This window comes from Pempheris klunzingeri, chromosome 12 (genome assembly GCF_042242105.1).
Source record: "Pempheris klunzingeri isolate RE-2024b chromosome 12, fPemKlu1.hap1, whole genome shotgun sequence".
Lineage (NCBI taxonomy): Eukaryota > Metazoa > Chordata > Actinopteri > Acropomatiformes > Pempheridae > Pempheris > Pempheris klunzingeri.
Window position 1 is genome coordinate 13,209,695 of NC_092023.1, and position 54,808 is coordinate 13,264,502.

General features: G+C 39.8%; 2 protein-coding genes across 2 annotated transcripts; both read right to left on the bottom strand.

Annotated features, from left to right (window-relative positions):
• Positions 1 to 1,223: 1,223 nt before the first annotated feature.
• LOC139211110 (transmembrane protein 41A-B-like) lies at positions 1,224 to 7,403 on the bottom strand. The gene is made up of 5 exons (XM_070841379.1): positions 7,036 to 7,403; positions 3,250 to 3,400; positions 2,777 to 2,938; positions 1,993 to 2,131; positions 1,224 to 1,886 (listed from the first exon to the last, which is right to left on the bottom strand). The coding sequence occupies exons 1-5, from the start codon at positions 7,173 to 7,175 to the stop codon at positions 1,651 to 1,653; spliced, it is 828 nt and encodes a 275-aa protein (XP_070697480.1). The 5' UTR covers positions 7,176 to 7,403; the 3' UTR covers positions 1,224 to 1,650.
• An 8,558-nt stretch (positions 7,404 to 15,961) lies between these two features.
• Positions 15,962 to 26,437, bottom strand: bean1 (brain expressed, associated with NEDD4, 1). Its single transcript, XM_070841545.1, has 3 exons — positions 26,194 to 26,437; positions 25,159 to 25,300; positions 15,962 to 16,352 (listed from the first exon to the last, which is right to left on the bottom strand). Exons 1-3 carry the CDS (start codon positions 26,435 to 26,437, stop codon positions 15,962 to 15,964), a joined length of 777 nt encoding a protein of 258 aa, XP_070697646.1.
• Positions 26,438 to 54,808: the final 28,371 nt, after the last annotated feature.

The following is a 54,808-nucleotide window of genomic DNA, read 5'->3' on the forward strand; positions in this document are numbered from 1 at the left end:
AACACTGATTAAAAAAAAAACAAACAGAACGATTCATTCAAACTTCAACAGTAAATCAGTTTCACTGATATCAAACAGACAAATCTTGTCATCTTCCCAAGTTTCCATATGAAACACTTTTAAAGAAACACTTAATACTAGGCTGGAAAGCTGTGTTTATATGTAAAATGTATGCTAACCTCCACTGGCTTTACACATAAATCTTTAGATAACATCTACATATGAATTATCTGCTTCTGAACACACTAAAACCCAGTAGTGTCTGAGTTTAATAGAGGGAGTCAGGTGGTAAACTTGTCCATCTTGAGCAAGTCAGCTTGCCTTATCTGCTAGACCTGCACAGAGGCCAACAGTAAAGACTCTCATTGTGCTTGGCAGCAACAAGGTGATAATGTGTGTAACTATAAATGTTTTGTAGTGCAGGCTCAGCAAAGCCCTCACTGGACGTAGGTGAGAGAGTAACTGCTGGTAATAATCATTAGGAAATGGGATGTTTATAACAGTTTAGAGACAGAACAACACCAAAGCAATTGAGTTAAGAAAAACAGCAATTTCCAGCAGTGTATTGATGTTTTAAATTAATTTTGTCTTCTGTTTGTTGAGAAGATCATGAGAGGATCACAGCTGATGTACACAGAGTTACTGTAAAACTAATCTGAGTGCAGCCACAGCTACATTAAGACAAGTGCTTTAGGGAGAGACAGAAACACCCTCAGACATCTAAAAGTTCAATTGTGCTAAAAAAAAAAAAAAAAAATCCATGCATTTCCTGGAACCATAATGGCTGCAAACTGAGTTGCTGAGTAAACGTGTACAGAAAAGAAATTAACATTCTTATCTGGCTGGTTAATTGTCTGAACTCCATAGCACACAACAGACTGTGAAATCAAGAACAAAAGCAGCATACGGAGGCAAAGGTTTGTGAGGACATCCAGTGTGTTTAAGCCAGAACACATTTCTCCATAAAAAAAAAAAGCTTCCTCTACACTGCATATTCATCACACTGAACAAATTGTTTTTAACACACTGGTGACAACTTGGCAAAATTGCAACGCATCGGACAGAAGGAAGATTTACACCTGCAGTCATGCTGGCGAGAGAAAGAAAAGCAGAACAACATCATGACACACAGCCGCTGACAGGTTACTGTATGATGGGCAGCCATGTCTTTGAAAGAGAATACAACTTCCATCATATCTCAAAATGCTGAAACTGATTATCTAGTTCGGAGAAGTAAAAAAAAAAAAAAGTATTTCTGTATTACTGTAACACCAATCATCATCACAGTATTTTCCCTATGATGTGGATTATTGCAGCACCCATTCAGCCTCAGCTTTTAAGACCATATTTTGTTTTAAATCCAAGGATTTTTAGGGTCCATCTCAGAGGATTTCCCTACACTTGTGCTCTGTGTATCACATTGAGAGATCTTTGGGAAACTGTAGTCGCACAGCCCAGTGTAACACAATCTGAAGAACAGATCATACTGTAAGTATGATCAGCCTTTGGTGTGACCTTACAGAGATCACGAGGCTGACGTGGACAAAAGGTTACATGCCTGCTGGTGGAGTTTTTTTTACCATCTCAAATCTCCAGATGCGATTTGTGTTTGGGAACCCCAACCCCGACGATTCCTGTTTAATCCCAGAATCATTGTCTCTTCCGGTCCTGCTTGATTTCAGCCTGGATGGGTCCATTACTGTCCATGTCGTCCACCTTGAGGTGAGCCTTGCCGTACTGTTTGATCAGCGCTCCGGGGACGAGAGCCATGAGGGCGATGGCCAGGAGCTGGGCCAGAGTCCGCCAGGAGAAGATATCATCCAGGGAGGAGATCTCTGACAGGATGGAGCCCGTGCGGACGCAGATGAAGTTGTAGGGGATCAACCCTGGTGGAGGAAGAAGCAGCTGATTGATGGGTGTTTGTGACTGTCTGTGTGTGTGTGGGAGTGTGTGTGTGTGTGTGTGTGTGTGTTTTACAGAGTGTATTCTCACCTATGAGCACTGAGAAGAAGAAAATGGGCATAGGGATGTTGAGGACAGGACAGGTGATGTTAAGAAACCAGTTAGGAGTCATAGGGAAGAAACGAAGGAAAAGGAGGAAGAAGAACAAACTGCTACGATTTTCCTCCACCTGACAGAGGGAGGAAAAAAAGGGGGAGGAAGGCAGATAAGATAAAAGGAAAAAGGAAAGGAGATGGTGAAGGAAAAAGAAGACAGAAGTGGTAACAGAGCGTCTCCAGATTCCTTCTTGTCTACTTACATTCTATACAGAGGTACTGACAAGACTACATAAAAGTGGAATAATTCCTAAATAATATTTCAGTTAAAAATCTAATGTCTTCCATCACTTTTTTCCATTACTGAACACTTTTTTTTTTTTAATTATGATAAGTCAGTACTGTAAAATGCAACCAAAACATGTACTATGAATGTAAAAACTTCTACTAAACCTCTTTGTTTTCACTGCTTTAAAAAAGGTGTAAATAGCGATATGTTTTTTTTTTTTATTTTATTGATCCACAGAGGAGAAATTCAGGTACTGCAGCAGTGCAAGGGCAGAAATAAGTACAGACGCAAGTAAAAAATAAATAATTAAAAATCTAATAAAATAAATATATATAAATAAGAATAGAACTAAAGGAAACCAGAATAACATATGATATGATTAATGAGTGTGTCATACACTGTGGACATTAGATGTGTGTGTCTACACTTAATTAGGTGTTAATGCCAGAGCCTCTAGCATGGCTGTCAAGGACTGAATGGAGACACCAACCTTCTTCTGCAGCAGGGCCACCTTGTCAGGGAAGACCTGGACCACATGCTGCTTTCCAAACGCAGCGGAGAGCAGGAAGCAGAATGTGGAGCCTGAAGTGGTGAGCAGGCAGGCCAACAGCAGGCCCTCCCAGGGCCCGAATATCGCACCAGCTAACATGTTCTGAAGGCGGCAGGGATGGATGGATAGATAGATGGATTAAAATCATCAGCCAAACACTGCACATCACATGTATGTATATGTGTGAAATGAGTGTAAGTGTCTGGAAACAAGATCCTGGAATGCACTGCTGCAATCACAGGAAATACGTTTGTTTTTTTTAATAAAAATTTGTCTTCATACATCAATAAGTTATGACTTGTTAAGACAGAGATGTTCTGAGCTCCATCAGGCCAAACTGTGTGATGTTTTTAGACACCGAGCTTATCATCTCTTCAGGTTTTGTCTGTGGAAGCATGCACAGTAAGACTTACCAGAAAGGAGGATCCTGGTATGGCGAAGGACTGTTTGTAGAGGTAGGCGCTGCAGAACAGCAGCAGAACATAGCTGTGATGTTCCCTTTTATAAAACTTGAGCATCTCTGCCAGCTCCCGCAGCTCGTCCAGGTCCGACGGGAACTTCAGCCTGAATGGAAAAGACACCCCATAGAACAAAACGTGGTTCCTACTCATTTTTCAGCTACACACTCAGAGGCCCTTACACATCAGTCTGATGTTAGTTGTCCTCTAACTTTTAACTGACAATGTACTTTTTCCAACAACCTACCTTCAGTTATTGATTTGCTACAATTCCCAGAATAACTCGAACAATATTGGATTTTTGAGGCCAATACTGAATATTTGGGAATTTTAAAAATCCGGTAACACCTTACGCACACAAATTGCCTAGATACAAAACTTGGACTTGTTTTTTAAAGACTTGTAACCAAGCTACATACAGAACTAAGCGAGACACATACACTAATACATTTATAGTGCATGTACAAAATTCTAATATCAGCCAATACATCAGCCTGACCAATTTATCGGTCCAGCTCTTCCTTTTATTCTGCATTTTGAGAAACAACACATGGCTGCAAAAATTTTACAAGACTTTGGAGAGAAAGAAGGGATAAGATCAGGGAGTAGGCAGCAATGTGTGTGTGTGTGTGTGTGTGTGTGTGTGTGTGTGTGTGCATGTAAATGGGAAGGTAACAGGATACATTTGATTGAGGGACAGAAATAGTTTCGCTGCCTGTAGACTTGAGCCGAGGGTAGAAAGACACACACACACACAAACACAAAAATCCCCCCCACCCTGAAACTCAAGATGCTGACTTCCTCCACCACCTGCTCTGACATTCAGCATTTCTTGCTCCTACTGGTCAGTGGACAAATATTCTCCTCTGCCATTGGTCAGCAGGCTGATGATGCGTAAGCGCTCAGACACCTGAAACTGCATGAATGTATGTACAGTATTTAAGGAGGGAAATGTGTCATCGTGGGCACTTTTAATTTTGTTTGCGCATGACCCCACAAAATATACAGTCACTCGGGGGGAAAAGACTCCTCATGGAGAGCAGGTTTTAGCTCTGAAGTCACTTCATCACAAAAGAGAACTGAGATGAAGCCAGTCCCATCGTGTTTAGTGTCAAAAGAGTTTTTAAAGCAGCCAGGGCTGCAATTAACCACTAACTATCGGTTCTAATCAAATCTCTCAATGACTTTTTGATTAATTGATAAACTGTTGTACTTAAGAAAGTATTTATAAGACTATAAAATGTTATAAAATAATGGGAAATAGCCAATCAATCAATTTTCTAGAGCCATGACATCTTCAATGTCAGAGAATGTCAGATTTATTTTACAGTGATATAAAACTGACAGTTCCTCACATTTATCAAGCTGGAACCTGCAAATGTTTGACCTTTTTGCTTGATAAATGTTTTTTTTAGCTATTAACTGATAATCAGAATAATTGACAATTAAATGTCTGACAACTAAGTAATAATTTCAGCCCTAAAAGGAGCACGAGACAACTACAGTAACAGAGATCATAAACTTTGGGCTATCATATAATGTCAAAATAAAATAACTTTATTCTCTTCATTTAATACCGTTTGTCATTTAACAAGGGTGTGCATCACAGAAAAGGAGACTAGAAAACAAACGGTTCATCCTGGGACTTCAGTGACTTAAATGTGGTGCATGTCATAATATTTAAAGGTATTGTTATTATTTTGACCACGGTGCTCCTGGTGTTACGGCGGTGGGCGTTAATGCTCCCGGTGCATCACACCTAACTGATAACTGGTGATCTGGGTCTATTCCATCTACTGGCCTGGCATCAAAAGGTAATAATTTTTTTGTTGCTGCCCCAAAGTGGTAGAGTCTTTTTTCATTGGCCCTGTAGCACTTGATTTAACCTGCATAAGTGTGTGTTCTGTGCCGTCACTTTAGGCTTTTGCAACTTTGTTGTTTCTGTTGTTGTATTTGGTTTTGTTTTCTTGTACAACTCACTCTTTATGATTTGGCTTCTATGACTTATTTGTATTGTGGTAATCACACTAATATGTCAAACTTCACGTGAATTTTTTCATCAACAACAAGGTAGCCTCCTTCTGTTCGTTACACACACACACACACACACACACACCCACACACATACACAGATAAGTCTAAACACGCATGACAAATTTCAATGGGATGCACTCACGCCACGTTTAAATGACTTGAACAGTAACAGTATAACATGGGTAATATCAATTGAATGGGTACAAACATACACACATGGGTCCTGCTCTTGGCCTCAGAGTGTCTTGGTCGGCGTTATTCTATCATCCCTAGACAACCTCACACTTGACTGTCTGGCACATTGCAACATACCACTTACACGAGTCACACACACACACATACACACTAACACAGAAAAGCACTTGAACACACTAAGAAACACACACACACACACACATTCTGAGGAGTAATATGATCATACCAAAGTGTTCTGAGAGGAGAGGGAAAGAACGGGCAGGAGGTGTAAATGTAGCACATTAAATATTTTAGTGCTATACTGATACGAGGTTATTAATGACTTCATTATTTCATTGCATTTACTTGCATTCATCCTCACAGGGATCCTATCCCAGCATGCACTGGGAAAGAGGAAGGTAAACACTATCCACTTGTGTGATGGTACCCAATCTGGGGGTCGGGGGCCCTCCAAGGGGTGCCAAGGTAAATATGAGAGGTCACATCAACCTTTTTTGACTTTCCTCTTACTTTTGCTTTTATCTCTCACTTCCTTTGTGGCTTAAAATGCTCCAAATGAAACAATCTGAGGACGAACTACTGCTCGCAATTAAATGACCACAGTCTGTGATAACAGGTCGTAAGCAGACAGTGATTCCTTGTAGGTAGTCACAAGCCAAAAGGGTTGGGGCCCAACAAATGAAAAACACTGCCACTGGAGAAAGGTCTCACAGTCATGGCTGCGGGTAATTTGGTTTCCAAGCCACCTGATTTTAACATCACTGTAGTGTAGGGAAAACCCACACCAACAAGCCACTGAGTCACTGCCAGTGGTGGAGGAAGAACTCAGATCTTGTGGATAAAAGTAGCAACGACACCTTAGTATAGAAATCCTTAACATTATGTTGTAATATTATGTTGTATTTTCAGCATTAGCATCAAAATATACTAAAGTGACAAAAGGAAAAGTACTTATTATGCATAATGGCACCTTTTAGAGTTACATAATCTATGGATTATAACCATACATGAATATATAAAGAATGTAAATACAAAGAATAATTCTAATGTACTTTATATAGTCATAATTTTAATAATCTGAATCTACAATTTCACTAAAGCTTTTAGATAATGTAGTGGAGTAAAAAAAGGAGGATCTACCACTGCTCATTGCATTACCCAAAAACTTGGACTGAATGAATGATTCCTGATGCTGTAAAGACAACAGAATGGACACTTTCTATGAACATTTTTATTGCCCAGTTTCTTTGCATGTAAAAACAAAATAAACTACTTTATAACTCTAAAAATCTAAATCAAAGTGAAAAACTATGACATTTATAATCTTCAGATTATAGAGCAATCCTGATCTAATTCAAGATGAGGTTTGAGAGACAACATTTGATGTGAATTTATAGACATGAAGATTGATTGATTGATTGATTGAACTTACTGTAGGGACTAAAAAAAAATACTACATTTAAGTTTTAATTCAGTTTTGAAAGTTGCATTGTGTCTTTCCATCGCTCCTACCGGTACTCCTGGAGGCCGCCATCCTGCCCCTCTGAGCCCGGCTGGCCGACCGTGGGTCCCGGGGGGAGATGGGTGGACAGCAGGTAGAGGTAGACACTTGCCGCCGCCACAATGGCAGCCAGACCCGCTAAGGAGCGCATGTTGCTCCCTGCTGACGCTCCCTGTTCTCCGGCAAACTCCGCAGGAAACTCAGGCTGGTTTTGAGAGAAGAGGAAAACAACAAAGCCGACGTGTCGTGGCTCAGCTGGACGACACCGGGGAAGGAGGGAGAAGCTCGCCGGGCTGCAGGCTCCTTATGACGGCTGACATTCTGGCTGAGTGTGGCAGGCGGATCACATGGCAGCCGGTGACCCACAACTTTCTTAAGGCAAAACACACTGTTTACATTTGAGTGTTACACTGTCACACTGCAGCCACTGTGCTTCCTGGTCTCTCTTTTCAGATTAGTACTTCTTCAGTGTTACAGAGACACTGACCAGCTTTTGTCTAATTTAACTGAACTTTTTTTTACAGCAGCTGTTTGTTAGGACTCTGAATATGTACTTACACAACTGTGCCACAGGGGGGCGACACGTTAAAGGCCATGAGGAGTTCACAGGAGTCAGATTATGAAAGGATACAAACACAGTGGTAGTATTAATAGATCAGGATCCTTAAAATGCATCACTCAGATCCATCACCGGCTCACCTGATAGTATAAAACAATGTGTGAAATAATGCTGACATCATGCAGGTGATGTCTAAAATAAATAATAATTCTACATACATACATAAACAAACAACAATAAGTAGTCATTTTCATCTTACTTTCATTTTTTCTTTTAAAAGGTTTTGGCTTAAATTTGACTATAAATGACTGTATATGTTATGTATTTATACAGGCATCTGTTCAATGGAGAGCAATAAAGTCAAACAAAGTCAAATTAATCTCTCAAAGCAGTAACATTGAGCAATGTAGTAGAGAAGACTGATCAACTGATTTTATCATGTATTACAAATTGCTGTCGTCTATATAAACATACATACGGTCTCCCTGATGTGAAACGCCTTATTATGATTAATGTGATATTCAAAAACAAAGTCCATTTCATGATTTATTTGCCGTTTTATTAGATTTGATATTTTTTAATAAAATGACAACATTTTGTGATGACTTCTTCAGGTTGAATGATCAAAAAAAAAGAGTTGATTTTGTGTGTTTTTAATGGCAGATTTATATGCTGCGTAATGTTATATGTAACCACTGTAATGGTACCTTTGGTCTTTCATAATTGGTATGTTACAGAACATGTAGCTTGGGCACTTGTATTTGCATGAAACCTTAACAAAACATACATACATCTAATTGTATTGAGATATAACATGCAATGGTTGACTTCAGGCTAAGAATATTCTCATGTTACATACATTTTTTAATATTATCTCCTAATAAAACTCAATCACACTATTTATCCTCTTAAAATAAAAAAATAGAAAACACAATTAAGACAAGCAGATGTATTTTATTTTCGTGTTTATTTATTCAGCATCTCTTGGCTAAAACAATTTGGGCCACATTTAGAGAGAAATTTTCAAATCTGTTTCTCCTCACGCTCATGGACCGACACCTTCCCCTGCAAAAGAGATTCAGAACATTTCATCAAAAATAAGTATTAACAGCCAAGTCGCCAAATGACGACCTCAACACACTCTGAAAAACAGTTTCCAGTTGACCCGAACTCTGAATGAATGCATGTGAGTGGCATTCACATGTTGATGAGGCGTAGACATCAGCTAAGTCTGTAAGTTTAAGCAAGTAAAGTAAATGTTTTTCAACTGACGATTTAATAACCAGAGACTTGACACTTGAAACAGACGATCCATATAGCAGAAATTAACGTTTCTGTCACATGCTGTGCAGCAGGAGCAAGCAGTAATTCTTTGGAAATGCTAATATCAGACCATGGTGTGCAGCAGTAGCACAAATAGTATGACTTTTAGAAACTAACATAAAGGTAGAATAATGTGATTATTTAAGTTTGACCTTTCATATCATCTTCATTTCCTGTCGTCGAGCTGCTCAAATCAACCCTCAGAATTTGTTGTATGGCCACTTCCTCTGGAATAACTGTAAGGTTGGAGCAGGGCAGAAACAAATCCACAACATCAAGCATGCAAGGCAAGACTCAAAGTATGTAAGTAAGACAGTCTCACAGGTACACACACAGGAATACCTTTACTGTCCTCAGGGGAACCAGTTGCCGTCGCTTTAAGCCCGACCACAAGAGCACAACCTGAGCTCAGGCTCAGTTCAATCCTCTGCCTTTCATTTTGTGATACAAATTAACGATCCTTTTAATGATCCTTTTAGCTGAAAATAAATAATAACTCACCTCTGCTATAAAACCCAGCAGCAGTAGTGTGTACGTGGGTCTTCAGGTTACTGTTTGTGGCGTCTCTGTTGTGACTGACTGATTTACCGGACCGTCAGGCCTTAGGCCGGGGGTGTCTGTGTGTCTGAAACATCTTAACAATCTACCCAGTTCACTTTTAAATAGGTTCCAAAAATCCCACTCACCCCAGGTAGCACAGACAGAGGTGGAAAACACCTTTTCCATTGTGAACACAGCACATTGACTTTAAACTGAAACTATGACTAATGAAGTTAAGATTTGTTGAGCTTATTATTTGGTTGCTATTTAGTCTGTTATATTAACTTATCTCAAACCAAAACTTTACAAATCATGGTTACAAAAAGAATTAATGAGAATAACAAAGTGTCAATTTGCCACTTGATAATAATGCCCAGCTGATGCTGCAGGCAGATAACCATCCTGTTTAGGTCTGTCTGCTTCTAGATACAGGACATCCAGTTAGTGAAAGACTGTGCTCACATCTGGCATCAACACAAGTCTTAGAAACCCTCAGGTGAACAACAGCACAGACTCATCCACGTCCATCTTCAAGAAATTCCAAAGTTGCAGACGTCTGCCTGCTTGAGTTTTGCTGGAAGGTCAGTGGGAAGGTGTCAGAGTCAAGCTGTAACCTCAGGAGGAACAATAAGCAAAAAGCAAGGTTGTATCAAACTCTTCTAATACACCTTACATTAAGTCAGCAAGAGTTCCCTATGTTTAATGACAAATAATCTGACGCTGGCAATGTGCCAGTTTTTGCATAACAATGAAAAAGACAGGATCAGTGTGCACAGCACAGTGAGTCAATAGGTGCCGGAAACTGTGTGAGAAATATCAGTGTTGTCAGATACCTGCTGTAGTAAAGGCTCACTCAGTCCTTGTATTACAGGATGATCAATGATCCATTATTATCAGTGGCAGCAACACGGCCTGTAAGCTGCATGTGGCTACAGTATAGTACATCGGTTATTTGAATGTGCGCGTGTGCGTGTGTACAAGATGGGCTGATGAGAAAAACAAGCACATTTAGTAGATGTACTTTAATCTGGTGCAGTTGCCACAAAGTAGTAGTTTACAGCTAGTAGCTTGTTCGCTGCTAATTGTCGGCTGCTGACTGAGGCGGTATGGTGGACCAGTTCCTAAAGCTTTTGTACCTATGAGTCATTTTGAACCCAAAACATGTAAAAACAGGGCAAGGAAATGAGAAAAATCTACGTCTGTTTTTGGTGTTTCATTGGTCCCATTGCGTATGTAGGATTAAGTTCTTCTTCTTGTTTCAACCATTACTGTGTTGGCATTTAGATCATGTGGTTAAACTGTCCTGACTTTTCCTTTGTCCCCTTTTTAGTTTGTTCAGCTGACATTGTTGAACATGCCTTAATATATATAGTATAGGTGTGCAGGCTAAACTAAAGCAACACGGGTCAAGTCAGGTCAATTTCTTGTATGACAAAGCATCATCATGCTTGTATGGACACTCGGTGCTATTTGATGCCATTCATTGTTTTTGACCTTAGTGAGACCTTACACTTGAACCTCAAATGGACATGCAATACAGTACAGCTGGATAAGGGGTTAGGGACTGCAAACACAGCTCCCTATCCCTGAAATATGTGTGATATTATCAGTTATCTACTCAGTGTAAAAAATAAATCAAAAAACAAAAAGCCTCAGCATGTTGAAGCAGGTCTGGAAGTCACAAGTTTGAATTACACATTAATGTGAGAATGATTATGCCCCAGTACACATAAAAAGAGTCCCGTGACTAATTTTAGGAGAAACAAATGACTAATTTCATGTTGTTTTACCTTTGAATTTGGTCCAACCCCTACAGGAACTGCATGTGTCTTCATTTGTTTGCTCAAAACCAGCGACTCAGATTCATATAAGAGTTCAGGTTTATTCATTCTCTAATACAAATCTCTAATACAGAATAAAAAGAAACATTATTGGCCGCAGTTCCTAATATATACACAAAGTCTGTTGTCGCCACAGACCAAGAAATAAAGAGAGGAAATATGGGAAGTGACACACATGTAAAACATTTACGTACCGTTTACTTACAGAGACTGCACCTACAAAATAGTGCTAGCCCAACTGGGAATAAAGTAATGATACACAAACAAATGTGCTAGACTGGAGCAATCTGAAAAATACATCTCTCTAGTTCTCAATAAGTGTTTTTAAATCAACAAATATTATAATACTGACAACCCTGATGATCTTTACATTTTACTTTTCGTCTAACCTAATCTCACCTTACACAGACATGGCTAAGTAGACCCAGCTGGTGGTACTATCTTATTCTGCATCCTGGATCACACTGTCAGAGTGAGTGACTTTTTTGTGTGTGCATTATTATTTAATAGTTCAGTGAAAAGCTGAATGTTATATTCTAGTTCTGCATCTCCCTCTGGTGGGCGATGGTAAAACTGAGCTTGTGTTTACCGTGTAAAGGTTGTGACTGGGAAGATATTTTCAGCACGCATCGATGGGAATTTGTGTACATACATACGACACATAAATTCATCATTTTATAATGAACACTGGCTAAAAGGAGAGCATAGTTATAGACTATGGGGGGTTTTGGAAAAAGGTGGATTATTTCATGATTACATTTGAAAGGCTTTTTAGATTTTCTGCGTAACTCTGCCCTTGATATGCTGTTTCTTATGCAGCCAGTGCAGTGAACATGTTCTTTTAATCATTTATTCTAGTCTAACTAACAATGTTTTTTTCTCACAAACAAAATATCTGTTATATCTGTAATTAAGTGGAACAAAAAAACAAACAAACTGGAACACACTTTTGGAAAAATAAGAAATAAAAAAAGAACACATTGTTCAAGGTTTATCATGTGATGTGTCTAAAATATAGTGGAAGTATACCAAATACCAAAAGTTCAAGAGAAGAGTTACTCAAAAAAATGACATTGCTGCAGTGTCAAGGTTTTTGTGTACTTCAGGTGAAACCAAAAGCTTGATACTGCAACAATCCCTCTGTCCTGCCATGTTTTCTAAATTCCAAATAGATAATTTTGTGGGTTTGTTGTCTATTTCTTCTTGTATAGACATGTGTTTTCAGGACTGAATATACAGACGCTCTGATGCTATATTTATGCACTGTATTAATCCACTCTAAATAAATCAGGCCTGGTACAGCCTGTCTGCACTACCTGTGAGGACCTTTAATGTCTTTCACGTCTCATGTAATTTCATAACGTCATTTAAACCTATTTCTTGGTCACCAGCTTAATTCCACTCAGCTGATAAAACTACTACTCTAATTCCACTCGTTTTTTTTTAACAATCTATCAATACTGACAGAGTTATCACTAAATCACTAATTGGCTTAGAGCTCACCTAAATTTACTGTGACAGCAATCCATTTAAAAATATTTCTCATTGTGTTTAAAAGTCAATGTGGGAGAAACTGAAAATGAGTGGCGCATTAATAGCAGATGAGTTGCGGTTTTGATTTGAAGTGAATTTTAAGTAAATGGCTCTGCAGAGTAGGATTTTAAAATTTTAAAGAAGAAAAAAAGGAATGAGATGGGAGGGGAAAGAGAGAGAAAGTGACAAAGAAAGGGGGGAAAGAGGCTTTGCATGGAGTATGGAGGAGAAGCATGGCACAGCAAAAAAGTCAGACTGTAGGTGGTAAAAGAGTGACTCTACAGATGACTGATCATCACAATATAATCAAAAAAGTTGCGTTAAAATTAAGTGACAACTCTAAATGGTCAACAGTTAAAAGCAGTTAAGTGCTGTGACACTAAACTAAGGATGTTAACTGTGCAGTTATCTCGTCTACCCAACCAAATGAAGCTGATCAGTGGAAGGACAGCTTCACACTGTTGGGACCCTCAACAAATTCTGCCATCACAATTTATTGAACAGTGATTCAATTGATGAGAAGATCAAACCACATCAGTAAACTAACGCTTTGTCACATAACTAAACATTTAACAGTGCAAAGCACTGAGTTAGTTGCATTGAGATTATTACATTATGGCTACAGTGTTCAAGCTAACAGTCTGAGGGCTAGTAGGCACATTTTGTAACACAAAAACAATGTCACACAAGGGATACTTTCTAAATTGAGGAACAAAAGTAGCAAGAAACAATCTGGACAAATTATTCTAAAATTGTACTTAACATTAGCTTTGTTATTAAAGCTCAGCCTCAAATGACTTCCTGCTTCAATAACTACAGTAGTGATAAATGGTGATGTCTACAGGTCTCCACACTTATATTGAAACACAGCTCTTTTTGCTTCAGTCTTCGACACAATGTGCTAAATGATGTAAAATACAGGGATCCTTGAGGCGATCTAACAGGGTCTCTGGTGGCCATAGTGGGGGTATTCAGCTCTTAGACACCAACAGCAATGAACAGCTGTTTTTATGTCTTTTTTCCAATGTGTCAAACATTTATGCACAAAATGTAAGCGAATTACGATTAAGCTATAGTTACAGTTAAGCAACTGAAACCTCTTAATTAAGGTCAGGAGGAGTTTGTAGATTTGATTTATGAAAATTTCCATGTTGACTAAGACAGGACTGGACATTATGCTGCCCAGTTGAGGACAAACACTCCAATACCCATTTATCACCCTTTGCACTTTTCATTGAACTATGTGACCTTCGAGCTACTCCCTTTATCGACTACATGATTGTTGCACGTAATCACTGGTTTGCAAATTAGCTCATTCTGAATTTTTCTGAGATGCTTCATAAAATTCAGCTTATAATGCAGAATTGTTGCAGTTCGAGACTGTGACTGTGTTTCTACATATCTTAATATCTTAATTAAGACATTCAGAATTTCTGCTCTGTTTCTGATTAGGAAATGAAACATTAGTGATGATACATCTAATACAGTTTTCTTTGGATGTCAGTTTGCTTACAATTCAGCTGAAATCAATTAATCAATTGTTGTTTTATAATTGAGTAATCATTCAGGTCATTTTCAAATCCTCCGTTGTGAAACTTTGAGGCTTTTGTCTGTCTCATAGGGACGTAAACTAAACATCTTGGGGTCAGACAAAAACCAACAACTTGGAGACACCACCTTGGGGTTTAAGAGATTGTGATTGACATTTTTATTTTCCTATATCCTGATAACATCTAACATCAATTTCTTTCCTTAACTATTAATCTGATGAATTACGTAATTTTACGGTAACGGCTAACACAATCCAGCTGTTGTCTATGCAGGTTAACTGAGAGGATGTTTGGAAACCTTTAGTGCAATAAGGAAAAACCTCCATGATGGCTCTAGCAAAGTTAATTCTTTCACGAGAGTGAAAAAGAGAAAAAGAGACACAAGTATCTGCTCCTCCAGTGAACACTGTGTTAAGGTCTACAGTTTAATGTGTAACTTATTTGTTGCATCAACCCAGCCTCATCGGGAGGAGGGCTCTGAGCTACATTTAGCTGCTGGGGTCCACTTACAGACTTGATACTAGAACCAGAGCCCTTGATTGAAAGAGTTGTGACAATTTGTACAACAGTGGACATGGTGAACCCCCCTCTCTGGTGATGACAGATGTATGCTGCAGATATTTAACAATGACCTCTGGAACATCATCATAGTGCCTTGCTAAAAGGTATAACAAACATAACTGGAAAAGGGGGGAGCGTTGATAATTTGCTCGTCCTGTCCAGGTAGTTTCCTAATTAGTTTATGGTCACAACCATTTCACCACAAAGTCATTCTTATAACCATTAGGATACTACCATCACGCTGGACGGTACAGAACAGCACACCGCTCTGAAAGTTGACACTCTACAGAGACTGGAAATCAGCAGTGGTGTTCTGGTAGTTGTAGATGCCATACAACACATGTAGCAAGCGTACTTTCATCTAAAACTTCATTTAAACAGACAGACAGGTGAGGATCATACCAAAACAAATGGGACGCGGGTACGCTGTGTTCTTGTGAATACCTTAAACTACACTACTAAATACCATATTGATATTGTTTACACTCAGTCTTTCTTCTACAAGGTCAGCTTGCCATCATCTACAGTTCAATGAGTAGGTGTTAGTATTTTGTAGCACTAATTCAGCAAAAACTCCAAAGATGACACATGACTCTTGCATCAGTCCTCATTCAAGAAAGTGAGATTTAACAGTCATAACATGGCAAAAGCTGAACTAGACAATGGTGTTATTACCAGATGGAGGAGAGTCTTTGTCCAAGATAGCAACACTGGGACGACAAATCTTTCTGAGAGAAGCTGTCATTCCAGACGCTTTACAGTACAATTTAATTAGTGAGTTTTTAGTTTGTCCAAAAACAAACTGTAGTTAAGTCCTGGTTGCATTTCAGTCCATTGAGAAGCTGACATCGGCAAATCTTCAGCCCAATTAGGTATTAGCAACTGTGTGGAAGATGTGTGCGTCTCATTAGTGTCCATTGTTTGGTGTCACAGCTGCTCCTAACAGCCACTTTGTGCCCCACATCACAAGTGCTGTTTAATTCAACCGGGAACAACCAACAGCGCAGGTGAAAGAAACAAATTAATTGTCCTACAAGATCTGGTTCGCCCCTGGTTGCCGGGAGTTGCCATCATCCCCCCTCTCTGATTGGTGTTTATAAAGGTCATATGGCATGAGAGGGAGGGGCTGTCCCTGCTCAGCCAACACTGACTCATAAGGCGGTGCCGCTTCCAGAGGGAAGGAGATGGATGCGATGTGTTGTTGCTCCTGCTCCTGTAGTCCCTGCGGGTAGTGGGAGGGGGAGAACCAGGCAGCGCTGGCCGAGGTCTCTCCACTGTACAGAGAAGGGTCCAGACTGGTGTAGGTAGGCTGCTCCTCCTCTTCTGCCCCTCTCTGACAGGGATCCAATAGGGAGTAAGGAGGTGGGTCATCTGTAGGTAGGTAGATCTGAGTCGAACCTGGCCCAACACACTCATCGTAACTATGGAGATGAAATCAAAACAGGGGAGTAAATGTTAGTAGTGTGGTGGTGAAGATGGAGAACTAAAACATATTCATTTCTTTCTGGCTTGGATGCTAGCACCATTTTATGCCACAAGGACATCAGTTAGCAAAGGAATATAACAGCAAACTGGGAGATATTTTTTTGTTTTTGTGATTCTTGGGTTGTTGAAGTGAGATTGAACGCTCTCCAACACTGGAAATATCATTAAAAGAAAACTTGAGAAATGAGAATTTACAGCGAGAAAAATACCTCTGGGACCAGCAGCTCATCCCAGTTTACAGCTCTATTATGCAATTTTAAGAATAAAATCCCTTTCCCCAAAAGAAACTGTGAACAATTGTATGTACACTATGTTACAGCTAACTCTGTGACCTTCAGAGATTTTTTTTTTTATGTAACAATAACACAGAAAAAATAGCCAGTGTCTTAAAAGCTCACCTGCTCTCATGCCCACTCATTTGCACACATCTATATTTATAATATGTTGGACCCAAAAACCAGGCACACAAACAAAAACCACTGTGTTAGTAGCCCACACAAATGCTGTGCTGCACATATTGTATTACACTCTGCAGCTTAAATGTCTATCAGTGCAATAATGTTATAATTCAAAATGTGTGCAGAGAATAGTCTTTCCAACAAAGTTCATAAAACATGTAACCTTTGGCTTGTCCCTGCCTGTGTTTAATAGTCCCCCCTGGAGATGTATTTGTTCGTGAATGAGAGGTCGGAGGTTTGGGCTTAGAACAGCATGCCAGGAGCAAGTATAGAAGTCAGTGTCTTGCTCAAGAACACCTCAGAAGGCCTTTGGAAAAGTGGTTTCTCTGTTTCCTACTGTACACTGCACTGCTGTTCCTACTGTACATGCAGTTCAGTGAAATAGCAAGCTTGATCAGAAAAAAATATATATTATATATATATTATACATATATATATATTAGTAATATACAGGCAGGGTTAAGAATCTCAGACAACCTAAAACATGTGAAATAGTACTGTACAGTGTTCCTTCGAGTTCAGTGCACTGCAGCTTCAAACAGAAACACATGCAAAAGAACAAAACACATTCACAACACATGTGCAGCCCAGCAAAACATGTTGCAAATACAGACAATAGAGCAGAAACACAATGAATTTGACTGGATGATCCCCCATGATTTGGGGTGAGATGTTCTTGTGGATTGTAGTCACCAAAATCAATCTTTTCAAATGCGAACAGACATATTTCAAAATGCACACACACACACACACACACACACCCACACACACCCTCACTCCTTTCCTTCTTCCTGCTGTTTTGGCAGAGCCGAAACGTTTCCCTGATGAAGTCCTCCAGCAACCCCAGAGAGTTTCTACCAACCTCCTCCCCTGACCGCAGAGAGAACATATAAAATAGAATAAAACTAAATAGAAAACAGAATTATAAAATCTGTGTGTGTGTGTGTGTGTGTGTGCGTGTGTGTGCGTGTGTGTGCGTGTGGAGCTAATGGTAGATGATGATGGGGGCATAGGAAGCAGTAAATCAGTGTAACCTAATAAGCTCAGTGGTTAACTGTATCAGTCTGGTACCACAGTGCTGCAAGTGTGTGTGTGTGTGTTTTACTTTGCCCTCTTTGTTTAGTTCTTTCTGTCTTGCTTTCCTTCTAGCCTGCTTTCTCTCCTTTCTCTGTGTCTCCTCCCTCTGTGAGTGTGTGTTCCCACATGCCAGCTATTTTAAAGCAGTGTTAGTGACTTTGAGTGTGTGTCTGTGGTCTCCTGTTCAGTGTGCGTGTTGGCTTGGAGGAGAGAGGGAGAGCTATTTTAGCCTTGATGTGAGGACGAGGCTCAGTCAGAAAGACCTAATGTCCACTGCACCCACTGCTCGTCATCACACACTTCTCTCACTCACGCACACATGCAGTTCTGTTAAAGGAGACTGAAATAGTGCTTGAAATGAGACTCTGTCTGTTGTCCAGTTATCAAAAGAAAATTCATTGTAAAGCTGTGTGTGTTCTTCAGCATGTTCATGTAATTACGCATTTTAATTGGTCACTCAATAGTTGGTGATTTATCTTAACACACTAGACCGAATAAGCATTTCTAAATAATAACCTCGGCACTTGGTTCAAAGAACCAACACTCTTTATTCCCAGTGTGAACAAACCAACAGGGATACAGAGACACCAGGGGACTGATGGCTTCTGCTAATTGCAATGGACCTTCATGTGACCCACTTGGAGATTTAGTTACTTCAACATCTTCTTTAATAAAGTGTTTATTCTCTTAACCCCATTTCACCAAGTCAGTACTTCTACATCGTTAAGGCCAGTTAATGATTTAGATTTAAACTGTAGAGATGTTTTTACGTAAGTCTTTTCTTGAATAAAAGATAGTGGTAATCTTTTTTTTAAAGCTTACTTAACTGAATTTTAGTTAAAATCTTGTCCACACAGGCACACAAACACCAAAAGATTACAGGGAAGCCACAGCTAAAAAAAAAAAAAAAAAAAAAAAGTATTCTAATTATTTTCTTTTGCTTTGGGAAAACTGACCTCGAGCTTTCATACCACGGCATGTTGAGGTGAAAATTGGAGACAGGGGAAAGTGCTGTGCAGGCTGAAGGTGTTTCAGAGGTGTTGTGACACACTGTAAATCCCTGTCTTTGGTCTCTCAGGAGTTACAAGCCCCTCTGCTCCCCTGCTGCCTTCTGCTGTGTTTGTCTGCAAAAGCATCACACTAGGTAATAATTGTAGTGTTTTACCTGCATGCGTATTCTGCTAAGGTGTGTGTGTGTGTGTGTGTGTGTGTTAGCTTGGTGTGGCTGAGTGAAAATAATTTGTACCCACCAAGACACATGCTGGGAGTTACACAACTGCCTGTGTTTATCTGACCAGCTGTGTTTTTGTCTGCTGCCTGTTTCTGTTTCAAATTACACTTGAAAATGAGTTAGTCAGTTAAGGCTGTTATGACTCAGCGGGATATGTGAATTCAATGCTGCTGCTGTCCTAAGAAACCTGGTTAAGTTCTTAAATTTCTTATATTTCAATGTATTGGGTTGTTCAGGTGCAGCCTTCTCTCTTTTCTCATACTTTAATCCCTTTTTCTCTCTCTCCTACCAGACATCTTTCCTCTGTTCTTTCTTTCCTCCTTTCTCTGTCTCAGCCATGGCCCACCCCCCTCTCTTGGTTGATGAGATGATTAAGACCTGATGTTATTTATATTCCCAAAGGTGAGAAGAATAAAAAGACTGAAAACACTATTCTTGAATGTGGATTGACTACCAGGCTTTGTACGAGGCGGTCAGTTTGACTGGTTTCTTGATAAAGAGGCTAAACTTCCCACTACTGCTACTACACTACTACATGACAGATAAGGAAGTCTTGCATGTTGTTTCATAAAGCTTTGTGAAACATATTTGTTAAACAATAAATCCAGTGACAATGTGTGTTATATTGTGGGAGCAGTTTTTTGTGATCCCCACAGAAAATTTTCTCACCTCTAATATTTATGCTTCTCTGAAATAACTTGAAAACCGTGCAGTTATTAGGTGATTTCTGGGCTGAGCTAAGCCCTCAGTGTTTCAAGATCTTAACAATGTCTCAGTGCTAACATAAGGATAAAATATTGTCAACTAATTCATCATATTAGTATTATAGCGGTAAAATGTTCATGGACAACATACTGCATTTGTTTTCCACCAAAGTTTCTTGGTTTCTTTTGACAATGACCACAATCTTTCCTGAACCTCAATCAAGTCATTTTTGTGTTTTAATCTAAATGGATATTTGTCATAACAGAGAAGGAAGTCAAAGTCAGATACACACAGGTCATGAGAAAGGGAGGACCTCTGGCATGTATTCATGCGCTGGTTGTGACGCTCTACAGATCTGGACACTGGACAACTCTAGCTACAGCATGGAGCATATGGTCTCTGTGTGTGAGTGTGAGCATGTGTAAAACTGGCATGTCCCTGCTCTTTACCACTGTGAGAGATACTCGCCTGTGGCGTAAGAGAACCCTATAGATGCTACATTCACAGGTGTGTGCAGGTATATTACGTGGATCATGCCAAAGATGATATGATTTCTCAGCCCTAAGCGGCTCACAAGATGAAGCCTACAGTTAACATTTTAAAAAAATTGATTTGATTCAGCAGATCAGATTTTATCAGAACAGATTAGAAAACAGAGGTTACATGTCTCCTGTACTTTAAATCCGTCTGCAGTCATTTTCCTGCTCCCTACATCTTTACATTACATGTCTCTACATTATGGCAACATTACTTTCATCCTACAAGATGAAAGGAGAGCGTGGTACATTTGAAGTGGACAGTACAGATCAGTGTTGCTCCTGAAATTCAATTATTGAGCTTCCATTGTTGCTCTCACCTTCTCTCTCCTGTCTTACGCTTTCACTCTGTGACTTGTAAAGACCTCATCCTTGCTGTCTGGTGTGATCATCTCTCCTTAGCTTTCACTGTCCCCTGACTCTGTTAAAATTGCTGTGAGACATCCTGACTTGAGCACACCCTTCCTGTCTTTGTCAGTGACACTTACCATTGGTGTCACACAGTATGACGCAGCAACAAGCTAATTATTAACACCTCTGTTGACTTCAAAAAATGAGGTTGCTTAGCAGATATTCTATTTTGTTGAATCTTTTTATACATATTTTGTCAATCCTACAGTGTGTATGCAGGCAAACTGAAAAATGTGCTTCATTTCAAGCCCTGTTGAAGTTTAATGCTCAAACTAGAACAGAAGAAACAGCCAGTAAATATTGGACCCAGATAATTTTTTTTTACGTTTAAGTTTTCAAATGAAGCTTTGAATGCCTGCCATCATATTTTATGACACCATCATAAAAAAAAAATCCTTGAACAAAATTTTCAATTTGAATAAAGTTAAAATACTTCCAATATCTTCAGCATCTTTATACAGTTGTTGTTGGTATGAAACTGGTGACGTCTTGATGGAGCACTGAGCGCCAAGCCAATGCAGATACATGATCCTATTTAGCAACCACTTAATCGGATGATTTATACCAGTATAGTCCTATAATATTGGCGACTAACCATTGTGTTCTGAAGGCCGTCAGAGCAATGGCATGGCGCTAGAGATGATTACAGTATTAATCTTCATCTGTAACTGTGCAGAAAAAACGTATACATCATTAGTTTAAAAAGAATTAATAGATACGCAAAATGTAATGGATAAAGCTTTGAAACTTCAAACTATTCAGTACAGCCCTACACCCAGAAACACACCTCCAAATGTATGCCAATGTATTCCCTATAACAACCAAACGTTTTATCAGCGTTGTGTTTACAGCTTGTTGTGCTGCTCCAATGTGCTCAAAAAAATCAATAAATGTTGCTTTAAACTATCTTAATAGTGGAATACGGCAAGAATGTCACCAGAATTTAGTGGTATCAATCCAGCTGCAACAGTTTGCAACCTTTTCTTGCTGCCTGATATTACTATGTAACGCAAATAAGAAAGCAAGAAGTGTGTGTGTGTGTGTGAGTGTGTGTCTGGTTGTGTGCCAAAGCTTGCCCATCTTCTCCCTGAGAGGAAGCAGAAGCTTTCGGTCTCCACAGGTGAACTGCTGATCCGCCAGTGTGAGTTTTTCTGGGAGACAGAGAGTGAGAGTGTGTGTGTATGTGCTCTTTACGAGTGTGTGTGTGTGTGTCGGAAGCGCTACGTTCACAGTCTCAGTAGGTGAGCTGTTGATCTGAGTTCTCTGAGTTTTCCTCAGCCATCTGTGGCTGACACACACACTCACAGACCCTGCAGGATCATCACATGGCTGCAACTACCTGCTTGTTGACAGGCTACCAAACAAAGGCTTGCTGGCATTATGGTAAACAAAATGTGCAATTTGTATATATGTACGTGTGTGTTTGTATGCATGAATGTGTGTGTGCTGGCTGCTGTCCCGTTGTCTGGGCCAGAAAGTCCAGCTCTCACAGAGGCTGTCCAGAACACTCTGCCTCGCTTGCCAGAGCACTGACGTAGCGAGCTAGCTCCCCTCTCCTCTACTTTCTTTCCTTTTCTGTCTTTGTCGTGATGCTGCTTCATTTAAAGTGAGGACAAACATTGGGTTGTAGTTTCCGTTCTGTGCCGCTAATAAACATTATGAATGGATTCATCTGGTGGGAGCTGTAATGGTGCACAGGAGCATTTTCTTGGCCCACATTAGGCCCTGCAGCACTGAGCATCATTTAAACGCCACAGCCAACCTAAACCCAGCTGCTGACCAGGTGTATCCTTCCACCGATGATGTATCTTTCAGGATAATACACTTTGTCTGTGTTACAAGAGAGCGCCAAGAACGTGACAGGAGCTTTGGTTTGGTCCCCACACAGACCTTCAGCCTTAGGTTCAACATGATGGATGTGAATGTGTAACGCTATTGAATCAGCACGACTCAGGATGCATGTGGAACATTTCCAACACTGAGTTGAATTCAATGCATACGATGAACTATAATAACATGAATAGTGAGTGAAGAGAACAAATCAGTATACTTCCAATTCAAGTTGAGTTTCTGCATAAACAGTTTCAGCTGACTGGTAGTTGTGTTGTAGGTAGGCCTGATGATGATCATGAAAGAAAGCTTTTTATGAAATTGAGAAACTACAATAATAAACATAAATGTCACATTCCCATCAGGTTTTCTACAGGGGTTTCCACCATTTGAGTCTTAAATCATCTTGTTGTGCCCACTTCTTCTGCAGTGGTTCAAAATTGCAGTAGCACCACCAACTTTTTCAACTACTAATATTCACATGACAGTAATAGCAGGAAACACACATTAATTAGCATTTCTCGACTTAAGGTCAACACTATACTACATTTGGAAACCTAACTGTATACTTCGAAGGAGAGCTTAAAAAATATCAACTGAGCTTGAAATTCTGTGAAAGCACCGCAAACGGTGCGTTAAATCTAATGATCACATCTACAACAACCTGAAACAATCAGAGGGTTACATTTCTTCACTTTCAGATTATGGTGCAAAGTCAGAGAAATACATCAACTATGGCACAGTCTTCTGCTACCTATTGTGTTGATGAGGCTATTCTAAATTTGCTGAAGTTGTGATTTGTGTCTTTGACTTGCTTCTTTTCTATAGTAACAATAACTGAGGCTGTCATGATAAAAGCTATTGGGTACTGGGGTCATTACATTTAGAGCCATACCCAACTGATGGGAGACAGAGAAACCAGGAGAATCCTATTTAGATTAAAAAGAACATTGATGATTTTAGCGTGAGAAGACTTTCAAATAGGAATTTACTGAGGGGGTAAAAATTCTCCATAACCCTTCACATAGATGCTGAAAGTCATGAAGTCTGAAATGTGGCGGCTTGTGAGCACGGACGTCGGAAAGTCAGATACAAAAGTCAGTGACGAACTCACTTTTAATGAATAAATAGAAAAGATAAGATACTATCCGACCTCAAATCGATTAATTTGGGTTAAGTGAGTGAATCTTTTAAAGGCAGAACAAGGAGGAGGATGAAGCACACACATATGCACACATGCACGCACGCACACACACACACTGCAGGGGAGGGATGCATGTGAATTATTAAAGTTGCCAATTAGACCAGCTGACATTTAGATCAAAAACGCCATGACATTGGCCTTTAGCAAGCTCTTTCTCTCTCTCTCTCTCTCTCTCTCTCTCTCTCTCTCTCTCTCTCTGTCATTCACACACACACACACACACACACACAAGGTGCACAAACACTCATTCATGCACCCTTACTAAGGGCACCGAAGGTAACAGTGTTCCCTTTATAAATGAATTAACACAGAGGAAGGGTCACACCAAGCAGGACGGAGAACAGTGGGGCACACAGGCTGAATGGTCAGTTACATTTTAAAGTTGACATTTGACGTAATTGGCAAAAAGAGGAGTGGTCTACTCATTTAAACACAGTTTAGCTAGTGGTGAGTGAGAGCAGCCCAGGCATAAAGGGACAGGTCAGATTATTTGAAGTGAGGATGTATGAGGTACTTATCCATCCTGTGTATTACCTACAATAGATGGCGTTCAGCACGCCCCCAGTTCGGAGGAGCAGGCAGGAGTCCCGGCTCAGACACAAAGTAATGTGCTGCTGTGGATGGGGTCAGCTGAAAAGCACATTTTAGCCACTTTAAAAAAGGTCTACCTGAAAACATGTACAACAAGTGTACATTATGAGTTGAATATTTTTACTGCATTACAGGCAGCAGTAGACTGCGAATTTAATTTTCTGGTAAAATTGCAGGTAAAAAGTGAATGGAGTGTGGTGGCTTTGAAATGAGAAGAGGCTTCATTTCTTCATCAAAATGGCTTGTTGATAGCAATGTAAAGTGGTGAAAGTATTCTAAATATAGTGTGCAATTACAATGATGCTGATTATTATTTTAGGTGACCTTTTTTTAAGTGGCTAAAATAAATTTTTCTCATGCTGACTGCAACCCACCGGCCATTCATGATCTTCATTGATTCTAATTCCTTTTCTGAATACTTTAGCTCAGCAGTCACCAGAACATGAGCAATTGTCCAATATGAACACTAATTTGTTCAAGGCCCCACTTTCATTTTAACCATAAAGATACCAGATAGATACTACTCTTATGTTTGTACAATAAATATGACGCTGCCACCAGCAGGTTACTAATTTAGCTCAGCACAAGATCTCTCATCCAAATCTCTGCAAGAAGGCAACTGAAAATCAAAAGCAGAATTTTTATTCCTGAATCTAATATTCTGTTACATAATGACCTTAGGATCACACAAACGCTTACCGTGGCGGTGAGTCGGGGTACAGGTTGTTGACCTGTGATAGAGTCTCTCTGTATGAATCAAAATCTAAACCTGGAGGAAAATCTTCTAAGCAGGTAGATCTCAGTTCACCTACTGAGCCTCCATAGGAAAAACCGTCCAGACCTGCAGAGACAGAAGCATGAAGCGAATGGGCGCTTTATCATTTGGGGACATCCAGTGGTATCACAATAACTGAGGTGATGGATGCAACTTTTATGTTGTGCGCATCTTTCATGTAGTTATGTTAACAACACTCAGTGATGACCAGTGCAAACAAGCAGCAACATAAAATAATTTCAAAGGACAATAAAAAGGATTTGGTAATCTATTTTAAGTCCTGGCAGTATTATCTTAGTGCCTTAGAATATTAAAATTCTCTTGGGAAACTGAAAACCTACTACAGATTTTGGAAGCAAGTGCATGAAGGTGTGGATGTCATGAACCAATTTGAGCAAGAAAATGCGAAGGGGTACTTCATCAGTTATGTGAAGCTCCCACATAAGAAATATCCTGAATAAATGGGCCTGAAATTTGTGAGAAATATTAATATCAAGTAATGTTAAAATAGCAATAAGTGCATCAACACCGTGTCTTATTCAAAATGGCTTCATGTTCTAATGGTTTCGTTAATTTTCTACAATCTTTGGGAGAAGATGCTTCAGATGTCATCAGGTGTTTTACCTGTTAGTCAGGCACTTTAATTCCAAAGTAATTAGTTACTTGGTAAGTTTGTTTGAAAGTCAAAAGTTCAGAGGTGGATGCCTCCTGGACGCCTCCCTGGGGAGGTTTGCCGGGCATGTCCCACCGGAAGGAGGCCCCGGGGAAGACCCAGGACACGCTGGAGAGACTACGTCTCTCGGCTGGCTTGGGAACGCCTCGGGGTCCCACCGGATGAGCTGGAGGAGGTGTCTGGGGCCCGGGAAGTTTGGGCATCTCTGCTAAAACTGCTGCCCCCGTGACCCGACCCCAGATAAGTTGTTGAAAATGGATGGATGGAAGTTCAGAGGCAGACTGACCGTAGCTAGCGCGGAGGTGCGGGTTCCTGAGTCGACTGTCTTTGCGCAGGCTGCCGACGATGATGGTGATGCAGGAGAGGAAGAGGACCAGACCTATAACGATCCCCGCCACCACCAGCGGAGACACCAGGAGTGACGCCTCCCCTCCCGACTCCCTCTCGCTGCGGCAGTCTGGGTACTCCCCATGGCTCTGGTTGGAGCTCACTGCGGGAAGACAGAGAGAGCTGGAGGTGTGAGTCCACATCTATGTTCATAGTGGAAAATAGTTTTGATTTCGAAGATAATTTTTTGAATCATTTTGACCGGTGTGCATTGTAAGGGATACCACTCATGTAGACACACACATTACACACATAAGATGTAAGTACATGTCATTCTGATCTGGACAGAGCATTGACAGAGGAGCATGTTCAACTCACTGAGCAAATACAACACTGACACTATTTACACATCCAGCCGATACCAGGGAACATTTACATTTATTTGGAGTTATGTTTATGTCCACCTGATGAACGGAAGTTCAACAATCACTCTTCTTTAAGCTCTATTTTGGCCTCCACCAAATTCTGAGGGAAATATCTGTCTCCTCAGCTACTGTAACACTGTAACTCTTAGCAGTACTCTATCTATCTATCTATCTATCTATCTATCTATCTATCTATCTATCTATCTATCTATCTATCTATCTATCTATCTATCTATCTATCTATCTATCTATCTATCTATCTACCTACCTACCTCTCTCTCTCTCTCTCTCTCTCTCTCTTTCCACTAGGGGATTGTGTTACATAACTGTTGTCTTGCCTTCCACACATCATATTGAGAACTTTTTCCATTTCAGTGTGTGACAGATAATTAGAGGTAGAGTCTACACACACACGCGCATGCACTCTCTCTCTCTCTCTCTCTCTCCCTCAGTCATCATCATCGTCATTATTAGATCACATAGCAGTCCTGTTCCTCTCCATATCTCTTTAATGTCCCATCTGTCTATTTGTGCTGCCTGTCCACCCTCTTCCTATTTTTCTGTTTACTTCTATATCCGTCTTACTGTCACCCTGGATCCGTCTGTCGACATTCACAACACAGCTGAGAGAGGACAAAGGAGGAGACTTCAATTTCGTTTCTGTTGCTGGAACCAAAGTGTTGTTATGCTGTTCTTCTTGCCCCTGTATATTGCATGTGTCACAAAACTGATGAGTTGCATATGTCAATTGACACACTCATGATTATATTGAAGTCAGGAGTCACATCGTTGATGTGGGAAAAAGGTGACCGAATCAGTCAATTTTGTAAGGTTGGCCAAAGCTTTTAGGCTGAGAAAGTGTTAGAATCATGGACAGCGGGACACATGACTCAGGGAAGGGGGGGGTGGCAAGTCAGATTGTCCTCTTAAGACGAACGACAGCACCAGTCATTTCAGCAAGGGTCCCAAAGCGACATGCGTTTACGTTCAAGTGACAAAGCCCTCTGGCAGCCATATTAATTATGACAGGGGCAAAGGAGGATGTCAGATGATCTTGTTTTAGAGCAACAACATCTGCATAGGGAGGAGGTTAGGTGGATAGATGGAAGTCAGACTTTAACGTGAGAGACCACTGTTCATTTCCTGTTTTCTCCCGACAGTCAACGTCAGTTAGGAGGTTTTTGGTGCTGCGTTACAGCAAAAAACACAGAGGCACAATATATAAAATCTGTCATGTTTTCCAGCAAAATGAAACACAGTTGAACTCCGTGTTTGTATGCATCTGTCTTGATAACACAGCAGATCCAGTTTGGCAGCTTGGGTGGACGGGAGGGTGGCGGTGGGGGTTGCAACTGTAGGACAAACTGTAGGACAACCATGTCATTTTCACCAAGAGCATCCTTTGTGTTGGAAGACGTGTTTTCTGCTGTTTTTTGTCTCTATTTCTGTCCATCACTGCTCTGAATATAGAGCAGGAAAAACAATCAGAATCGCAAAATAATTTATACTGACAATATCATTTTCATTTCAGTCTCTGGGCATCTCTATTGCTCATTTCTTGTCTCTTTCCCCCCTGAATGTCTGCGAATGTAATTCTGTTGTCTGGAGTAATTTGGTTTCACACAGAGTCCTGAGAAGAGGAAAATGTTCTCTCACCCCAAACGATTCCCAGCAGACTTCACTCCTCTCACACACACTTCTTTGTCTCCTCCTTCTTCCTCTCCTAACATGATTTTCTCTTCATTTCGCTTCTCATCTCTTCCTCATAAACTCCATTTTCTCTCCTTCTCTCCAGAGAAAACTCACACGGAAATCTATAATTATATAGATTTAAATTCACATAAACTTCACTCCCTTTGTAACACACACACACACACACACACACACACACACACTCTGATGAGCAGCAGATAAACTCATAATAATGTCACTACCTCAATTCATCAAAAACATTTTTTGGCCCTGGGGACGGCAGTGTTGTTCTGTCTGTCAGAACTGAATATCTCCACCACTATTAGATGGATTAGCATGACATTTGATACAGATATTGACGGTCTCCGGAGGATGAACCCTATGGACTTAAATGATTCTCTGACTTTTCTTCCTTTACCATAATTAGATAAACATTTATGCTGTTTTCTGAAATATCTAATCAACTATTGGATGGATGGACGGTCATGCATTTCATCTGGTCTAATATTTTATGACAGAATAAGCAAAACAAATGATATTCCCATCAGCTTCAGCTCTACCTACCAAATGTTAGCATGCTAACATGCTAAACTACGATGGTGAATATGTTTTAAACATTCAACCCTGTCCCCTGGAAATTACATTTATGTGTTATGAAATGTGTTTTCTCAATCATATTGTGATGAAAACTATAACCCTAGAATATGTTCAGAGGCAACACTGTTTTGAATAATTTAACCACTACATTAATCTACTGCAGTAGAGTCCAGGAAGTGGATGGCAGGTGTACAAATAGGATGACTTTGACCTCAGAGATCAGGATTTGAGTCTCATCCGTCATTGCAGACTTTTTGTGTATTGAACCAGACCATGACTTTCCTTAACCTTAACCAAGTGCCGAAACTACTATACTACTACTATACTAACTACTATAGTAACTTTGATAATGCAGTTGTGCAATAATGTCAGCAGACAGTGTATCACAAATCAGGTACTTGGCAAAAAAAAAAAAAAAGTCATGGCCAGGGTTGGAGACAGAGATAATTATTGGCAGAATTTTTTTACTCTCTTTATGAAAAACAACTCTGTAATCATGTGAAAGTCGTTCATCTAAGACCATTGAACACTTGCAATGTGGTATAAAATGACCTAGTTATCATATCATGATATTACTGACATCAGCTTTTTATAACTTCATTCAGATTTATTTCAAATTCATTGCAACATGTCTGACAGCTGGCCCTGAATTATGCCATCGATATTCGCTCTGTGTGTCTATGAGGAAATGTCATTCATGCTAATTTGAGGTTTGCTTGGAAATTTGAAGCTATAGATTTAACATTCTAAGTTGTTCTAATCCATTTTCACACTATAAAATTTGTTCTGCTGGCTAGTGTGTCTCGTCTACCTGCTGGTTGTTGTTACCCCACAGGGGAAATCATACTTACTTTGCTTTGTGTACAGACTGATAAATGTACTTGCCCTTTAAGACATTTTTTGACATAATGTTTGCCATTGTGCTGTGTAGTGGATATTATTGGCCAGCTATAGCCATTACTCCTTTCAACTCAGATAGTTTTCTATGTGGGTAAATGTGTATAAATGTATAGTGTTCTCAAGCTTTCTTGCTTCAAATTGCCCCATTAAGGACAGATAAAGTAGTTTGAATTGAATTTAGAGATGTGATTAAACTGCTGTAAGCCATTCACAATACAAGGTGGGAATGAACTCTAATTTCTTTGTACCATGTAATATTAAAACAGCTACTTGCCTCTCATGGACAAAGGATTTGCTTCTTGTCTGTGGCATTATGAGCTCATGGCCCTGTGAGGCCCCTGGATACAACTGCCCAGCAAATTTCTTTTTTGTTATTTCCAAGTCCATGTGATTTAAGATTGTGAAGGGGAATTGAAGAAATACAAAGAGTGGAGTGATGCTGGAGAAAGAAAGCAGCCACGCAGTAATTTGGGCCGAACAAGGAAGAAACAGAGAGAGAGAAAGAGAGAGAGGGAAAGATTGTAATAAATGGTGATAGTGTTATATTTCAAAACCCTGAGGGGACTGGACCCAGCTGCAGAGAGAAAGCAGAGAAAGAGGAGATAAATTTTGTTTGCATGCATGTGTTTGTTGGTGACTGTGAGTAGTATAAGTCTCTGAGTGTAAAAATATTAGCCCCACATGCTCAACCTGTGAAATAAATCAGGGTAAATGAACAGAAGGAAGCAGCTTAACAAGAAACCAATAAATCTTGAGACACCCAGCGTTAGAAAAAGTCATAAATCTTCTGCGCACTGTAGTGCCACATGTTATTAGTCTCCTAACCTAACAAGGTGAGTGACAGCACAGACAGCAGCTACAGTATGAAGATGAGAAGAAAACTGATATAGAGTACAACTTTTGGCATCACCCATACAGTCTATACCTGACATTTTAAAGCTTTGATGTTTGGTTTATTGCTTGCCACCATCTTGGCAAGTCAAAATTTTATTCCCTGTGGTAAATAGGGGTGTTAGCTAAGAAACGTGATGCTACCAAACTGCTACAAAGAGAGAAGCTACTGTAAATTCATTACAGAAACTCTCACTATTTCCAGAGAGTACTTGTCCATTTGCTTTAACTCAAAAAACCTATCAAGCCTAATTGTGATAGTGCATCCCGAGCTTCTGCTTGTTAGGGATTCAGTGTCTTCCTCAGAGGTGTTTAGTAGCTCACGCTTTCAGGCCTTCTGCATGAGAAACACACACTGACCTCTGTGCTTGGCTAGTGCTGTGTGTGACAGAGTATATGGTATATGGTCATATATAATGAAACAACAACAGAGGTAATCTGCTTTGACAGCTTGTCAACAATGCTTACCATAGAACACGCACCAAGCTGCTACACCACATACTGTACTATAGTGTGCATCAAAAAGCCATTCCATAATCCTGATATTGCCACTGGCCCAAAGCTGAGCGCTGACCTGAGGCGTGTTTGCTGCCTTTAAATGTGCATGAGGTTCAGAATGTTTTTATTTTCTGCTTTTGTATTTTTACAGTCAGAAGTTGTCTGTGAGCAGAACTGCAGCTGCACTTTGACTTCATCCCCGAGAGAATCGTGTCTTGGAAAGATCCATCTTTGCTTTCGTTTCAGTTTACAGACATAACCTGGCAATATGGTTGGAGTTTTGCTTATTGCAATGAAAAATTTCATTTCAACTGTTTGGAGCGCTACTGCAGGAGGGATGAAAGGGGACTTATGCAATTTAGCTAAACTGCAACTGCCAGTATCATCACTATGCTGCTGAACTTTTGAAATCAACCCTCCTGAACCTTTAAAGATTGTTCATAGTTAAGCATCAAATTATATATTCTAGTATTGTGTGTATTAATAACAACAATACATAAATAACAACATCAATAAAACATTAGATTTTGGCAGGGCCTCAATAACAAAGAGCAGGACCTTCTTTTACGTTCATTCTGCAACAACGTTCAACAATCGTAACAAGAAAAAAAAACCTGTAGAAGTAGATGAGATCTCCACTGAAAAGTAAAGGGTTGCATTGATGTAATCATGTTGCTACAGGTACCCATGAGAAGAGGACTCAATATTCAGGAGGTCTAGTTTCAGTAATAGATCCATAAGTTTGAGTGCTAATCGGACTCATAACGCAGCAGATTGGTTTGTATGAGACTGAGACAAGATTTTAGAACTCTGAAAAGCACTTTATCCTGTCTCGATAACTTGCAAAAAAAGAAGAAAGTTCAAAAGAAGAATGGCATTGTTATGTCACAAACTGTAACACTACAAATGCTCCTCTGCACATACATGTGGTTGGGTGGTGAAGTGTGTTTTGGCAAAGTCCTAGGACTTTGGGTCAGGACTCCTGCTATGCCAACACAAAGCCTCCTCATCTATTCACATTGTGTCACTAAATAGCTCCTGGAGTTCAACATGTAGGAGTGGGAATATCTAATAGTTGGGTGGATTTCTCTTTAGACTGAGGTCAAAATGAAGCTTATAGGCTATCAGGAGAGTTAAGGAAAGCAAATATGAACTTATAATACAAATATATATATAATCTGTATGTAATATGTAATGTATCACATTCAGAAATGAATCGTTAGAGTATGTTTTGTTATGAAAGGTTGCATCTGTTAGACATCCTGCAATGATAGATCAACAGAGACAGACGCACAGGCAAGACAAAATTATTTGGTGTCAAAGATCAACATATAGGCGTGTGTGTGTGTGTGTGTGTTTGTTTTCATCCAGACTGGGGAGTCACTAGCAGTCATTTGTTTTTGGGTGTCACAAGCTATAAAGGTTAAGAGCCTGTGATATTGACTGCTACTGCATCACTTTGTACATTAGCTGCATACATTATACAGAAACATCAAGCAGCCACTCAGATTCAATCTGACAGCTTGTCATTATGAATTGCAACAAGCTTCTCCTCAATATGAAACATACCATAGCGCTGGCTGACTGTACATCCACAGATATTGAGGCAGAGAGACTTCATCCTGGCAGGATGTTCAATAAGGAACGACAACAAACTCGACTTAAACCAAAAGCGGCATCAACATCAATTTTCAGTGAGGGCAAAAGAGGAATAACTAGTCTAAAAGGACCATACCACTGCTTTTCTAAATCTCAGTCGGTTTATCACAAGTTTTTTGAATGCATCAATTTCCTTTAAAGGTCCCATATCATGCAAAAGACACGTTTTCTTCTGCACCACCTTTCACTAAATGTATGTAAAAACACGTTGTTTAGATTTGACTCCTTCTATAATGTTAGAAGGAGATCTGTTGATCGAGTGGACTCCTCCAGCCCTTCAGAGGGCTGACTGACCTTCAGTTGTCATTCATCCACCCAACTATCATCCATTTATCATCTTCCTGTCCCAAATCATTCTTCTTCCTTCTGCTGTACCACGTTTACCTTCCTCCCTTCAACCCTTTGTGACTCCGTCTCTTCCTTCAGGCTGCGCTTCAGTAGTTGCCGAACGTTCAGAGCAACTTAACAAACCACTACAGACTCTCCTTTTTTTGATAGCTGACAGCTGGACCGCTACCCTTCCCCTGCACACACACACACACACACACACACACACACATACACACACACGCACGCACGCATGCATGCAACGCCTCTGAGACTTCAGCTTCTTCTTCAAGGTCAGGACACTCTTCAGGCTTTGTTTGTACACTGGGTTAGTCATTAAGAATTATCTGCATTATAGAAACTGAAACAATATAAACCTGCTCTTATAAGAGTAAAATGTAAACTAAACTAGAATCTTGAATAAATACTAGTCAATCAAACATTCAAGTCTTACATTCAAATTCATGACAGCTTTGGCTTATTTTCACATTTCAGGTTGTTCACTTGTACCCACACAGTATTTAGACCATCACAACATCTGTATTCTGTAGCTGATGTAGTTAAAACAGGCAGCGGCAGCATGTTTGTGTGTGGGCTGGAGAGCTGAGTAGGATCTGATTCACTGACCTTCAGTAACCTGTTTGTTGTTACTCTCATTCATTCTCTAGGCATTTGTTGCAAGTATTTATCGCATGTTTTTTTTCTTACATGGACCCAAGGTAGCATAAGCATCTTTCTACTCTAACCAACTCTCTCAGTATCTCTCAGTCACCAACAAAACACTGTGGGAAAATGTAATCGTTTAACAAAGCAGCAACACCAGGTGAAAATGTGGTGCATACAGTAACAGTATGAGGTGACTGATTTTTTAAATCAATTTGGCTCTGTTTGTTTATGAAACTTATTTTAAGTGAGTCAGATCCAGTCCTAAAACATTAATTAGCTAATGGACAACATTTATCACATTTGACACTGAAGGCTCATTAAGTCAGTTACACAGAACAATCAGTATCAATGCAGTTAGACTAGGATGCTCATTAGGATGCATTAACATCATTGCCATGTGTCTGACCACACAGCTGGATTTTAAGCCAATCAGCCTAAGTGATATTGAAAACATCTCCACCACAGCATGTGGTGATTTCTCAATATGTTCACATGCGGTCCCTCAAAAGGGAAGGAAAGGGATGTTTGGGACATATTTTTTGAATAACTGCAGAAGTAAAAATGAAGATTCATCTAATTACAATAATGGATTCTGCCTTTTTGTTCTCCGATGGTTGTATGTATCTTGTATTTTCTACACTCTATCTCGTGTTTTGACCTCTGAGGGCCCTAAGCAATGTTACAGCAACAAACCCATGAAGCAAATTTACACTGATTAACCTATGGCAAACCTTATGTTCTTTCTGGTGCATCATTATTATATTTACTGCTCAATATGGTTTAAATATGTAATAATATGTTTAATTGTTAATTGTTAAAAACAACTGCAGCTCAGCAGGAAGCTAATAAAGTAAGTCGATAGCTCTTTATGAATGTCATATACTTGAGCAGCATCTTTTTATTTGTTTTTCTCTTCTCGGCACCTGATAGTTAGTGGCCTCTCCACATTGATTGGCTGACTGCTGCATCTATTCACACCAAATAAAGAAAAATGTTGATAAAGGGACGTCAGGATCCTATTAAAGGTATTTCTTACAGGTTTCATGTTTCAAGTTTCTTAAGGAAGTTTTTTAATAGGTTTGAAGCGGGGCCCAGGTACAGCGCCTGACAGACTGGTTGGCTGGTTTCTTTTGTTTGTCATAAGGCCAAGAACTTTTGTGTACCACACATTGTTTCTTTGCTAATCAGACAGAAGGCCATGAATCAAAAAAGTGCTGAGAGGAGCAGATTTTTCTTTGCATTCAAGTATGGAAAGTTGGCACTGAACATCTTTAAGTCCTCCAAATATTGTTCATTGCTTGTTAGACCTGAGATGATGTAATGCATGCTCTACTGCAGAGTTTTCATATCCTGCACTATAACGACATTGCTGAGACTTGGCTGTTGTCTCTTCTAAGTCAAGATCATAAGTTCACACTGTTTTCTGTTTTTCTGAAAACCCCTCAGACTTCACCTGACCTCAACTGGATTTGCATAAATCAACACAGGCACTAATTAACCTCTCAGCTGGTGTTGTTACTGTTCCATTACAATATTATACTTACTGGTTTAACATTTAGGAAGGCATTTACTTTTTTGGTGTGGCTGTAAGACATGACACTTGCCTCCATGAGAAGAGCTGTCTTTACTCTACTTTTTAAATTGGAGATCTTTTCTCATTTGTACGATGGCACTTTGGTCAATTTCTCTGAATAAGAGCTGCAAAATGTTTAAGTTGCCAATGATGATAAACAGCTCAACAAGAACAAACAATTAATTCCATATTCATTCTTCGGGTCTATGAGTGTGTTGCTATTCCCTGTGTTTTCTCATTGCTTGTTTTATAGACAAGTGTGCTCAGCGTTAGAAGCATCAGGGTGACCTCAAGTCTCTGAACCCTTCGGGGATGTCAGAGATATTCCACTGCTTTCAGAAACAATGTTGTTCATCCTTTTCTGACATGTGAGCAATCTTAAGACTAAAAATATCCATTTCAGAAAGACTCAAGTAAAACATCAAGTGAACATGTAGTGGTAAGGAAAACCAAGTGTACCTGTAAATACAGGGAGGGAGGCACTGCTGCACAGTCATTGTTTGCGATGAAGGACAACATAATTGGAGGTTTCAAATGGCTCCACTTAACTGTGTAAACAATAGCTAATTACCCTCATTTTAAAAGGTTACACTGAGAAGGTCTTACAGTAAAAGATGTGCAGTATCTTTATTTTCTGAAGACGTTGTCCTGACTGTGACATAAAGTGACAGATGTTATCTCCTCACTTGTGCACTGTGCTGGAAAAAGCCTCAACCTTCCTACAGCCTGGTCAAAGGACAACAGGAAGCTCAAAGAGAACATCTCTCTCTCTCTCTGTCTCTCTCACATGTACATCCTCCTGCCTCTTTTTCCCTCTGGCTTTCATCGGTGTCTTGCTATTCCCCTTTTCTCTTTTCTCTCTCTGATCCTTCCTATCGATGTATTGAACAAATGCCAGGAGGGCTTCGGTGGGAGGACATTGGCCATTAAACCTTCATGTCGTATTACCACTGGAGCAGGGAGAGGAGGAGGGGGGAAAAGGAGGCCCTGAACACAACAGTGTGATTCCTCACACAAATGGGGTTGAAATATCCTCATTAGCTTAAAAGAATAACTTAACATCATAATTTAGTTGAATTAAATCTGTTTCACTTCAGAATTGTGTTCTGCTGCATGTGTTACCACACCCAACAGGGATCCTGGAGTACACCTGCACGTCACTGCAACCAGGAGAGAAGTTAAACCCCTGGAGGTCAGCAAAGGAGGTCAGGTGGTGTTAAAGAAGCAGGTAACTAAACCCTTCAAACTTCAGCACAAACTATAATGTCAGTTTACCATTAAAGTGAAACAAATGACCACCAAATCAGACGTGCACGTCATGATGTAAATATAATAAAAGACTTCAAATAAATCACCTTCACTTCGAAGATTCACCAGTGACAATGTAGTTCATTCACTTTCTTTTACTAAATTAAGCCGTCCAATCACCTTTAATTTATACTGAACACATTGCTATTCAAAGGCATTTCAGTACATATAGTAGTAGGTAAAAGCTAAAAGCTACTGCTTCCGTCGGTGACAGTGGTGATTTTGTCAGTTCACTTTGAAAATTCGTTGATAGATTTGTTCATGCCTGTACACTTCTGCTACAAACACGATGTGAGCAAATAAGAATAAAACAATCACAGCCTCAGTTCAACCGCTTCACATTTTATTCCCAAACTTTATAAAATAGGCAGCAGAATTATCTTGTGACTTCTCCATATTTTTCCTGTCATGTCTGAATGAAGCTGTTAGGAATATTTGCATAACAGACACCCATGTCTGAATGACAAAAAGCCATTACTTTAACAGATAGATTTAGCCACAGTGTTTGGTATTCCATGTCTGTAAAGGAAGCCATAGGCTGTTTTGTTCATCTTGCCTTTAATATCTATTTAAGTGAATGACTGCTTTTAGGGCATAATTAAACGGCAGTGCATGAAGATGGTACTCAATTAAAGTGAATGGACTATTTGTATTAAGTTACTTTCCCCAGTGTATAGCCAATAATCTACTGTGGGCTGACAGCTGGCTGTAGCAGTGAGCTGGTGGTGGATATATCCTGATGAGGCCAGCAACATCACAGAGGAGTCAGAGTGAAAATAATATTGGGGAGCATAAAGATAGAGGTATGCCTTTAGCAAGGTAAACTTAAGACAGACTCAGAAGACCTTGTAATTCTTATAATGTAGATGAGTTCACTGTTTCTGCGAGCACCGTGAAAGCCTCACACACACTGGTTCCCTCAACCTCAGGCCTGGTGCTGTTTCAAGGTCGACAGCTCATCAAGATGAGTGACAGGTGCAGTGGTACGAACCGAGTGACAATGGAGAGGGCGAGACAAGTCACAAACTTTGCTGACTCCCAGCAAAAAGTTGCATACTGCAGATTTAAATCATATGACATCTGATGATAACAGACAGCAATCACATTCGCCACTGATAAATGTGAGCAAAGCAAATAGAGCTCACTGTACTTTTTTCTCTTCAATTTAATTTTTTTCCATTCAAGTGGCTTTATTGGTATGGCTGCGTGCAATACTATGTTGCCAAAGCATATCAACAAAAAATATATTCATAATAAACATAAATGACAACTTAAACAAAAATACTGAATGGCATGGAGGACAAGAGGGACTATGGAAGGTGGATAAGAGCAGCATTAGAAATAAGCACACAACACTGAATTATTAATTAATAAGCATTAGTTATTAGCCATGTGGGACAGGGGGCTCACAGAGCTGTGGAGCTCTCGGCAGGGTGCCATATATCTTGGCACTAGCCTACAGCAGTCCTCCTTCTCTCCCAGGAGTAAAGCCTCTGAGGTAGAGGAACTCTGGGATTATTTGTGTTATTCTTATAAAATACTGATCTCTGAGACTTTCATATTGGCTGCACTTGGTTAGGAGGTACAGCTCTGTCTCTACGGCTCCCTGGGCACAGTAAGATCACCACCGCTCCTCTCTGGACAGTCAGATCTGTCTGTGCCGGGTCTACCTCTGCTGCCACGTTGTGCTCACTCAGTCTGTACTTAGTCAGTGTCCTCACTGTGGCCACGTATGCTGCGCAGCATATTGGCTGTTGCTCTGGGATGTTAGCTCTGTCCAGCAACCTCTGTGTTTCATCACGATATGATTGGGTCTAATGTTCTGAGTGCTTGTGTCCTGAAGCTGAGGTGGTCATCTTCTAATAGTTGACAGCTCAGCCTCAGGACCAGTAGGCAGAGGTGACTCCTTCAACTCCTGGTAGCATATTATTTCATATTAGAGTACTTAAACTTGTTCATCTGGCATTAATGAATTTCACTGAAGACAACAAGGTTATAATTGTTAATAATGTGCAGTTTATTATTGCCAAGAACCAGGGCTTTAAATGTGACTCAAATTTAAATTTAAAGTTTAATGAGAGCCACATTGTTACCTTTTACGACTCTCCTTCTTTAAAACTATACCCCAGTCTGGCCCCTCCATTCAAATGTTTCTAAACCCACCTTTGATTTTGACTGCACACTTTGTGGGTTTGAATGAAAGCACCTTCCATATTCAAAACTTCTCACAGTGAGTAATAAAATAAATGGTATTCACTGTTGTTTACTGGGCTGGAAGGATCATCTGACAGCAAAACCTCAAAGCCTCCATTTACTATTCTAAGGACAATATTGCATTCATTTGTTAATGTGACACACACACACACACACACACACACACTCACTCACTCACTCACTCACTCACTCACACTCACATCAGTATCAAATTAGGATGTGTATTTAGATGAGGTAGTATGTGGGTCAGAAAACATCAGTGTGTGCATGAATATGGGTCAGAATGCATCATACATCCCCTTAATCTCTCTCTCTCTCTCTCTCTCTCTCTCTCTCTCTCTCTCCCATGTGGGATAGATGGCAGAGAGACAGATTATCACACCCTGCTGGCCCACATTCTTACCTTCCCCTCGTTTAATCATCCACCCCTTTCCTCACTCACTCATCCCTTGTTTTAATCGTCGTCTCATTTGGATCATTTATCTCCATAAACAACTCCTGACCCACTAATCAGACCTAATATTTCGGATGCCATCACCACTCATGAATTACAGGAATTATGATTCAGAAGAATTAGGTTTTCAGTGCAACGTTGTCACAATTCATATCATGACATTATTCTATTTGGTTCCAACAACTCTATAGATTTGAAATCTGCTTTGTCAGCAAGTGCACATCGATGATAGATGGCTATGTACGATACAGAATGTGATAAACAGAGATCTGTTTACACACCTGAGTCCAGACATGTTAATTTGCCAACCTGGCATTCAAGTAAGTCTCAAATTTGAGTGTCCTCTTGGGATGGGATTCTGAACTTGGCAGCTAGAAAAGAAAAGCTGGCTGATTTTCTTTGTACATATTATGAACTCAGGTTAATTGTCACAGCACAGGTAAATGAGATAGCTCTGCAGTTGTTAGAAGCCACCTCAGGTGGAGAGATGTTTGTGCTAAACATCTCTGTATATGTTACAAAGCTACCTCTGTCTTGGAGAATAAACTGATCATCTGACTCCAGGTGAGAAAATAAGCTAAAAGAATCAAGTGGATGTGTGTCGGGTTGCATTCAAACCTGCAAACTGGTCTGATGAAAGAATTATGGAAATATTGCTTCAGAGACAGATGATTCTATCAGGTCATATTGACATTTACCTGCAGATGTTGTTGGTGTGGGTTTGACGATGTTGTTGGTGTGGGTTTTGTGTGGGGTTGAGGAAATGTTTAATGAGTTGTTGCATTGGAGGCCTGAGAGGTTTACTGAGTGTCCTGTGGTCTGATTGTGTCAATGCAGAACTTGAACTATGAATAAATATTGTCTAAAAGTGTGTTTTTCTTCTCTAAAAATGCAACTATAGATCACTCAAACTCATTGTGACTCCGGCATCACTGTGGCACCAACCAAACTGAAAATACATCCACGTAATGACTGCAGTATAGCCCTCTGTGATTGGTCAGTGATCTCTGTAAATCCAGCTTTGACTGAGCAATAAACACGGCAGATCAAGTTATGATTGGCCAATACTCAGGAAACATCAATCCTGATAGGTGAGTTAGCCTCATAGATTCAACCCCAAATGTTCATAGAACACTTTAAATCCAGCTATGATTGGTCAATAAAGATTTCAGCAGCACAGAAAATAGTGCATTTCATCCATCTGTTAACCCACACCTAATGTATCTATGCACATACAGCATATACACACTGTACAGTAGACTGTGTCTGACCATACATATTCACAATTTCCATTGAGGCTTTCTGGTAAACTTCAGGTTTAACTGAGGTTACATTTTTCACTAGAGTGTGTGGCTCAGATGTATTTGAGGACAATGTGACTAATTTCCTGTTGCCATCTCACCTCGCAGCAAATCACAACACAACACCTGTCTTGCTCCTGTCCATTTCTTAATGTTTTATATAGGTTTCATGGTTTTAAATGTTCAGAAACTGCGAGACCATGAACAGTTTCTCTGCCCCTGTGTGCAATAAATCCATAACAAATCGTAAATAATAAACTAACTGTTGAAACCGAATGAATGTATTTTTTTCACTTTTGTCATTTCCTAGGTAGAAGCAACCCTGCCTGCCTTTTCTGCCGGGGATGTTTTTTGTTGACTGACAGCTGTCTCAATCTGTCACACTCAGCTGAAGTGGTCGGACATGCTTGTCCTTTCATGTCCTCTGAGGCTTACCCTGTTGCTCCTTGTTTTCTCGCCCCAAACAACTGACAACATGGCAAACAGCATTAAACCCAAACTCCAGAGCATCTTTTCAGAAATCTATGAGTGGCATTAAGATGTCATAGACATCTGTTTTTATCCATTTCTGCTTTGCCTATCTACATGAAAAGGCAGAGCTGCCCCTTGGGATAAACACTGCAAGTAGACAAAGAGAAAAGACTTTAGCTGTGTCCCAAATCCATACTAATTCTATACAGTATGTACTACATACTGGTGGCTGTGGCTCAGATGTAGAGTGGGATGTCCAACAATCAGAAGTTGTGAGTGTGTGTTAATGATAGCTGAGCTTTGATCACAGACTAGCAACCTGCCATCAGTGTGTGAATGTAAATGTTGTGTTAAAGCATTTTGAGTGGTGGAAAAGACTAGAAAGGAGCTTTACAAGTAGAGTCCATTTAGATACTAGCCAACATAGAATACTGTTTTAGCAGTTAAACAAAATTAGCACACATTTTATAGAAATGAAAAATAATAAATATAATGTGTGACACTGGTTGTCTATGAAACGGAGGCTTTTGAAAGCTACTGTTGGTTAAACAAACGGCAGATTGAATCTTGGGAAGTTAGTCAAATAAGAACTAAAAACAGCATGAGGGTCGATGCACACAATGATACGGACATTTTCTACCTCCAAACATACTCATCTGGTCACTAATCCTCTCTTATGGAACTGGTTATGTGGTTTGCATACATTAAAAAAGAAGAAAAAAGTCAAAGCAGCAAACAACCTTTGGACAATTGTCTGATTTCTTTCCTGTTACACAATAATCTCAACAATATTATCACCTTTCTGGCCTGACTGGACAGTTAAAAGCTGTGAAATTGTTTTGGCATTTAAAAAAAAGAGTAAAATAGAGGCAGAGGTGTCCACTGAGAAACTGACAAGCAGCCACATGCCCAAGTGGGCAAGTTTAACCTCAGCAAAACAACACAACAATTTCACGCTAGACATCATGGCGTGGTGAAAATTCAGCTCAGCACAGCTTTAGAAGCAATTTTGAGAAATATCAAAATGTATTGCTGCGTTTTCTTTCTTTCACAGCATCATACTATCTGTTTCAAATCAGGGAATTAAGGTCTGTCAGGGCGTCCCTTAACAATAAAAAATCACCAGGATCCCCCACACACTGTGTCTCAGACTTATTTGTTGAGAATCTCTCTGTTTTTTCCGACCGAAAAGACTATCAGCCTGAAAGTGTTTCTATCTGTTCGTCTGTCAGGTCACTGAAGGAGGATTACACCCAATCCAGTAGGTGCTGGTGGCTCAGTGGTGACTGAAACAGTCAGATGAATAAAAGCCAAAATAGTCATATCACCATATTACAGAAGCCCATTTCAGACAGATCTCTCCCTTTGGAACTATAAGACTGTGGTCTCTTTCTCTCTATGACCTTCCTCGTCTCAAACTCTCAGTCTCTCTTCTTTGTCTTTCTACGTGTGGGTCCCTATGTGGCTCTTGCCCTTTTGCTCATGCCTCGCTCTTCCTTTTTTTTCTTTCTTTCCTCTCTTATCCCTCCCACTTTCTCAGAAGTGCTGTGTAGGGCATAATGACCGGCAAGAAAATAAGGTGCATAAGAGGCAGAGGAGATGATGAAATAGAGGTGGAGAGGGGAGGAAGAGACGATGTTTAATCATGTTAAAACAGCTCCAGCAGGGGGGTGTCCCCTGCGTGTAGCCTTCTCCCCTCTTGATCAACACACACATGCACAAACACACATTTATGGATCACACATGTTGCATAATGTGTTGTCTGATTGGGCTGCAATATTGTAAACAGCCAGTCTGTCAGTTCATCCATCCATCCATCCATCCATCCATCCATCCATCCATCCATAGTTGTGAACAGTTCAGTTACATCATCTTTCTTTTAGATCCTCATTCTTCCGTCTGATTTATAAAAATTGATCCATCTGTACCTCTATCTATTCGCAATCGATCCATCCATCCATTTCCAACCCACTCACACTGAAGAGCTGAATAAATATTTAAGCTATCTGTTTATTCTTCGACTTCCATCCATCAATCTGATGTCCAAATTTAAAAGGAATGTACCAAACTTAATGCACATTTTAGCTTCTTTTCTAATTTCTAATTTCTAAAGGTTTTAGGCTTGATTTCCAACCTCCAGTTACTTTTTCACTTGTTTGGTATCAAAACCAGTTTCCATAGAGTTTAAACAAGCTTGAATCTCTACAGAATCGGGGGAGTTACCACTTAACCAGCTCAAACAGAGGGAGTCAAGGATTCCCTTCCTCTGTAAAGGGTGACACACGTGTCCAGAGTCATGTCCATTGGCTTGGGACAGGTAAACCTCTCACATGCCAGGATGTAAACATGCTTTGCACTTATCATAAGCCAATTAACCTGCCTCAGAGTAGGTGTGTAAAATGTCTCCACCAGAGAGAACCATGTCCCCTCTGTGCCTAACCTTATCCTCATACAGGAACTTTAATATTAGGTGAAAAAAACAATATTGTGCTCAATGCCAACATTATCTTTCAAATTCAATGCCAACAGGATGCAAACTGGACTTCTGGTCATCCATCCATCCATGGTGATACTGAACAGCAGAGCCAATACGTCCATTTCCAAATGACAGGGCTAATGAACTGAAGAGGCGGATGCAACGAGTGTGCTGAAGTCAAAGGGAGCCAGCGTAAGTCAATATTGGCACCAAAGACATTAGCTAAGATATTTACCCTTCACTTCTCCTTCCTCTCCCCTCCCTGCGACTCTCCCCCTTCCCTTTATTCTCTCAAACGTTCCAAGCCATCTCCCTCAATTTCCCTCCCTGCTCTTCTCCTTTCTCTTACAACCCCTCGAGAGTGATGCTGTTTTCCCCTCGACACCCATTTCACCTCCCATACTCCACTTTGCTCCTGTCTACTGCTTTCCTTGTTCATCTATATCTAATCTGTCCTTTCCTTTTATTTCACCCATGCTTCATCAAATCTCTCCCATGCTTCTTGGGGCGATAGATAGATAGATAGATAGATAGATAGATAGATAGATAGATAGATAGATAGATAGATAGATAGATAGATAGATCTTAAACAGGCACACACACACACACACACACACACACACACACACGCACACACAAAAACAAACCTGACCACCTGTAGTGTGTATTAATTGTCTATGGGCCCTGATGGGGGGTTAGTGAGGTGGAACAGTCTTGGTATTTGCTGACCTGCTGGGCTGTGAAATCTCCCTGCATATGCACACGCCTCATATCCATTTAAATAGATTTAAATAAACGACCTTACACTGTGAGCACAGACGGACAGATGGATGAATGGATGGATGGATGGATGGATGGATGGACAGACAAAGATAGATAGGTGGATGAGATAGAAGGTAAAATGCCGTTAAATGAAGTTTTCCCTCCCATTTCTATAAAGCATGGGAATGTGATGATTGATAGCTCAGTGGCGGGAAGGCGAGGCATTGTGGCGCAGCGTTGATAGATGGATAGAAGATGTGTGCAGCGAGGGGGAACAGAAGGAGATTCCATTTCAGATCTGCCCTCATCTGATGCACGCGCATGCGAGTGCTCTAATATGTAGATTGTGTTTAGCCTTTATCTTTTTGCAGTGATTTGAGAGGGTGGGCACCCCCAGGCCCTTTCGGTTAACACTTATTGTGTGCAAGACTTGCACGCAAATAATCTATAACTTTTGACTGTCACATCCTCGTAGGTCAAGGTTATGACTCGGTAATGAGAGACCATGTATTGGGCTTTTACATTGCATGAAACCAGTTTTGATTTCAGCGTTTTAACAGCAATTTGCCAAATAGCCATCTTAAGTGCAACAAAATGTCTGGAAAAAATACATATGAACAGAAACAAATCTCTTTCCCTCACTTCCAAATATGGAGACAGATGTTGATGTTTATGGCAGTTGGGGATTGCATGCCCTTCTCTGGGGCACAGCAGCAGCAGCAACCCTCGGACACAAACAGCTGCCATGTGGTGCATGTCAACCTCCTTTACACACTGGGTCAGGATAAAGTGTTTGGAACCCCTCTTTATGCAGGGAAAGTTGACTGATCTTGCTGAACCTGGCTTCAGGCGTGGTCTGGACTTTAGTGTCATACATTTTAACAACAGATGTTGAGTTAAAGTGTGGAGTTGAGCTACATCTGTTCAGGATCATGGACAACAAACACACCTGTATGACAAAAGACGAAGCTAATACTTAAGGGAGCAGGAAGTATCTGTGTTATGGAACTGAGAGTAAGGACTTCTCCGAAAAGGCAAAGAGGAAAAAGGTTTATTTCTGGTTTCACTGTGAGAACCTGGACATCACTGCGAAAAACAAATTAGTGTCATTATATTTCAGTAAAGGATCTTATGTCATCTCCACCAGGATATCTCACTTCACCAGCACTTTCTTGCTCTCTGCAAAGTTGTGCCTTTGAAAATGACCCAATAAGTGTTCCTAAAGCAACTCATGTGAGTGTTTTCTACTTTGCAATCTAATCTCTATAGTTCAGGTTTGGTTTTGTGTATGTTTTGGCAACTTGGTTAAAGTTATATGGGATCGTCGCCCTTAGTGGCTTGATGGGAGTCATTGTTCTGCATGTTTGTAAGCACATTTTAAATATTGACCATAAAGTTCAAACCTGATCTCAATGTGGTTTTCACCACATTTAATTCTGACTAATGAAGCTTAGTGAAGGTGACTGAGGGTGTTCACACGTGTGTTTACAGATTTTGCCATGGCCCCTGCAAACCATTGCTGTCAAATTTTAAAACTGTTCCTGTCTCTGCAGACTTGTTTGGTTTGTAATAGCTGATGTCGCTGAACAAGAAACAACCAAAGCATACACATGTAAATAAAAAGTGAACTTTTATCATTTAGTAACTCTTGTCTTTATTTTTTTTTCTCTCCTTCTGCTCTGTGTCTGACGATTGGTCCTGCTCCAGACAAATTTTATTTTCTTTTGGCTTGAAGCAAGTCACCAAAATCATCCGACTGAAGCCAAAGTAAAATCCACTGCTGCAATCAGTTTTCATTTTTCTGATGTCTGGTGCATATGGTGAAGCAGCACTGTAATGATAAAATAACCTCATATTTTAACATCATAATCTGCTGAAATTCAACAACGTGACATAAACTAAATTTAGATTAAGAGAAGCATAACACAGCTGAAGTCACTGATCTGTCTCAGGCGTGTTAAAATACTACTTTTTATAGTCTTTTATAGTCCAACGTCTTGTCCGTACTGACTATTACATGGTTAGGCTCTGGAAGCATTCTTTTTGAAGGATTACACAGGACTGTGTAAAATGTCAACCTGTACAATGAGCCACATGGAGAAATACCTTGACATATCTATAGAACTGCCCATCGTGAAGCTTTTTATCTGTCTCTTTGCTCTGTTCTTTTATTCATCATTCTATTTCTTTTCCTAGGAGGGAAGCACTGCTGGTAGAGGTCTAAACACCCTGGAGCAGACGGAGGGATTTCAGGTGTCAAGAGAGAGAGCGAGGGATGTGAATAATAGATCAGAGAGGGGAAGAGAAAGTGGGAAAGAGCCGGGAAGAGAGAAAGAGGGAGACATAAAAGGTGGGAGATGGAGAGAAAGAGAAATAGATATAAAGAGGGTGTCAAAAGGACAGATAGAAGGACACCTGAGAGATGCATGGGAGTGGGAAAGAGGAAGGAAGCAGGACTGACAGTAATGTTGGAGGGCAACTGTGACAGGGAAAACACACATCTATAAAAGTCATGCATCCATCCATCTGTTCATGTGTTCATCAATCCATCTGTTCCTCTCTCTTTCCATCTCTTCTCTGCCTACAGTGTGGACAGCAGCTGTTGCATAAGACAGCGATTCATCTTTTATTGAGATGGGAGGCTTCCATAAATATGTCTACCTTGTTCTCTGGAGTTTAAAAGCACAACCTGTAATCCAGCTAAAAATAAACAAAGGATAACCACAACAACAACAACAACAACAACAAAAACAACAACACGTCAGAATATACTGTAGAAGCACACAGGCCACAACTTCTGTTATTTACTAAATGATTTCAGAGGAAAGTGTTTTTGTTGACAAGTAATTAAATTTTCAGATTTCCTTTAAGCTGTTGGGCTCTACTGACAAAATGACCTACAATTAAATAGAATTCAAAGGTTTTAAATATGAAATCTGAATCTGAATTACATGTTCAGACAGTTCAGAACATTATGTGTCTCAAATGTTATATCTTTCTTATTTCTGTAGTCAGATCACCTCTGTTTTCTGTAATAATCAGAAAACTGTCATTTACTTCTCTTTCTTTAGATTTATTTGAAACTTTCCACAGAGGAAAAAGGTCATTAAGTGTAGTAGGATATTCAATATATTGTTGTTGTGCTGTATTATATTGTGTTGTATTGTTTGGTGTATTTATATTTACTCCAACAAAAGTTTGGTATGAAAGTGAACTTTCAGAGTTTAGATGGTGATGGTGATGAAACCCTTTATAGTTCCACCATTTATTTACACTACAGTGACATAGGGAATTCAACAAATCTAGGAAACGTCTTCTTTGCTCTTTAATTTTAAAGATCAGCTTTCATCTGATATTAGATTCGAATACTAAATGAGTCCATTTATGTTGCTGTCTTGTATTTTTCTTTTCCATATGATTACCAGATGAAGCTTTTTCTCATCACCATATTCTACAATGTCAGAATCACACTTTGTGTTTTTAAAAAAAAAATACACTTCTGTCAGTGTCAAAGGAACAAATAACGTTTGGTATCAGGAGACTAATTAAAGCACAAAAACAAAATGGAAAAAAAGAGTCTTGTGTCTTACCTGAGCAGATCAATTTCATCAGCATGAACCCCTGTTCACAGTGTTTCCTATTGGCACATCTCAACAGGCAGGAAGCCAACTTCAACTGGTCTCTGCCACACAGTGCTGCTATAAATGTAACTACAAATGGAGAGAGAGAGAGAGAGAAAGAGAGAGAGAGGGAGGGAGGGAGGGAGGGAGGGAGGGAGGCAGATCAGCACATTTGTGAGAAGACAATGTGGGGAGCTGGCCTAAAGAGAGCAGGGAAGGAAAACAAACAGCAGGCGAGTAGATGGAGAATGAGAGAAATAAATGAAGAGAGTGAGAGAAGCTGTGTTGTTTTACAGGATGACAGAGAGAGAGAGAGAGAGGGAGGGAGGGAGGGAGCAGAGACTGATGTGCAAGTCACAACCTCCAAGCTGTTTATAAAGCCCCGGGCAACGTGTGTGTGCGTGTGTCGTTCAGGTATTGATTGGAACATTTGAACCCCGTGGTGATGTTCCAGAAAGAGCAATGAACGGCACACACACACACACACACACACACACACACATAAATGCATATACGCAAATACTAGTGCTTTACTATGTGGGTGTAATACGACAACAACCAATACTACCACTACCAGTACTACTACTAATCATGATATTAAATACTGATAACGAAGATTTCTGTTATGTAAAATTAAAGTGATATAACTTACCAGAAACATGTCTTATGAGAAAGAAACACACATGTAAATACAAATCTGACCAATTTAATGCATTTTAAAGCAAAATGGCCTCTTCCACATGTTCCACAATGAACCTTGTTGTTTCTATATGATGCAGGAAAATGGAGGTTGAAGTTATAGGATGAGTTTTACAAGGTTTAGTTTAGTATTAATCAGTTGATGGGCCTCCTCATCATGTCCACACTGCCCTGTCCTCTGGCCCTCTGTTCAACATACCCTCACCTCACCTACAGCACAGGCACCTGCTAATGATGCTCACAACTAATATTGGACTTATTTAGTTGGACATATTTAATTGGACCCTATTAGAACCTGCTATAATAATATTGTTGGATTATAGTCCCATTGTTGCATTTATTTATTTAGGGAAGTTTAACTGAGATCCAGGCTTCTATGGGAAGATCTTTCAAGTTTTACAACTTCCTGTTCATGATCTGCCATTTTTCACGCACAAGCTATCAAGTGAGAGGGGAACTCTGAATGTCTTTGGTTTCTCATTTTTTTTCTCATGTGCTATGTTTTTTGGTTTTTTTTTTGGTGGTGGTGGTGGTTTTTCTTGTTCTCTAGTATAAGTTTTCTTAGAAATCATCCCCAACAGTCGGGGACCAATGCATATGTGGGCCTATAAAGATTATTAAGACATTTGTGGTCATTATGAATAGAAGTTAGTTGGCTAAAGCCATTCCAAGTTCTCAGACACTTTGCCACTGTCAAGATGAGACGTCATGCCACACTAATTTTGATAAGTCATGATTTCTGCAAAAGATTTAATCCTTAATTTCCGATCGACAGCGTGTGTACAGGAGTATAAGTGTGAGTGTGTGTGTGTGTGTGTGTGTGTGTGAGTGAGTGTGTGGGTGACTCATGTGAACCTAAAACGCATTCTGCTTTGTTGTTACATAACTGTCCCTGCTCACACAGACAGATATTACAGACAACACACTCTGGCAGCTAGACTAAACTATCGCTCTCTTCTGCCACACACACACACACACACACACACACACACAGAGTGGGTTGTTCTCACCCCAGTCTTGTGCTGTTGTGTGTGTGTGTGTGTGTGAGAGAGAGGGAGAAAAAGAGAACTCACAGGATTTGTGTCAACTCCAGCCTGACTGCGCAATGCAGGAAGAAGTGAGGCTACAGAGGAACAACTACAACAAGAGGAGTGAGTGAGAGAAGAAAACATGACCAACCTCTTCTAGATTACAGTAAATAGGAGCTAAAAAACACAAACATGAAATAACTTTTTCGGGGGTGTATGTTGTGGACTAACATGTTACGGTACTTGTGGTAACTGACTTATTAGGTTGTTAGTTTTAATAATAAGATAAAGATGAAATACTTACTCCTTTTTTTTCTGAACTTTTATCACCTCAATCTAGGTGTTCATTTCACTCTTATTTCAATTTTACTATATTAATTAATATTAGCCAAAAACATTTTAAATCCAACACAAAGTTATTGCTAAAATTGGAAAAGTTATCCCAACCATGTGGGTAATATGTTTTAGATGAGTTTTGAGTGTTGTTTTGATGATATTCTCCTGCACTGCATTTGAAACCGTGATGTACGATATGAGGCCATATTTGCTGCGACAAATAAGAGTAATGTTTCAAGGTAAATAATGTGGTTACGTTAGTTGAGACAGTTGTTTCCATATTTGTAATAGTGCTGCTCCACACTGCAGGAAGATCTCTGCAGCAAATTTCAAGAATTTCAACTGCAGCATTGAAGCATCATTATAAGCTGATTACTGTCACCACAAACTCAGCCTCATTTTAAAAGGGAGGTTGAAGTTTTATACAGTTTAACGAGGAGAGCCTCTCTAACCATCTGCACTGTAACCCTTGTTTTACACACGCAATTTAATTCAGATCAAAATTTTACCTCTGGTCAGCCTGTCAACACACAGAAGCTCTTGATAGGCTGTTCATAAACAAGATTTATATTTCATGTCATTGTGGGGACATGTTAAAAGAGCAAAAATGATGGTGACAAAGAGGCTTATGCATTGCTAGATTCAAACAAACAATCCAAACACATAACAGCTACAAAGACATTTAAAAATAAGAATAAAACCTCCAACATGCAGCACTGACACACAATAAAAGTCAGTGGAAGAATAAGAGATGGGGTGTTCAGATTCAGGTTCAGATTTTTAATGACTTGAAAGCAGTTTCAAAATGAAAATGATGTAATTTCTCTACAGACTTGCATAGCTTATAGTTGCCAACAGGAGGCTACTGCCAATTTCTCAAAATTGCATATAAATGTCCTCAGAGAGAGTTTGTTTGGAGATGAAAGGCTTGTGAAAATCCTAACTGGACAGGAACAGCAGAGTAAATACTTTAGATTTCACATGCTCCTGCTTCTAGTCTGCGTGCAAGATAAAGCATTTCTGGAGATGAGACTGAACATAACTGAAAAGCACAACACTTCATGACAAACAGATGAGACTGAGGTGAGAATGATTGAAGATCTCTGTAGCAAAGGCAGAACAAGCATGACATTGCTATACTGCACAGTAGCGAAACACCTTGGGGAGAAGGTTGGGGTCATAGCAGACTGCAGTTTACGCCCTGTTCTGTACCAGCAACAGTCAATGACAACGTTTACATGCACAAAATATTACGGTTTTAGCTGTTATTCCAAAACAATATACCTATTAAGCTGTTTACTTGGCTAATGAAAATAAATATTTGACTTATATTTCTGTTTACATGTTGCTGTGCATACTCCGTGTCGTTCCCCTTGTCAAAATATGCAATAGCTTGTTCTATTTTGCTTCTTTGCATCAAATTTGTTTTGACGAGTTGCAAACACAGCCGCTCCTTTTTCAGTCCCTCAATCACCTTCTTGAAAAGGTCAGTGCTGAGATAATTGCACAGATCCAAAAATCTGCTGATATCCAAGTCTTTCAAAATGTTTAAAAGTAGGTGTGTTTCTCCTTCCAACCAAAAATGTGAGGTTTTCTTTTGGGCATGCATCTCTACCCTAGTCGTGGAAAATCTTGGTTCGTTTACATCACACAGAGCCGACCCTAAACAACCGAGAGGCCAAACTGCATAAACAACGATAAAAACCCCAGTGGAAATGAATATTCTGATTGCGCTGTATACATGTACAAAGAATGCTCTCATAACCTAAATAATATCAGCATATCCAACATGTCCTATTTGAAATACCACATTTGAATAAAGGTGTAATTTATCCAAACAGAATATTCTTTTTACATAACCCAATTCAAATGTATAATATTATCATATTTGATGTACAGATGTGATGATATGGAAAAGGATACTGTTCAAAAAAAAAACAGTACCTGTAACACATTTCTGAGGGGCTGCGCCTGTGCTGGTAGCAAAACAGCTGTAGACACTGTGCAGAGCCTCTAAAACTCTACAGGTTAGACAAAAGCAGGCAATGATGTGGAGAGAAAAGAAGAGGAGAGTGAGGGACAAGACCAATCAGAGACAGAGAAACTGAGGGAGTCAGGTATTGCCGATAGTCACAACAGCACTCCATCATGTCTTCATCTTTCTTTCTGGTATTCCCTCTCTCTGATGCTCTCTCTCTTCGTCCCTTTCTCCCTCCTCTCATCCATCTCCTCCCAGCTCTCTCTGACAACCTATTTGGCCCACACAGCCCTGTCATCCATTCAACCTGTCAGTCCTGGCAATGGCACCAATCTCACACTGACTAGTGTTTGTAGCCGGGCAGGCACGACCCGTGTTAGAGCATCCGTGCCATCGCTGAAAGCCCGTGGGTTTAATTCCCATGACAGCTGGGTCACAGAGTCGACCCCACAGTGAGAAGGTCAGAGATTCGGTCCTCATGGAACAGAGTGCTCATCCCTTGTTCCAAGGTTTTCATGCAGGCTGCATTTACTTCACTGTATTTAATGTACTTTTGAGTACTTTTTTTAAACCAATGATTTCACTGTTATTTGGATACATTTCTTTGACAATCTGGATCTTTTCTATCATCTGTCATTACTATTAGTGTTAATAACATTTGACTCACCAGCTTAGCTCAGTGAGATGTGGGGGCTCGGTCTTACAACGGAGTGGATTTAAACAAGTTGCCAAGGAAACCAATATATTTGGAAGTGGAAAAAACCCATTTAATACTGTATGTCCATTTCTATTTTCTTTTATCACACCCTATGCAATTTTGCTCAGTAAATTTCTTTAAGAACATAACTGATGTTTCAGCCTCCCTAATTCTTTAGGATGGAAAAAGAATGATATTAATTAAAACACCTTCTTGGTTTGTTAAATTTGCTCTTAGGCAAAACGTGCTACATGCACTCTTGACACTACGCTGTTACACCGATGATAAAAACTGCGCTTATAACTAAATACACACATACTATGCATCCAACCATAGCTTATTGAATCTGCTGCAATTTAAAGAGTCAAACATGTTGCATAAATTTGGAAGTGTCAGGCTGAAGTCAATGGGCTTTTTGTAGCGATGACCTTCATAGCTGAGTGGAGAGAGAAAGCCTCTTAGATAACCCGTGGAAGGGCTTTGATATCCTTTGGGGAAGCCAGCATTAAGACCGTATGCAGCCCTGATACTGTGAGGCTATTTACATCAAACTGTCAACCACTGTCACTGAAAAAGTCACATTTAACATGTATTAAAACGGGCAATATGGCTTTTAACACAGCAACACTGACGACCACACACAGTGCTGTGATAGAAAATTTAAACTTGGTGTTTTTGCATTTTATCTAGTTTTGTTACCTATTTCACACATTGGTTTTTTATCTTGACTTACAGTTTTACACTTACAGTTTTATCACTGCAATTTGGATTTCCTCTCTTTTATAGGCCTAAATAACTTATATAACTCTAACATGAGTGGATCACGTGCATGCTGATCTGAGTGAAGAAGTAACCTATGAAAACATTTGGCCAGCACTGTTCTCTGCACTGTTACTGTTACTGTAGGGTTGTAGGGCTTCTGTACTTCACTGCTGAAACAAGAGAGTTACAGTGTGTGGGAGGAAAGCCTGGGAGGAAAACTGAGTGAGAGAGAGAGATGAGCCTATCCAAAAATCACTATAACACGCCTACATTAGTCCTATAGGGACCTTCAGTCTGTTTGTGGTACTCAGTAGTAAATCTGCTTTATGGTTTTAATTGCCTCTCACAGTACCAATTCTTGAATAAAGTTGTTTTTTAAATCTCCAATGCATAAGCAATGTATTATTAATTAATAAGTATATGGAGTTCTTGTTAGCATGTCTGTTACACATAGAGGTAAGTGTAGTTTTTGTATTTATATTGAGTTTGTTCATCAAAAATGGTCAGGAGGTCTGACAACTGCAATCGACATTTCATACTCATCAAAGTATTGTCCTGTGGACATGTGCATGCATTATGTTTTTACACTCATTTATTCAGGTTGCTCCTGTGGTGGAAAAAGCATTTAGATTGTTTGCTTAAGTAAACACAGTAATGCCGAAATTAAAAATTACCCATTCACAAATAAAAGTTATGCATTCGAAATGTTTCTCACTTAAAACTACAAATATATAATCAGCTAAATGTACGTGAAATCAGTAAAAAGTCATTATTATTGATGCATTCATGCATAAACATTAGAGGTTATTTTAACTACTGTATTTATAGCTGGGAAGTTAAGTCTGTAAGAATGCATTACATATTATAGGCTGATCATGTTTTCTAAATTTAAAAAGTAACTCGTAAATCAAACTGTAAAAAAAGTAATATTTGCCTCTGAAATGTACTGAAGTGGATGTAGCATAAAATGGAAATCCTCAAGTATAAATACCTCAAAGCTGTACTTCAACACTTGAGCAAATGTGTAGTGACATGCCACCTCTGCAGAAGCTTGACCTATACTTTAAGGTTTTACTAATCTCCTGTGCACCTATTGGAATATTACATAATATCACTGTGATACTGTAGGAGGTAAAAATACTGAGAGGATCGTGTCAGCATGAACTCCCTCTGAAGTGCCAAAGATTTTAACCACAACCATATCTTCCTATAACTCCTTATACTACTGCACTAGTATATC

What these genes read in the sequence shown, in the direction of transcription:
- LOC139211110 (XM_070841379.1), bottom strand. Translation starts at nt 7,175, where the DNA reads ATGCGCTCCTTAGCGGGTCTGGCTGCCATTGTGGCGGCGGCAAGTGTC. An exon ending in GGCGGCCTCCAGGAGTACCG is followed by an intron (nt 3,401 to 7,035) that starts GTAGGAGCGATG and finishes TTTTCCATTCAG; the next exon opens with GCTGAAGTTCCCGTCGGACC. An exon ending in TACCAGGATCCTCCTTTCTG is followed by an intron (nt 2,939 to 3,249) that starts GTAAGTCTTACT and finishes TGCCGCCTTCAG; the next exon opens with AACATGTTAGCTGGTGCGAT.
- bean1 (XM_070841545.1), bottom strand. Translation starts at nt 26,437, where the DNA reads ATGTGGACTCACACCTCCAGCTCTCTCTGTCTTCCCGCAGTGAGCTCC. An exon ending in GCACCTCCGCGCTAGCTACG is followed by an intron (nt 25,301 to 26,193) that starts GTCAGTCTGCCT and finishes CTGTCTCTGCAG; the next exon opens with GTCTGGACGGTTTTTCCTAT. An exon ending in TACCCCGACTCACCGCCACG is followed by an intron (nt 16,353 to 25,158) that starts GTAAGCGTTTGT and finishes TCATCTCCATAG; the next exon opens with TTACGATGAGTGTGTTGGGC.